At 33.8% G+C, this 72,089-nt stretch overlaps 3 protein-coding genes across 3 annotated transcripts; 2 read left to right on the top strand and 1 right to left on the bottom strand.

The window, feature by feature from the left end:
• Window positions 1–10,235: 10,235 nt before the first annotated feature.
• On the top strand, window positions 10,236–11,594 carry LOC132642291 (uncharacterized). The gene has a single exon (XM_060359536.1). It carries the CDS (start codon window positions 10,525–10,527, stop codon window positions 11,335–11,337), a length of 813 nt encoding a protein of 270 aa, XP_060215519.1. The 5' UTR covers window positions 10,236–10,524; the 3' UTR covers window positions 11,338–11,594.
• A 22,162-nt stretch (window positions 11,595–33,756) lies between these two features.
• On the top strand, window positions 33,757–35,302 carry LOC132639201 (uncharacterized). The gene is made up of 3 exons (XM_060355671.1): window positions 33,757–34,454; window positions 34,572–34,772; window positions 34,963–35,302. The coding sequence occupies exons 1-3, from the start codon at window positions 33,757–33,759 to the stop codon at window positions 35,300–35,302; spliced, it is 1,239 nt and encodes a 412-aa protein (XP_060211654.1).
• Window positions 35,303–60,923: 25,621 nt separating this feature from the next.
• On the bottom strand, window positions 60,924–65,155 carry LOC132639200 (uncharacterized). Its single transcript, XM_060355669.1, has 4 exons — window positions 64,138–65,155; window positions 63,424–63,500; window positions 61,656–62,191; window positions 60,924–61,401 (listed from the first exon to the last, which is right to left on the bottom strand). Exons 1-4 carry the CDS (start codon window positions 65,153–65,155, stop codon window positions 60,924–60,926), a joined length of 2,109 nt encoding a protein of 702 aa, XP_060211652.1.
• Between the last annotated feature and the right edge of the window lie 6,934 nt (window positions 65,156–72,089).

The raw sequence follows: 72,089 nt of genomic DNA, 5'->3' as shown, positions 1-72,089 counted from the left end.
CAATTTTACCAATACTAATAATATATCCTTTTTTTCCATTACCAACGGACATACTTCCACCTTTCAAGGCCTTGAGTGAGATAAAATTTTCCATCCTACCAGTCATGTGCTTTGAGCAGCCACTATCCACAAACTATTTTTGACTGCTCCCTCTCACTCTAGCCTACAGACAAAGTCATTTGTTAGACTTAGGAACCCAAGCCAATTTGGCTCCCTTGTAATAACAAAATAGGTGAATAAGAGATCTATTCACCCATGCAGATAACACAGATTTCATCTTCAGGGGACCAGGTCTCGCATTCTTGGGTTTGTTTTCAACATAAGCTCTGTTTCTGTGTACAGACTGAAATCTTACTTTGCAAGAGTCTTTGTAATGACCAGTGTTGCCACAATGGGTGCAAAGCCAATTATCAGTCACAGAAACATACTTGCTATAAGGATTGAACGGTGTCTTGGCCTTTTTATAACCAATGTCTTGTCTACCATCAATACCCTTGCACATAGCAGCAACCTTATCAGAGGAATAGGTCCACTGAAGAGACTTATCAAGCTCATTTTTCACACGTTTTAAGTCCTCTTGAAGTTGCTTATTTTTCTCTAACTCAGCAGAGAGATTCATTTTAACCTTTTTGAGTTCACTTTCAAGCTCAAAATGAGTCTCACTACCCACTTGTTTTCCTTTAGAGGTGTGACACCTCGTATCTTAAAATAAAGGTTAGACTCATATCATTAGAGTTTCAGAGGAAATTTGAAAGTTTGTACGTATTACAAAAGTGGTTGACAAGCCTACTTCGGGCACCCATAACCCATTGATTCATTGAAAATTTGTAAACGGTTCCTTAATGAAAGTTATAGTACGTAGAAATAACTTTCTAGGCATATAAGGAACAGGCCAATTGGATTTTGGACCAAGGAGAAATGATCTTCTCAAAATGGCTAATAGAGAGGTTCTTAAGATTCGGTAGAATCGACTAAGTTTTCGATACGTCTTCGTTTCATCCCAATTTTTGGAAAATCCATTGATAATTTAAGAAAACTTAAAACATTAAAGTTGTAGCCCTTTGAAATATATTTCCATCGGTATACTGTGGAGCCCAAATGGAGCTCTGTGGTAGGAGTTATACTCATTTTACTGAACGTTGTCGACTGAGTGTAAAAGTGACAGGGGAGCTCGCCAAGCTCGCTCCAAAGCGAGGTAAGGGCTTGCCTTGGGCCGCCTCAGCGAGGTAGGGGTCCAAAAGTGGAATAAATTCAAGAAAATCATCTAAGTGTAAAGTGGACAAGGGACCTCGCCCCAAAGCGAGGCAGGGGCAAGCCATAGACCGCGCTCGGCAAGCCTGGGGGTCCAAAATGCCCATGCTATAAATTCAACACTTAACTCAAAATTTCATTTATCAGACATTCCAACTTCGTTCTAAAGCCCTAAGCAGCCATTTTCCTCCTCTCCTCATCCTCCCACGTCAAGGTAAGATCGCTCTAGTGATTCCTAAGTATTTATAACATTAATTCATGAATTGTGACATGATTCTTCAACCAAAACATAGGATTTCCAAGGTAAATTCATCTGAAGCGATTCAAAGCTAGAGTTTTGTTGTTCTTCGTCAGAGAAGCAGTTTAGTTCATTGGATTAGAGCGTTTACAGGTATGTAGGGTTGCTATCTATGTCTGGGAATATCATTGTTCTTCCCCACGCTTCTTCTTCTTCCATAAAGTATGAAGTTTTACGAAAACTAGGGTTTTCAACCATAGTCATGATAACGTTAGGTCCATGCCCCATGTTATATTATGATTAAATTGTTATAAATTTTTCATTTTGTTCTTGATACATCATTATGATTATTAAGAATTTGTCCGTAATCCATGAAAACCCATACTTTGCATCCCATGGGTTCCTGCATGCAAGTTTATGAACTATTATGATATTTTCAAGAAAACACTCTACATGTTTTACACGTTTTCATGCAAGTATATTATGTAACTATATTGTTTAAACCCATGTTTTACAAGCTATGTGATATGAAACCATGTTTACAAGTTATTTCATGAAAATCATGGGCTTATTAGCCAACTATATCATGTTCATGCTTTTGGGAGTTGCACGAATTACCGAGAAGGCTCAGATAGCCTGAAACTACGTTAGCCACTAGGATAAGGATCGCTCCGCCCAGTTAGGACGATTCCTTCATGTAATATTGATTGGATTCTTTCATGTCATGTTTTTATCTCATACCACTGGCAAGGTGTGGGAGCTCTGCTGGTCCGGCAAGGTACCAGACTCCACGTACCCACGTGGTGATATCATGTTGTCGGTTTATGAAATTCTCTCCTTAATTAATATGTTTTACTCATGTTTATATATATATATATATGCATTCATGCCCATGCTCATGTCCAGGTTTTCAGTTTTACTTCTTATCATGTTATTTCATTCAATTGCTTTACATACCAGTACATTCAATGTGCTGACGTCTCCTTTCTATTGCCCGGGAGCCTGCATTTCACGATACAGGTACAGACTTACAGGACAACTGATCTACTCCATAGGATCATCCACGTATCAGCTTATTGGTAAGCCCCATCTCTTTTGGGATTTAGTCAGTCATTTATCCTATAGTAGTTATGCATTAAAGGTATGCTAGGGGCCTTGTCCCAGCAAGTATGATTTTCATTTTAGACTCATGATAGTGGTTTCATAGACTAGACTAGTCAGTTATGTCATGTCAGGTATTCAGAGTCTTATAACCATCTTTGGCTCATTCATGTTATTTCTGCACTCATGTTTAAACAAGTATTTCTATTAAGTATTATGACTTGTTATGTTTTATAATGGCTCATCATTCATTTACGTTATATCCCCATTATGATATGCCTCATAATGATTCAACAAGCCATGTGGTTCACTCGGTCACATGTAGTAAGGCACCGAGTGCCGTGTTTCGCCCAGGCCATGGTTCGGGGCGTGACAGTTCACCCATTTGTTTATCTGACTAATCAACAGAGCATCATCCCTAGTTAACTCTTCAACTTGTTCCATCATCCCTAGTTAACTCTTGAACTTGTTCCTTCAAATCAACAATATTAACTACCATATCATCCCTTACTTGTTCTAACCCTTCAATCTCTTCATTTAAAATATTTTTCTCATTAATAAGGCTATGATACGTATCAATCAGCACATTTGCAAGAGATATTAATTTCTTTTGAGAATATCTTTTCAGATTTTTCTGAAAGTCAAAGAAATTTACCTCTTGATTTTTATCGTCATCTGCATCTTCTGACTTAGCATGAGTGCAAAAATGGACTCATGCTTCACAGGTTCAGCTTCAATGGCCATCATGGAGGTATCCCATGTTTCTTCATTTTCAGACTCAATGGAAGAGTCTTCCCAAGCAGCTAGAGCCTGCTTTACCAAGTTATCAGCCACGTCTCTTTTGTTGAACTTCCTGTCAGGGACCTGGTTCCTCTTCACTCCATTGTTAGCATTCTTGTAGTGTACTTGCTTGTGAAGAAGACATTCCTTAATATAGTGTCCAGGCTTCCCATATTTGTGACATCAGTCATTTTGTTTGAAGTTCTTGCCAGAGCTTCCTATTTTGGAGAAACCACCATTTTTATGAATCATCTTAGGGAACCTTTTTGTAAGGTAGGCCATATCAGATTAATCACCACTTGAGTCACTTTTAGCTTCTTTAAGGACTAGGTTCTTCTCTTTCATTGGCTCCCGTCTTTTAAGCTCTTTTTTTTTTCTTCACCTCATAGGTTTTGAGATTTCCAATCAAATCATCAATAGTCATTTTCTCCAAGTCTATGGCTTCAGTTGTAGCATTAACTTTACTCTCCTAAGATCCTGGTAGACACCAAGTATTTTTTGAACTCGCTTGTTGATTGGAATAATCTCACTAAGAGAATGAAGCTCATTGATAATGGAGGTGAAACGAGTGTGCATATCCAGGATTGACTCCTCATCCTTCATCCTAAATAGTTCATACCCAGTGGTGAGCATCTCTATTTTGGACTGCTTAACTTGAGAGGTTCCTTCATGCGCCATTAAAAGGGCTTCCCATATTTTCTTGGAAATTTCACAAGATGAAACGCGATTGCATTCATCTGGTCCGATACCACACATTAAAATCTTCTTTGCCTCAACAATGGCTTTTCTATCAGTTTTAGTGTATTCTTTTCTGGGCTTTACTTCTAGCTTTCTAGACTCAGTATCAGTCTTTGTAGGGACAAAAGGACCATCAAGAATGATGTCCCAGAGTTCAGAATCTTCAGCCATCAAATAGTTATGCATCCTTATTTTATGTCCGTTAAACCTTGGAGGTCTCATGGTTGACTGCCCTTCCTCAAAGTTTGGTGAAGCAGGCATAATGATATATCCTTTCTAGGTGTTACTTTTTTATAAAAAAAAAACTATTTTGATACCAATTGATAGAAACTAAGAGTCCACCAGAAAACAGATGAGGGACCAGGTTCCTTATCTGTTCCCTCTAGTAAAAACAGAAAGTAAATGAGACACGATATTTACGTGGAAAACTCCTTGGTCAAGGGATTAAAAATCACGACCTACACCAATAGGATTTCCAGCTTCACTAATTGAGCAAAGTTTTCATATTACAAGTTTTTTGCAACTAAAGAATTAACCCACTAATCCCTTCTCTTACAATAACTTTATTTCAAGCACTCTCTTAACTAACTCTAGCCAAGAACCAACTGATTCAACTAAGTCTAGCTGAACCTCAACTCACCATAACTAACATAGTCAGTTGTTTACACAAAAAGCTTAATAAACCAAATACCTACAAAACCTTTCTTGAAAGAAGTGTAGGTTTACAATAGTAAGACCAAAAAGACAAAAACTAAACAACCTAGGACTTAAGACATCATCAGTCTTGGGATATGGTACTTCAAGTTATTTAGTCTTGATCTTGAAAGCTTAGAGAAATGCCAACAATGAGAATAATATAATTTGAAGTGCTAGGTTAAACAAATGCCAACATGTTGTTTATATAGGGAACCAATGGGAGCATGTTAGTGGCATGTGATATAGATAAAGACGTTGCAATGATCCTTGTCTTTTAGCCGACATGTAGCTACTGTTCCGCTGTGGCTCTGAGAGTCAAAATAGTGCCACAACTTTACAGCTGTCACGTTCATACAATGCCCAAGAGACTTGATCAAGGACTTGGTTCTTGGTGTAAATGTCAATCATCAAAACTATGAAATGTCATAACTCATCAATTTCTCCCTTTTTGATGATGACAAACTCATAAGTAATATTCCCCCCGAGAACCAGATTCCCCTGCAGATTTGACCTGAACAACATGTAGCATACAACATTTTCATTTAGAAACACTTGTTAGAAAAAAGAACACACACATCATCGTTCTCTTATACATTTGTGCATATGGAGTCACCTCCTTATGTTGTTTAGAGCAAACTTGGTTATGTTTTATTTTTACTCTTTTTAGTTACAGTATACTAATGTAAATAGGAGTATTCAAGTCAAGAACAGTTGAAAAGGACTGCAAGAAAAAGTGAAAGCTGTACCATTACTAAGAATTGCTAAATGAGGAGAAGAAAAAATTTTCGGCAGCCACTATATGTTTATTCAGCTTTCCTTACTTTAATCTTTCGTCGATGTTCTTAGCCATTTTAGTGCTGTAATACTCAGCTAAAAGCTGTGTACATTGTAACATTTCTTTATTGCTCGGTGAAGGCAGGGCATTTTCTCTTGGTTGTTGTTCCAAATTACAACTGTTAATGTACCTTTGTGATTATACTTTGATTCTTTTCCCATTTGTTTCTTTTACTTTTGAAGTTTCACTGATTTCTTTAATGATTCTTTCCCGTGTACTGAACTTGTTTCGGAGTTGATGTGTATGAGTTGTTTAGTATTCTTGACACTTTAATATCCATCGGACGTTTGTTTTCATGTACTAGTTCTGGATTATACAGCATTTTTTGTTTTATTATCAACCAAACATATAGTGGATGAATTGTATCTTTATGGTGGTACTTATGTATACTTTCCTCTGATTCAAAGCTAAAGATGCTAAGATGATCAGTAGAATTGGAAGTCAAATATTTTGATATTTCAGCCCCTCCGTTGATCTATATTTTAGTACATTATACATGAAATTGTTGGGCCCGTGCAGGCATTCACGTCTAGCTTTTTGAAAAAAGAAAGAAGAGAAGAATATATACTATAATCAAACTTTGCTTTGAGATAATAAATTTTCGACACCTTTTGCGTAGAGTCCTATTGTATTAAGAATGTGAATTTATAAATTTAATTCTATGTGATGTTCATGTTACGAGAAAATACAAGGGGAAGAAAATATACGACCATCACCAACTCTTATTATTTCTTAATGAAAGATGATTAGAGCATACATAATTATCCGAAAAAGTCATGTATATATAGGCTAGAAAAAATCCTAATCCCGAATTACTTAGGGTGTCCTCCAGGATATTTTGCAAGTAGAAAACAGACTACTTTTAGAAAATTCGGTGCAATACTCAAGGGCTAAACAGCCCAAAGAGACTATTAGCATGGTGTGATGTTGTCATCTTTGGTCCTCCCAAAAGGTCTCACACCATTAAAAGTATCCAATACATTATAAGTAGCTTTTTTTTCTTTTTAGCTACCAATGTGAGACTTTGTTTGCACACCCAACAATCTTCCCCTTGAACTAAGTTCCATATGACTCATTATAATAATTCATGGGTCAGAGATTTAACGTGCCTGTGTACCATCCACATTGTCAGAGTAGTTACAGTAACCGAAACCCAAAGGTTGTGTATGTGTCTTCAAAGTTATGGATAAATATCGTAAACCGACCCATATAAGGGCAAAGGCATTAAGCCAGAACCCACACCACAATACCATCGTTCATACTCGTCTCGTCAAACCATTGACTCTGATACTAGTTGTTGGGCTAAAACAACTCAAAGATACTTTTAACATGGTATGATATTGTCCACTTTGGGCCAAGCCTACATGATTTTCCCAAATGGCCTCACACCATTAGAATTATTCAACACCTCATAAATAACTCTTTTTCTTCTTCTTTTGAGCTACCAATGTGAGACTTTGTTACACTAACAGTTTACACCAAAATAATACTAATTTACCATAGTTAAGAAAAAAAAAAAAAGCTGAAAAATTATATTAAAAATTAAATTAATCAATTACAATTTGATAACAATGTATGCAAAACATATGTCATGAAGTCATTTTATTGATGTTAACACTAGACTGGATATATGCAAGTTTGATCGAATATAAAATTATTGTTGTTTAAAAGATAACGAGATTCCGAAGAGAAAGGGAGAGAGATAGAGATAGAGATAAAGAGAGAGAGAGCAGCGGGCGAATCCAAACCATTGAAACGATAAGTCTTACACTTAACACATACCTGATAAGCTATGACGACATGGTAGAAATAGAAAGAGAGATATGGAAACTAAACTTCTATATATTCACAAACTTTTTAGCAACAATTCACTTGCAAAACCAATAAATAGTCATGAAAAGGAAAATAAAAGAATGGACACTCCTCGGGATTCAGGGTTTTTTGTTAGCTTTCTGGTTGAAGATCTATTCTTCTCCACTCTGCAAAATTAAAATTGACGAAACTCATAAATCAATATCAAAATATCTGAGATTTATCTTATTTTTAGATATTCCATGCTATTGATTTTTTTCGATTTGTTGAATTAGTTAAATTATCCTTTCTTTAAGTGTGTGTCTTTAAGTTTTTGAAGATGTGCAAAGTTTGACGATCGGATTCACATTTATGCTTGGTGAATTTTAAGGTCTAAATGGTATTTAAGGATAAGAAAACGGACAATTAAATTCACATATGCATAAGGTAAATTTGGATGCCCAAAAAAAAAAAAAAAATTAAGTGTCGGTGGATGGAGATCCAACATGAAGCAAGAATCAATGCCTTTTGGAGTCTCCAGGTTTTCTATATGGAAAGTGTCATTGATGTAGAGCTTATGAGCAACGATCTAGTTATTCCTGAAACTCCATTAATTGAATGTGAGATTCTACCTTAAATTTTATCCTTTTAATTTGGTAAAGTATAATTGTTTATGCTAATTTTAAATTGTTAGAACTACTTTTTTCATGTGAATTTGTTAATTTGATTATATTGTTAGAACCTACCTATTCCTTTGCCGATTTCTTCCCGGTTTATCATTTCCATAGCTCATGAACTAATCAATTTTTTTGTTGCTACAATAATCTAATACAGTAAATCACACAAATCTCTTCTTTCGTTTGAGTTTGTTTTGTCACCACAACAAATATGACTTTGACTACAAACTAATATTCAAATACCGTTAAACAAATTGGTATAGGAGAATATATATTAGGACTGCTCAATCTTGATTAACTCAATTCGTTTTTCTTTCTTTCTCTTTTGTTTTTCTTAAATAGGTTAATTTTTTTTATTTTAGGATACTATTAATTAAGCTTTTTGATGTTTGTACTCCCTTTTCTTTTTTGGCTTTGCTATTAAGAGGAACAAATGACACATTTAGTTGTTCAGATGCCTTTTTATGTTTTGCTTCTTCCTTTACAAAGTGTCTATTCCCATGTAAAATTGACAGATTATTGACCTATTGTTAAAATTGTCATTTTATGACCTAATTTCTCATCCTCATTTAAGGCTATTTGATGAATCTTTTGTATAACCCAAACCAAAATTAAACAAAAAAAGTTGTCACCTCACACAAATTTGTTTATAGACTTGTCAGTCCAAGGTCCACAGAAGAAGTTATTTTTTCGTTTCTTTTTCGTTTTTTCCTGATATAATACAAACACCTGAAGTTTTGCATGCAGCTATCAGTTACAGGTAGAATACAAAAAATATTAATGGAGTTTATTTATTTTAGAAATGTTTACCTATTAGTTTCACTGTTTATTTTTTCTAACCGGTATACACAGATTATACACTAATTATACACGAATATACATATTATATATGAATTATACATTTATTATATATCCAACGATTATTTTTAATTTATATGATTGGTGGAAGACTACATAGGTTAATTCTTCTTTATTTTGTGAGCGTTAAGTATTTCTTTCAACTATTGGCAACAGAAGTATTTTGAATTGGTAGACAAATATTCAAATGATGTGAAAAATGAGGCGTAGTAGTCTTACATACATTAACAAAGAATATTATGTGGTCATTATACTTCCGACCGATACTACGTCTGTGGTCACGATACTTCCGACCGATACTACGTCTTTTTTTTTTTCCATATAATATTAGAGTTTAACTTTTGTTTATTAATAAAAAAAGATTCTATATCATATCATTATAACGATAACTAGATAGTGCTGATAAAAGGTGAAATTTGTAATGAAGAAATGTTTAAAAAGGTTGATAACCTGTTACATCAAGTTAAATTATATCGATAGTGTATATATAAGTAAATCCTTACAACTATATATAAGTCAAACAATGATAAAATAAATAAAAGCATAAAAATAGCAAGATAATTTATGCCTGTTTCAGTAGATTTTTTTGTTTTTGGGGTTGTGTTCTTTTGTAGCCAAGTAATTTTCTTTTAAACATTTAATGTCAATGGAAACAATTTTCTCCATTCATCATAAGCTCTTACTTTGCCATTAAAGAATCACTAATCCTTTTATTATTTGACAGGTACATAGAAGTACTAATTATTTTTCAGTCATTAACTCCTGACTAGAAAAAAGTTAAATCTCGGAGTCAGTAATTGCTTGAATTCCGATTACATAGATATAATTTTTCTCGTGTAAAAATAATCTATTACACATATCCGTTACTTCATGTTAAATGGGTCAAAAAATATATAAGAAGTCAGTAACTCATACTCCCTCCGTCCTAACTTTTGTGGCGGTGTTTAATTGGGAAAAAAAATTAAGAAAGAAAAATACTTTTGAAACCTATGCATTTTTTGAAGGAATCTGTCAGAAATTGGCACATCGAGAACGTTTCCGATGAACTTTTTGTCAAAAATTCCTTGATGAGCCAATTTGCTTTGGGACGTCCGTCGAAAATTGGCATGTTTAACAAGTAATAATGGTCTAAAACAAGTTATTGACATTTATATTAATTAACTCATCTCATTAGTGATAAAATGAGAGTGTTAAAACTAAATTATCTGTAAATATAGAAAAATAACATCCTTTTTGGGACAGACAAAAAAAAGAATTACGCACATAAATTCAGAGTGGGAGAACAATAGTTGAACATAGATATATATCCTTAGAGCAAGTAACACTTGGTTCTTCAAGCTATAAATAACCTGTCTTTCATCCTACTCCATTAGAAACTGGCTGCTCTTGTTTCAGAAAAAATCCAAAATTTCCATTTCAGCTGTTCCAATGAGTCTTTTTACTTCTTTCTAGCAATTGAATTCGCGTGTGAATAAAATCATACATCTATAAGTACATTTTTCTTTGTTTGTATTTTCATTCTATATTTCTTCAATTGTATCATCACCATACAGTAACAAATGGCTTATAGAAATAATCGCCATTTTAGCTGCAATTTGCTTGAATTCACCGATCAAGAAGTATGCGAATCAGATCAATTTCATATGTACGTGTACAAAATTAAAAAATGCCCAATACTTCGCAGTCATGAGTGGGCCTCTTGCCCCTTTTCTCATCGAGGGGAAAGAGCACGTCGACGTGACCTTAGAAAATACAGTTACCTGCCAATCCCATGTCCTGGTTACAAATTCGCATCATGTATAAAAGGAGATTATTGTGAATTGTCCCATGGAATTTTTGAGTGCTGGCTACACCCTGCGAAGTACAGGACTCAGTTGTGCAATGCTGGCAGGTCGTGCGACAGACGAGTCTGTTTCTTCGCGCACACATTGAATGAGCTTCGTCCTGAGACGAAGTACAATTGGTGTTATGTGTACCAGTACCCTTTAGACATCCAACCATATCCGGACATTTTAATTGAAAATGGACCAAATGGCAATTGGATGGTTATTCCTTGCAATCCTCAGCCGCCGCCACCACCACCTCAAGATCAGTACTACGGTATTACTGCTTCTCGACTTGGAAATTCTTTAACTTCTCAGCAAACTCCTCAGAAAAATACATCAAATCTTGAGTTGTTTGTTCCCGCTCCTCCTTTTCAATCTCAACCAAGAATCGATCAAACGTTTCAAAATGAGAGTGATTTTTCGTTTTTTTCAACTAGCCTCGCAAAGTTAGCTGATGAGCTGAAGAATCTTGAGATTGGGCGTAGTTCTCAAGTGAATAAAATGCATGATGAAAAGGGGAAAAGACCTATGGAATTTGAGTCATAAGATCAAGAATTTCCAAACATAAATTGGGTTTCTGGTTTGTTGGTAGATGAATTTAAGGGTGCAAGATTGTAAATATTTTTAAATATGATGTATGACTGATAGTAATTGATAATTAATTAATTGGAGATCATTTTTCTTTTAAGAAGATGGTTGTGTTAACAATTTCTAACTCCTTTTCGTCATTTATTATTCAGCCTTTGTATGTATTTGGGGTTGATCTTGTTGTTTATTGTGGTCATTTCTGCCTATTCGTAGGAAGTTCTATTGAAATAGTAGCAAAGTTTATGTGAGAGAAAAATTAACCAATATTATGTTCATCGATTAGTGAAGCCGTCAGATATTTTCTTAGTTTTTTTTTTTAAAAAAAAAATTATTTATAAGCATAAGCTAGAGTGATTATAAAAAAAGAAGAGGAATCCATTCTGGTGCTATATCATATCCTAAGAAAAAAAAAACGTACGCAAGAAGGAGCTATTTGATACTTGTACTCGGTACTTATAAACTAATTTATTATGATTAATTATCAATTATAGTGAGAGTGAGTGTAAATTAAATATGATTATTGATAATAATGTATTCGAATTCGCGTGTCATATATTTATTGGGTTAATGAAAATATCAAATACAAATTCTTTTTTACTAACCACGCATTAAGAAAGCAATCATTAAGAACAAAGGAAGCACTTCGCGGCATGAATCTGAATTTTCTTTTTTCTCTATGTTTTTAATTATTCTACTCACTAATATGAAGTGAATGCTGAAGCGCTTGACACATTAAAAAGATGATATAACAAAATAAAGGAACCACAACAAATAAATTATAAGCATTTCACAGCACGAATTTGAATTAGTTGAATTCAAAAACAAGTACTAAACATCAAGTGGAAATTAAAAAGTAAATTATAAACAGGAAATGCAGTGACAGAAGAAATTGACAATTTTGACAAACAAAACAAGCAAATGATCCTATTAATTTGTTCATCTGAATAATATGCTTACACTCTTTTATGTGGGGAATGATGATGACTCTAAAGTATTGAATTATCCAATTGAGTGCCTACGTTCAGGATAAACAAATTTATAACAAGGAAAATTTGCTTTTTATTTCAACCTTGACTAGCTGCTCTTAACAAATTTATAATAAGGAAAATGCTAGATTATGAGAGGATTATAATGCATAAATTATTTACACAGTAAATAATATGAAGCAATTATTACCCCTTCGATAAATAATAATATAAAAATTGTGATATATTAAATACTCCTTTTGTTTTAATTTATGTGGCACTTTTCACTTCTTGAGAGACTATTTGACAATCTTTAAAGCTAAACTGGATTAGATCGACTCAATATTTTAAAATTAAAATTTAGATATTCAAAAGCTATTAGAGAAGTACTGTAAGTTACATTTCTTCTCATGTCGATATGATTTAAAATTCATTATGAAATATTGATCAAAGCTCACACAGTTTGAATCTCGAGAATTGAAAAATATCACATAAATTATGATCGAGTGAGTAAGTAATAAACATTGTAACATAATGTATAATAATACGAAAAATATTACGTAAGGATTACAAGAGTTAGAAGCTTGTAGTCTTTTAGTTAGGGGTGTCAATGGTACGGTTCGGGCTGTTATTTTATAAAATTTATATCATATTAATTTTTCGGTTATTTCATTTTGTAGAACCAAAATTAGACTTTTTGAGACCGTCCCATCATCTCGGTTTCTCTTTGGTATTGGTACGGTTCAGTTAATATTCGGTTTTTTAATAAAAAACAACAACACCATGTCATAGTCACTAGTAAAAGTTAAAGACACGATATCATGCATACTTCTATAGGACTTTGACAAAAATTACTCTCTAGACATTTTTACTTTTTAAAAGGTGATGAATCAAGAAAACATGAAATACGACAAGAATAAAGATTGATCTCACTATTTTATGGTAGTGTAAAACAATGTTAAGCAAAGACAAAAGGTATAATTTTTATAGCGAGGGGACAAAAATCAATCAAGATGCACTCAAGAACCGAGTCTATTAAGATTAAGTATCTAATAAAAAAAAATTAAAATAATAAGAGAGGAAATACATCTAATACTTTGTAGCTTTCTATCCAAAATCGCCAGAATACCTCGTAGCTTACAAGCTAGTTACTACTCGAGACGCTAGAACTAATTTAATTTCAATAGGAGTAGTATAATAGGTTTCAGAGTTGAAACTTTAGGTGTTAATTATGTTGTCGGCTTATAATCGTTTTCATCATCCCGAACCCAAGACGAAAATTTTAATATTTTATTATATTTAAATATGATATATAGAATATATTATAAAATTTAAATATGATATATAGAATATATTATAAACTTATTTGGTACGGTTCGATTTTTTGGGTTTATTTTTATGAAATTAAAAACCAACCTAATTATTCGATACGGTTATTAATTTGTACAAAAACCATCGATTTTATTATAAAAAACCTAAAAATTGGTTCGATATGATACGGTTCAATCGGTTAAGTCTGATTTTTGAAAACCAGTCACCCCCCTACTTGTAGTACTTTAGATGACATTAGGGAAACAACGAAATAGAAGAGAAACGGTTTTTGTTATTTGTGTGTTTGTGGGGCCTCAAATTGGTTAATTTTGGCTTATACGAGGACATAACATTTATTTATGGCCTTATTACTGTAGATGATATTAGGGAAAAAACGAAATAGAAGAGAAACGGCTTTTGTTATTTGTGGTGTTTGTGGTGCCTCAAAGGTCAAATAGGTTAATTTTGGCTTGTATGAGAACAAAACATTGAATTATGGCTTTATTAGATCAATACTAAATAATTTAAAAATCGTAATACATGAAATAATACTCTTCCGTTTCAATTCAAATGTCCCAATTTAACTAAGCATGAAATTTAAGAAAACAAGCGAGCTTTTAAATCTTGTAATCTTAAATTATATATGTGTGTGATGCACTAACATACCCTTTGAATCTTTATGTTTTTAGCAAGTCATGTAAAATGTTGGAACTAGAGAGCTACCAAATTTAGAAAATGCATTCTTCTTTAACAGATTAAAAAGAAAAATAAGACACTAAAATTAAAGCATATGAACCTAGGAATTTTACTTACCCCCTGTTTGGATGGTTGTTTCCCGTGGTTCATTAATGTATTGTTTCCTATAAAACCATGTTATTTCCATTATTCTTAAAATTATGTTATATGGTGTTGTAAACCCGTTGTAATCCTGTGGTTATATAACCATGAAAAAGCCCAAATTTTGTAACCACGGATTTGGTGATTTTTGCGTGGTTACGTATTGTATTTCCCCATTATACCCCCACCCACCTCCATCACACCCAAACCCACTCCACCTCCAACCCCACCCCACCCCTACCACCCCACCAACCCCTAAACCCTGTCACCCACCCCCACCATCCCACCACCACACTCACCCCCACGCCCACGCCCACCACCTTCTGCCACCCACCACCACCCCACCACCAACCCACAACCACCCACCCCATCCCTAACCCACCCCCACCCCTAACCCCACCCACCACCTACTTATTTTTTAAAGTCCTATTTTATTCTTTATCTTAGTTTTATTAATATATATAATATAAACTAGTTTGTAATTAAGAGTTAAGGGTATTTTAGTAAACTTCATGTTATTATACAACACCATACAGTCAAACTAAATAATAAAAATGTTATTAAACCACAATAAACGATACAGTCCATCCAAACATTGTATTTATTAATACAATACAATACAATACAATACCATACCATACCATACTGTACATTAATTGAAACACGGGAAACAACCATCCAAACAGGGGGTTAGGGGTTTCGGAAAGAATAAGAAAAACTAAATATAAAAAATAATATTGTCCCTAGGAATCGCACCTTGGACCCTAGACAATTTTGAACACCCTAAACCGCTTGAGCTAACTTTTTGCATTTCTTTAGGGTATTCAAAAGTTAATATATGTACATAAACATAGAAAATGTACCCGATATATACAATGTAATTTTTTGCCGAGAATATCAGGTGAACACACACCACCCTCTAAATCCGCCTCTGTATGAATTAATAAAAAAATGTAATACGTAGTGAATAAAATTTCATACCAATCACACAGATTTGTCTTAATCTCTAGAAAATTGAAAGTCCCTGAACAACTTCTTTGATTTAGTGTTTAATTATTTCATTATTTTTTGAACCTAGTCTAGACAAAAAAGAAAGTTATAATATTATCGAATTCGAAGAAATCGAACCGAACAAACCGAAAACGAAAGGAGAAAAGCTGAACCATACAGAAATTAGGTATAGCATTGTTGTAACATTTTAAAAAATTGAATGTCGCAAACATCGAATTAAAATATCCAAAACTTGTAACATACCGACCAACAAACACCTTTTGTGAGAAGGAAAAATTGATGTAGCTGTTTGTATAATAAGACTGTCAATTGGGCCGGGTCGGCCCGGGACCGGCTCACCTAACTCGGCCCATAACCGGCCCGCCCCTCAACCCGGTAAGAGGGTGGTGGGCTGGGCTAGTGAAAAAAATTAGGGGGCTGGTCCGGACATGCCATTTAGCCCGGTAGCCTTGCCAACTAACAGCCCTAGTTCTGGCCCACCGGGGGCCCAGCCCGGCCCACTTAGGAATTTTTTTTTTTTAATTTTTTTTAATTTAAGTGGTATATGTTAATGGTATATTTGTGTATATCTTGAATATGTTGTTGGAATGAAGACTCCCAACGGCTATTCAGGTGCTAAAAATTATAAAAGTTGAGAATGTAATACAAGACTACATAAGTAATTTAAATTAAAACTTCAAACTTAAATTGATAACATTGCAAATTCAAAACATACAAACTTGAACAGTTAACTTATTACAAATGAAAAGTTCAAAACGCTAGCATCGATGGAGAAATTTAAAGAAGAGATAAACTTCAAAGTTCAATTTTGTGCCTTTTATCCAAGTGCCTACGTAACGGACCGGTACCCCCAAAAATCAGTTCGGACTTATGGAGATATGTTTGACCACAATATTGACATTTAACATGTTCCTCGTCTACTTTCTCAAAATGCAACCACATCGGACTTGAAATTGATCTTCGGACTGGAGGAGGAGGTAGGGGATTATCATTATTCATTAAATTTAAATTTTGAAATTTGAACTTGGAAGTTGGAAGAGAGAGAGAGAGAGAGAGAGAGAGAGAGAGAGATTTAGATGAGTAGGAAATTTAGGGAAGGAGGAGAGTAGGGAATTGTGAGACAATATGGAGAAGAATAAATGGTATTTATAGATTGAAAATAGGGCCAAAGTATAATTTAAGGAACTTGATGATTAAAATAAAGTTGAAAACAACTAGATTTTAAAGTATTAAACTTAATAAATTTTAGTATCAGATTTTTTTTTTAAATAATTAAAATCCGGCCCGGCCCACTTAGCCCACTATGTACCCCTACCCGAGTAGACAGCTGGGTCGGACACCCCTTTCCCTCCTCCAACCTGGTCCCCAACCCGGCCCACTTGACAGGCTTATTGTATAATGATAACAAAAATATTACGTAAGGAGTTAGAAGCTTGCACTTTTACTTTACATCATATTAGGAAAAAAATAAAGCAAGATAAACGGTTTATGTTGGTTTGTGGTGTGTGGGGTCTCAAATAGGTATTTGTTTGGCGTATATTATAGGAAATTTATATGACGTAGGTAACATCTAAGAGGTATTTACCTACGTAGATAACCGTAGCTATAGTATGTATTTTCGTCCCAAATTCAATTCTAAACCTCACTCCTCCTCTTTTCTTCTTCTAACCCTAATTCTTCCACCACCATTCAACAATATCATTCCGCTGCCTTCGTCTCATCGTCTGTCCAATGTCCGACGACGATCTCGTCACCATCGTCATCACATTCACCGTCGTCTCCTAGAATTTTGAACATTGTAGGTTCATGGTGGCGGTGTTTCTTAGGTGAAAGAAGATGAAGATGATCTCGAGTTCCAGATCATCCTCGTCATTGTCGTCATCACGTCGCTGTCGTCGTCACATCACCATTGTCATCACCTTGCACTCGCCATATTCAATTTTTCGCTAATGCGCAATATTCGATGGCCATAGTGGAGAAAATGGCTAGATCTGCAACGATTTCTAGTTCCAGATCTGGCCGTCGTCATCACCTCCACCCCTTTCGCCGGCGTCAACTAGACCGGCAGCTTGTCCAGAGGACCTTGATCGCTATATTTTGTTTCTTCTATTTCTGAGATCTAGCCGGCTATGATCTGACCGGATTTGAGTATATTATGTTTTTATGAATGTAAATACAATATATTTTTTATATTTTTGCCTGTATTTATGTATTTCGAAGAAGTTTTTTTCGGCAAATCCATGTAGTTTTGAATTTTTGTTATCTGAATACAGCCGAATTGAACACGGTGAATTAAATACAGTGTAAAAGTAGTTACGAAAGAATACAGTGAATTGAATACAACCGAATATCCCTGTATTTTTTTGAATTTTTATTTTTTAAATATAACTGAATTGAATACAGTGCAAAAGTAGCTATGAATAAATACAATGAATTGAATACATGCTAATCAATATAGTGAATTGAATAAGACAAAATGAATACAGCGAAATGCATATGATGGCAAGCACTTTGTAGCTACGAACAGTAATTAACAAAACTATAGCTACGCCTTGCAATCTACGTCCAAACTATAGTCATTTATGAAAATTTCTCAATGTTATAACAAAACAAACAAATTTCATCACCGAGCCTTAAATAAATATAAACAAAAATAGGTCATAATTCATTATCTTTGCTTATATAAGAAGGCACAATTGTTGCCTCAAACTCATCCACCAACAAGTCATAAACCAAAACAAAAATAAAAAATAAAAAAAATCTTGATCCTGAAATTCCAACTGCACAAACTTTTTCATGGCTTAAAGTTCCATCATCCATGTTATTTGCTCAAGATTTCATCAACTCTTTAGTATAATATAGTGAAAAATCAGTCTCATTCTTAATTAACCATTTCAATTCTTGATTGAGATTGAGAAGAAGTAGAAGAAGGAACAAACAACTCAAAGTTGCTGTTAATTGCACTTAGAGTCTGCTTATCCACATGCCAAGCTGTTGAAATTAGCTTATTTTGAGAGATACTTTTATGATAAGTGTTTTTTACGGGAAAAAAAAAGTAATTTGAAAGAGTAGCAGTTTGTGTTTGGCTAATTATTAGAAAAGTGCTTTTATTAGTAATTTGTGTTTGGCTAATATTTTTGAAAAATATTTTTAAATGTCAACTCCATATATATATATATATATATATATATATATATATATATACATGCGTACATAATGCCTGAGGGGTCATAGGTCTATACATACACACACATAATGTGTGTGTGTACATGAAATGCAATGCATGAATATGATAAGAGTACATCCTGAATCTGTCAGAGTGACGTAAAGTCGTTGATAAGTTAGTATTTTACCAACTTATCTCTTCTTTAATCTTATATTTTTGCTATGTTTGCTTGAGAAAATAGTGCATTTAATATCATTTACATCTATTTTACAGGTTTATGTGATTTAGAAGTGATCGGAAGAAACCAAGTGAAAATAAAGTCAAAAAGAGGTCAAATTGGACAAAACTGCACAGTTTTGCAAAACTGTCAAAAGTGGACAGTTTTGCAAAACACGGGACAGATTTGCAAAAAACGGGCAGAACTGCAAAAACGAAAATCTGGGGCATATTTTGTCATTTTTTGGACTTGGAAAAATTGGGAAACATAAAAGGAAGACTAGGGGGCAAAATATTTTCATCTTTGGCTCAACACAAGTCCTTGGAGGCTAGGGTTTCACACCAACACATTGGAGGAGAAGATTGAAAGCACTTTAATGAGATATTCTTAATCCTTTCTTCAATTTCTTGTTTGGTATTGAATATTTATGTGTGTAGTATTTCATTTCAATACTTGAACCTTGTTTATGGAAGTATATATTGTTTAAGTTTGGATTGAATCTCTTGTTTTGCTTATGTGTTGAATGATTTTATTCCTAATGAAGTGAGTTATTGTTTCTTTAATTAATCTCATTTTGAATGATTCTTAAGGGAGTAGCTAACCCTAAGACTTGCCCATTTATTTCAGTTTAAACTTGGAAGAGGCAAACTCGGGATTGAGAAAGATTAATTAACAAGAATTTGGGGCGTTAACCCTCATCTAATGGAAATCGACCTAGGAATAGGCGACACCACTTGTAGCCATATTCGGGTGTTCTTAATGCTCCTAATTGCTTTAGGGATATTCAATTAGGTAGTCTAGTTAGTCTTCGGAAGAAGCTAATTTAGAGTCATTATCCGAGGCTAAGTAATATAAACTCACCATTATTTGTAAATCATGAAATACATTGGATCGTTACTTGAGCGTAGTTTCCCTTGTATCCATGCTTGTGGCCATTGATCATTTTACTTGCTTTCTAGGTTAGTTTACATTTTTGCATTAGTTATAATTTTCTCTCAAACAAAACAAAAATATTATTCATCGTTTGGCTTTAGCGTAGTTGGTGAAAATTCCTACTTTTCCTACTCGCCTACATATTGTTCTCTGTGGGATTCGACCCCGACTCATAGTTGGGTAAATATATTTGCATACGACCGTGCCCATTCTAATTAATAGGGTGGATTTGGACGTTATCAAAAATGGCGCCGTTGCCGGGGAACAATTTGGCGTATTTGAGTTAGTTTGGGATTTAAGCTAACTTGCTTTGGTCCAAACTTTCTTTGCTTTATATAAAAAAAAAAAAAAAAAACTGATCAGATTTTGCCAAATTGCACAGTTCTGCAAAACTGTCCAGTTTTTTATTTTGTAAAACTGTCCAGTTTTTGTTAAAAAAAAAATAGTTTGTGCTAAACTGCACAGTTTCTGCAAAACTGTCCAGTTTTTGCAGAACTGTCCAGTTTTTGCTTCTGCAAAACTGTCCATTTTTTGCAAAACTGTCCATTTTTTGTTTTATAAAAACAAAATGGCATCATATAATGAAAATTGGTCGGATGGTAGTTATGCATACTTTGATGACCCTTGTCCTTATTGTGGAGGACCACACTCATGGCAAAATTGTTTGAATTCTCCCGGGGGCGGATTGTGCGCACAATCCCAAACCTATGAGTGGAGTATATGTGATAGGTGTGGTGGTCAAAATGGCTATTGGGCTAATTGTGCTTATGTGTCCTTCCCTTCCCCGAACCCCCACTATGACGATTCTACTTCTTGTTGTGACAATGATAGGGAAATGGAAGTGGAAGAAGTTGAGAATGGACAAAATGGAGAGTTCAAGCTCATGATGGAATGCCTACTTGAAGGAGGAAATGAAAAGCAAAAAGCCTTGGAGGAGTACTTGGAAACTAGTCTCCAAAATGACTTGATGAATGAATACAAAAATCTTCCATGGGCATTTGAACAAAATCAAGAAGAATTCTCAAATGCTCAATATGAGGAGAGAATGCCCATATTGGAGGCCAATCATGAAAAGGAGGAATCAAGAAATGAATATCCTCCAACCGAATCCATTTTCATTATAGATGCCAAAGAAGAAAAGAAATTAGAGTCAACAGTTGCCTTGAGAAAAATGGTGGAAGTTAACTCTAGTTTGGGGGAAAATGAGAATGTCAAAATCCGAAAAAAAATTGCAAATTGGGAGGTTGAAGTCTCATTCCAAGCATTTTTCAACATTGGATTTGTATGGTGATATGGGAATTGAGCCACATACATCCATGTTGGATGGTGAAGAAGAAAGACAAGTGCCTTACATCTTGCAATTTGAAAGAGTAAGAAGGCAAAATGACATTCCTCATTTGAAAGCCAAGAAGTGCAAAATGAAGAAATTAATGTTTGGCTTGTTCATCTACTTACCACCCCCCACCGCTCATGGTCACAAACTTGAGTCCAAGTTGGGTGCCCAATTCATAAGCTCCAAATGGCGAGAAAAGCGGTAAAGGTAACCGTCGTGCCGCGACGTTAACTTAAGCGCTTGGTAGGAGGCAACCCATCGTTTTAAAATTTTTAAATCGTTTTTGAAATTTTAATTTTTAGAATAGTTTAGTTTATGGTTTTTGACTAATTTGCAAAGTTTCAGAATTTTTGGAGTTGTTTTGAGCAGGTCGGATTTCCGGACAGCCCCAAACCAGTAGCTGCTGAAAATTGCAGCACTGTTAACAGAACTGTTTTGCACAGTTTTTGCAAAACTGTCCAGTTTTTGCAAAATTGAACAGTTTCTGCAGAACTGTCCAGTTTCTGCAGAAACTGTTCAGTTGCAAAAACTGTCCAGTTTCTGCAGAACTGTCCAGTTTTTGCAAAACTGTCCAGTTGCCCAAAAAAAAATTCTATTTTTATGTTTTGTTTTGATTATGTGCAATGAGGACACTGCAATGTTTGTAGTTGGGGGTAACATGTGCTAGCACATTATATTTTGGTTATGCTTTATTTGTGCCCTTGTCGGGCTTGTTTTGTGACTGTTGGTGTGGTTGTGGAGAGACGTTGTTACAAATGGAACTTGCTCAAATTTTTAAAAATTTTGTTCTTTTGACATGTTGTGGATTAGTCACTTTTATTATTTTATTTCCGTTCTTAGTTAAGTAGTTTAGAAGTAAAAATGGTGTTGGGATGTGATTTTTTTTGCCCCTTGACTAACTTTTGGCTTGCTTGGTACCAACTTATTTAAACCTTGGCGTATGAATTCTTGATTTTTGAAAAAGAAAAAAAAACAATTGAAGTAAGGATTCTTGTTGGGACTTTTAGACTCAATTTTTGACTCTTACTTTCACTAATTAGTCTCTTTAGGCTATAAGTGACTTTCTTTGAGTTCATTTGTTTCAATTGGGTTTTGGATACATATTCTACTTGGATTATCACGTGCCATGTGTGGTGAGGTTTTTGTGAGTTCTTTTACATACTTGTGGTCTAGAACTTGCCCGGAATGTGTTTCAAGGCGAAATTCTAGGTTACACTTGGTTTGAAAAATGATGTTAGGCCTTCTTTGGATCGTCATATTTTCCCTAGTCAACCCCTTTTGAGCCTTTAACCTTTTCTTTGGCAACCATGTTACAAGCTTTAACCTTTTGTTCTTCATTGATCCATCTTTTGGTACCCTACCTCCTTAAGTGCGTTGAAAGTGCAAACGTAGGCTAAAACCCTAAGTTTGAGGGTGATAGTTAGAAAAAGTTGTGATGTGGGAGTTACTTTAAGGAGAAAGAAAAAAATGAAGTAGTAAAAAAAAAAAAAAAATTGGAAACTTCCTTGTTATTTTGAAAAAGAAAAAAATAAAAATAAAGGAAGGAATAATAAAGAGTTGTGAATAAAGGGAAGACTAGTTGGCGAAATGAAAAAAGAAATGGTGGAAAAGCTTGAAATGAAGTGTGCTTTGACTGTTGAAAATTGTAGTGCTTAGGGAGGTTTTTGAGTCACTATTTCCAAATTATGTCCCTACCTTAACTAAAAGCCTACATTACAACCCTTTTAAGTCCTAATTGATTTTGAACCCAGTGTGTCTATATTAGTGGAGAAATACATGAAGGGCAAGCTTATGGTACTACTTGTGCAATTGAACATCTTTGTGAGAGAAGAGAGTTAATTCTTTCTATTTAATATCCCATTTGTGTTTTGAATTACATTTTCTAAGTGTGGGATTCTCTCTTGAGTGTGAGGGCACATGAGAATTTAAGTTGTGAAATTGTTTCATTTTCCAATTGAGAGAAATGAACAAAAGAAAGTTGTTTTGTGATAAGGAGATAAATTTTGAAGCTTTAGTGTCATGACTTGATTGCTACTTTGATTAACTTGGTGTTTGAGCACTTGAAAGGAAAATGAAGTTTTTAAGAAGAAGTTGGTGATTCATATGTTTTGAATTAATTGTTGGTACCAATCAAAGTCACGTTTTTGTGCTTAAAGTAGACTTTTTAACTTGGTATGATGTTGGTGTACTATTGAGTCGATTTCTTCGAAAGAGATTGTATGTTTTGAATTGCTTGAGGACAAGCAATAGTTTAAGTTTGAGGGTTTGATAAGTTAGTATTTTACCAACTTATCTCTTCTTTAATCTTATATTTTTGCTATGTTTGCTTGAGAAAATAGTGCATTTAATATCATTTACATCTATTTTACAGGTTTATGTGATTTAGAAGTGGTCGGAAGAAACCAAGTGAAAATAAAGTCAAAAAGAGGTCAAATTGGACAAACTGCACAGTTTTGTAAAACTGTCAAAAGTGGACAGTTTTGCAAAAACGGGACAGATTTGCAAAAAAAGGGGCAGAACTGCAAAAACGAAAATCTGGGGCATATTTTGTCATTTTTTGGACTTGAAAAAATTGGGAAACATAAAAGGAAGACTAGGGGGCAAAACATTTTCATCTTTGGCACAACACACAAGTTCTTGGAGGCTAGGGTTCATCACCAACACCTTGGAAGAGAAGATTTGGAAGCACCCAATGAGAAATTCTTTACCCATTTCTTCTACTCTTGCTTTGTATTGAATATTTATGTGTGTAGTATTTCATTTCAATACTTGAACCTTGTTTATGGAAGTATATATTGTTTAAGTTTGGATTGAATCTCTTGTTTTGCTTATGTGTTGAATGATTTTATTCCTAATGAAGTGGGTTATTGTTTCTTTAATTAATCTCATTTTGAATGATTCTTAAGGGAGTAGCTAACCCTAAGACTTGTCCATTTATTTTGATTTAAACTTGGAAGAGGCAAACTCGGGATTGGGAAAGATTAATTAACAAGAATTTGGGGTGTTAACCCTCATCTAATGGAAATCGACCTAGGGATAGGCGACACCACTTGTAGCCATATTCGGGTGTTCTTAATGCTCCTAATTGCTTTAGGGATATTCAATTAGGTAGTCTAGTTAGTCTTCGGAAGAAGCTAATTTAGAGTCATTATCCGAGGCTAAGTAATATAAACTCACCATTATTTGTAAATCATGAAGTACATTGGATCGTTACTTGAGCGTAGTTTCCCTTGTATCCATGCTTGTGGTCATTGATCATTTTACTTGCTTTCTACGTTAGTTTACATTTTTGCATTAGTTATAATTTTCTTCAAAACCAAAATATTATCCATTGTTTGGCTTTAGCTATTATTGGTGAAAATTCCTACTTTTCCTAATCGCCTACATATTGTTCTCTGTGGGATTCGACCCCGACTCATAGTTGGGTAATTATATTTGCATACGACCGTGCCCATTCTAATTAATAGGGTGGATTTGGACGTTATCAGTCGTTATACCTCCGAACATCAAATAACATTTTCATCAACAAGTGACTCTATGAATCATACTGAATTTGAAGAAAGACTTACTGAAAACAACATTCTAGAACCTGAATCAATACGGAACATCCCTAGCTACTAAGAATAGAATCATTATGGAATAGTGTTATCTCGTTCATAAGGATCATGCCAAAAGAAGGAAAGTTAGCCTTAACATACCTCAGGTCATCAACAAAAACCTACAATGAAACTGTCGGGTTAGTATTCCAATCTCCTTAGCCACTACAGTACACCTAGCAGCTAACAACACAACAACAACCTCATATAAGTCTCTTTAATTCCACGTCACTACTCACCCCAAGTTTTACATCAAAATAGCCCAATATTCGCTTTGTATACAACACTTATACACTTTCTTCTTCCAATTATACCAAGTATAACATCCTCAATACAATCTCGCAATACAATCTCAACACCAACTACTATCTTTACAACAAGGTTTTAGCTTAAAAACACATTTACAACATGACTCAAGTTAGATTACATCTCAACATAAACTCAAATTCATGTTTGAACCTTCCCTCCAACTCATTTCCTTCCAAACCTAACATAATCATCATATAAACTCACAAACATGGAGTTAAGATAGAATCTTACCTCAAAGCTCAAGAATACATCAATTCCAAGAGTGCTTCACCTTGAAGTATCCTCCAAAATCACTGCCAAGAGGAGAAACAAGCTTCCATGATCACTTTAGAACCTTTAAGCACTTAATCTTCTCTTTTGATCTTGATTTTCCTTAGGGGTTTGATAGATATGTTGGAGAGGGTTTTCTAGAATGTTGGAGATCAGGGAAAGTGGAGAAAGGTGATATAAAATGAAGGGTATACGAATTATATATATATAAAAAAAAAAATAGTGGCCGACTTAAAAATATGGCCAGAAATACTGACCGTATTTTCAAATATGGTCCGTATTTCTGAACCGTAATTCCCAGTCCAAAAATCTCTCTTTCTGCGTAAGGAAATACGGTCCGTACTTGAAAACGTATTTGTTTGTACGGTCCGTATTTTGCACCATACTTCTCGGATTTGTGATCTGTCAGTAGCATTGGGAAGAAAACTCTCTGAACTTGAATTTACATAGGTTATGCATTCCATAACTCCTCATATACTAGAAGATATACTTCCCCAAAGTTGGACCAAAAATCCTGTTCAGAATGTTAAAGACAAGAATGATGAAGATGAAGATGAAAATTAAATGTTACATGAAATTGTTGGAGTAGAATTTTGTACTCAAATATTCAGCATGTTTGTGTACACATACGTTTTTTTTGTTCTTTTTACCGGCAAAGGTGTCCTCTTAGCCAATATTTTCTGGCACTCTTTTAATATCAATACTACTTCGATCACTCAACATTGGATAATTAATCTGAGAGACAGTGATTTTACTATGCCAAATCCGCTTATTAAGTGGAGTAATTTTTATTACTTTGCTCTGTAGCATATTTGGAAGAATAATAACCCGACTAATAATGTTTCTGTCAATCATGTGGCAACCCGGGTTCAAGAGTTAATGTATACCACCAATCACTGCTCCAACAGGAATCTGAGAGGCGATTCATATTATTAATACTAACTCCTCTTTATATAACAATCTTATATCACAATACAGGTACTGGATGAAAAAATTGGTGAATTCGCTAATCCGCCGCAGCTTCAGAGAAGGGAACCAGATGGCACATGTTTTGGCACAACAAGGAGCTAATGGAGAAGAAATAGTCCAACAATTGTTTTTACATAATCCTCCGTCTATTGTTATGTATCAAGTATTTGAAGATATGAGAGAGCAGTATAATACTAGCTGAAAGTCTCTTCTAATGCTTGTAGTAGTCTAGTCAAGTTAAGTAACCTAAGTGTGATGAATGCTGATGTAATGCCTAACTAAGTGTTTATGAATAAATAAAATCATCTTTCAGTTAAAAAAAAAAAAACGTAGGGATTTAACTTATGTCAATACCAATAGAGTAATAGTACATGTTACACTGTTGACTTAATTTAATGATAGGAAAAGGTTTAAAAATACACTTGTACTATTTGAAATTGGATAATTGTGGGCTCTTTAAACGGAATGCCCTGTGTGGTGCAACAACAACAGCATATTCAATATAGTTGATGTTGGAGCACAAAAGACATTCCGTTTAAAGAGCCCACAGCTATTCAATTTCTTATGTGCTACAATTCTATGAAAATTTTAGTAACCGGCAAAATATTGCTAAAATACATGGTTGGTATTTTTGTGAACTTTTCATATAATTATTAATAATAACGTTTAAGTGTTAGTTAATGGCTTAATGCACTGATATGAAATTAAAAGGCAAGGCCATTCTTATAAGGGAAAAGGACACAAAGTGGCAATCAGAAATTTGTTTGGCCCACGTTTGGGCTTAATATCTCGAGTTGACCGTTCAGCCCACAGTATTGCCAAGCGCTAGCCCAGCAGCCCATTCCATAAAAAAAAAAAATATCAAACTTAAAAGATCGAAAAGTCGTCACTAAAATATTTGATACAAAAAGAGCAGGACTATTTGTTGCGACTTAGTCGCCATAGAAGATCGAAAAGTCGCCACTAAAGATCGACGAAAAAAATTAATATTGAACCTTCAAAAAATATCCCAAAACATGTATAATTAGTTAGTATACGTTAATTGAGCCTTCAAGAAATATCTCAAAACATGTATAATTAGTAAGTATACATTAATTATACATTTATTAAGCAGAAATTATACACCAATGATACATTTTCTAATTTAATGTTGATTATACATTTATTATACACAAATTATATAACAATGATATATTATTTATAAATATTCTTTAGGGATACATATTCTATATGATAATGATACAGTTTCTATATGTATGATACATTTTTTCTATACATATACAGTAGTGATACATATTATATACAACAATGATACATTTCCTATACATATGCAACAATGATACATACACACCAATGATACAGTTTATATACATATGCTGGAATATGTTGAAAAATAACTAGAAAATGGAATTATTTTGAAAAGGCTAACAAATGACTTTTAAGATTCTTGGAAAATCAGGTGTCAATAGTTTCACCGGACGGCCATTTGTGTCCTTTCCCCTTCTTATAAACCACCCTCGTGAATGTTAGACAAAATTTTCTAGAATTTTAGATAAAATTGGTGATAAATAGGAGAATTAGGCCCAAAAGTTGAATGATGACGTGCAATTTGCATGATTTCCCTTATTCTAGGGTAGTCTTTAATTTTTGCCCTTCGCCTAAAATACCTCGAGGTTTGGGTTCAAATCCCAATTTAGTAGAAAAAAATTCGCAAGGCAGAGTTTCGTTGCAAAATTAGGCCTATTCGGACAAAAGTTAGGCCTTAATGCCTAACTTTTGTAGAATTTCAACAGAGTAATTTGTCTTAAGCAAGCCTGTGTCTTAAGGAAAACTTTTGCCTTAAGGCAGAATTTTAACGCAAATTTTTCCTTATTAGGTAGACTTTTCGCGAAGCCTTGCCTTGCGATTTTTTTTTCTGACTGAGCGGCGGTTCTAACCTAGAACCTCAGGATGTTTTGAGCCATTTTTTTTAAACGAAGGGGGAAAATTAAAGACCAGAAATTCGAGGGACAGAAGTCAAAGACCAGGGCCTTTGAAGATCAATCCGTGCAAAAAAATGAATGATGACTTGCTAAGATCATGGCTAACTGAATTGGCACATTTGAAGAAGAGGAAGATTGGGTTCTAAGTCCCCTAAATCGGCCTATTTATGTGATAACTAACAAAGGCTGGTATTTGTCTATTTACAATTGAAAGTTTAAGAAAAACAATTAAAGAATAAGAGAAATGAAGGCACAAAAATTGGTCGTTGTTGTAAAATTAAGCTCAAAGAGTAATACTAGTAAAGGATGAAAATAATAGAAATAGAAAGAGACAAGAGAGGAGAGATTTCTTATTCATCCAAATGTGTTCAAGTGTAAGTGCATCACCTATTATATCTCTATATATACTACTACATAGAGGATAGTCAAAAGATGGTAATAAACAACATAATAACTACGAAGGTTATGGGGGAAGATCATGGAGGTGTGGGAATTAATATTTACATAATGAAGATAGGAGGTGGGAGATTTAATAGCTACATCATGGAGAAAGTAGTGGGAGTAACTTCTTAGGAGTTATGGACATCCACCACAATATACATAATATTTCATAACACTCCCCCTTGGATTTCCATAGATAATAGATAATATGCCTCGTTAAAACCTTATTAGGAAAAACCCAGTGGGAAAAAATCCTAGTAAAGGAAAAAGAGTACACATATCTTCTAATATGTATTGCTTGCTGCCTCGTTAAAAATCTTGCAAGAAAAACCCAGTGGGACAAAACCTCGGCTAACGGAAAAAGAGTACAACACGTATTATGCTCCCCCTGATTAAAATATCTCTTCATTTCGGGAGACGACGCATCCAAATCTTGTATACCTTCTTCTTTCTGTCGAAGATCGTGTCTGGAAAAGAACTTTGACGAAATGTGTTGTATTATGTCTCCTTTGCTATACCCTTCTTTCAATTGAGTTATGCAAGCTTTGTACAATAATATTGTTGAAATCTTCATTTCCAAATAAACATCATACTATTGCAAAATGTGCTGAATTATTGGTGTCAGCTAGATACGTATTCCTGACTTCCTTTGTAAGTAGCTATCACCTCGGCAGGACTTGAATAAGTATCAATAATTGACTGCCATATAGAACGTCATAATGTGCATTATCCTTACATGCAAATCGGTAACTCGCTTTGAAGAACAAACTTCATATAATAATAAAAATAATGTCATGCATTTTACATAACCAACACAACCTTGATAATATTTCTTAGGATAAACAAATCTATATTAATAATTTCTTTTACAGTATGCAATACAATAAACTCATCATTAGAATGAGGTCAAAATGATGTTTATTTACATTTAGCGACATCACAACCATTGGGGTATTCAATGAAATCGCTTTAACCTATATAAAGATATGTTGAAGCTTTTCTTTCGTAAACCGTAAATCGTTCAAACCAATTTAAATCCGTATGGATTTTCTTTCGTTGTCTATATAGCCATATTGACAACAATTAATTATATGCATTCAAAATTTTCATATATTGCCAGGTTGATAAGAAACCCCATTGCATCCACCACAAGAGAATACATACATCTCCATACAATAATGTCAGGACTTTTGAAAAAAATCTTTATGCCACAAGACACAAGCCGTACTTTATATTTACGGTTTTTATTTCTCATTTTACTTTTCGCACAAGAATCCATTTGTACCCCACTGACATTATACCTTGAGGTCCTTAGACTATACGTCCAAAACATCACTATTCCAAGTGAAACAAAATGTACTTTAACTGAGTATTTTATTTGGCCAATCATTATATCTGTCCACATTCTTTGATAGATTTGAATTCCAGATCCTCATCACCATTATAATGTTGAGCCCTACATTATTTCAAAGATACCGTCGACGGTCATTTGATATTTGTTCCAATGCGAGATAACTTATCGAGATCTCTTCATTTTTTTTATCAATTTCAGGTACCTGAACCTTTCCCAAGGTTTTATGAAGGTTATGTCGTGGTGCTCTTTAAAGCACTTGCCTCATTATATGACCATCTTAATCATTTGCTCCTCTCCTTCTTCAAGGAATTTTACTTTTGGAACCGATTGGTCTATCGCCATAGACTCTGTCCTTCGAGGATTTTAATTCTAACTGGAGCATTTGCAGCTGGAATATGGAATATAATATTCACTTTTGGGTCAGCAAATGTATCTGGCAATCGACTTGAATTATATTTTGAACGAGGATCATACCAGTGATAATTCATTACATATACCTTATTTTCTAGCCGCTTATCATCCCTCCCCCTAATGCTAGGTAATCTAACATTTACCTTCCAACCTTATTTGGGACCCATCTGTGTGCGTTGAGCAATTAAATCATATACCTCACATTCAAATTTCTAGATGGAAATTACTTGGTTCCTGACCCTGAACCAATTGTGATAGGGGAAGTTATCATAACTTGTTGGCTTGATGCATACAAGAGCTGCTTCATATTAAATAACATATCTTATCCCAAATTTCTTTTTGGGAGTTTTGTTCTTTTAACCAATTGTTTAGCTATAATTGGAGGCATACAATTTATGTTAAACCAACTTGGATATAAACCAACATATCAATATACTTTTCATAGTTTGGAACTATGCTCTTTATTTAATAATTTGAGCAAACAACCTTGCACAAATCAAATTGCAAGTTGATGTCAATGCACATGAGACCATAACATAGATGCATCTATTAAAACCATATAATTATAAACCGGTCCACATGGCAGGTGACTGGGAGGCCCATATATATATATATATATATATATATATATATCACCTTTTATACGTTCCAAAATCATGGGATATAATCCTAACCTTAGCTGGTAAATTAATCAATTTGTCATCATGAGAACAAGCAGCACAAGAGAATTCTTGAAGAATCTCTTTATTTCTTCAAAATATAACCACATAAATTCTCAATTATTTTCACATCACATTTGAACCGAGATGGTCAACCGGTCATGCCAACCTCCATAGCATGTGATTCCATCATGCTTATATTTATGTGGTACAAATTTAGAAGGAAAACGAGCAACATTTCACATACATTTTGTTTCCCCGCTATGGTTGTAGTAATATGACGATATTAAAACTTCCCATAATTTATAGTCTCAATATAATTCATTTCTGGCCAATGCCTTTGAAACTTAAAAAGTTTCTTTTGAGACTTACTACAACACCAATATTATGGACAATTTCATTCCTCTGAGTAGTAACATATTAGCTTTTCCAGAGATCCCAATTAATTATGTACACATATTTCATAATACCATCTATATGGTGAACATCTCCTTTTAAGGAGTAATTGTCATTATAGTCATGGCCAAAACCTTTATAAGAAAAATTTATTTCTTGCTTTTACCCGTTGGTAATTCATGATAAAACACACCACAATATTTGTGACGTACTAAAAGTACGTGACCAATGACCATTTATGTCAATATAAATTTTCTTTATTTTTCTCAAACCTCTCGTAGAGGCGAGTTGTGGTATTTATCCAACCATACATGAGCACGTCCTTATTCATATTTCACTTTCAAAATGGGCGAGCATTCACGATGCTCATTACAAGTCACAATATTATGTTCAAGGAATGGACTATAGTCATATATACGTGCTTTATAAATTTTCATTATAAGCCCATTGTCTTTATCATATTCATAGACCCACCTCGACATCTCTTTGAAATTGTATCTTTTGCTTTGATGGAGGATTTATAAAATTTCATCATATTAGGTTGCACGATAACCTCGTGCCCAATGACCCCACATTGAGGAAAAAAATTGCCTTCACCTTTGAAGGACCATTTTGAGAATCCATAGTGCCCTTCCTTTTATAATTTCCAGAATGATGACTATTATTATAATTTTGTCGTTTGCCACGCCCAAGTCCATTTGTACAACAACAATAAAATATTTCATCGTTCAAACTTATCATGTACTGCTGCCACATTCACTTCATGGAATGGAGCAAAGTCGGACGGGCTTCATAATTTTTCATCAAAAGTACATATTTTGCCTTAGTCATCGTTATATCATCAATTTATTGCATGGGGACTCAAACCCAACGTCTAACAATATAAAGACGTGTTAGCTATAAATCGATGGGACTTGAACCAAACATCTTATTTTATCATCATAGTGCGACAGGATTGAAACTCGATGTCTTATCATCTTGATGTGGCCATACGTCTTAACCTCAATCAATGGCATAATAGGTCAAAGTGCAATAAGACTCACCTACGAGCCTTAAAAGTATTACCACTTTACATAGCCATGTAGCCCTTCGAGTTCTTTGCCCTTGTATTTACAGAATGAACTTCTATAATTAAGGATTCAAATATTTGAAATCCTTACAGCTCTCCAGGACCTGATGGTCTTAATGGAAAATGTTTTCAAGCAACATGGGATATTATCTCTCACGATCTTACTTTGGCTATTCAGAGTTTCTATAGGGGTGCTGATCTTACTAGATTCTCATACCTGCTTGGTAATGATTCCCAAAGTGGAAAATCCGCAATTTTTCTCCAACCTCAGGCCTATTAGTTTATGCAATGTTACTAGCAAAATCATCTCAAAGCTTATCAATGCCAAACTTGCCTCCATACTTCCAAATATCATTTCCAAAAACCAGAGTGGCTTTATTAAAGGAAGAATGATATCGGAAAGTATTCTCTTGGCTCAGGAAATCATCAACAATATGAATAAGCCCAACAAGGGAGGAAACCTAGCTATCAAGCTCGACATGGCCAAAGCATATGATAAGGTGTCATGGCCTTACCTCTGTGCTGTACTTAGAAAACTTGGCTTTGATGAAAAATGGGTGGATTTGGTGTTCAGATTCATTTCCAATAATTGGTACTCATTAGTCCTCAATGGTGGCAGATATGGCTTCTTCAAATCAGAAAATGGACTTAGACAGGGAGACCCTCTATCCCCTTCTCTTTTTGTTCTTAGTGCTGAATTACTATCTGTTTTACTTAACAACATACATGATGATCTGAATTTTAGGAATTTTTATATGCATAACAATGGTCCTAAGATTAACCACCTTTGTTTTGCAGATGATGTTATTCTTTTCACAAGTGGTAACAGGAAATCCTTAAAAAGGATCATGCGGGTGCTGAGAACTTATGAAGAAGCTTCTGGTCAAATAGTTAACAAGCACAAAAGTTCCATAATTCTCCATCCGAAAGCTAGTTCAAGAAGGACAGACAGAGCTGCTCGACTAACTGGAATGAAAAAAGAATCCTTCCCCTTCTAGTACCTTGGCTGTCCACTTTATTTGGGAAGAAAGAGAATTTCCACCTTCTCTGGTATGATAGATAAAATCTTGGCAAGAACTAGGGGTTGGAATAATAAATTTCTTTCAAATGGAGGTAAAAGTATCCTTTTAAAACATGTCCTTCAAGCCATGCCCTCCCATTTACTTGTTGTTATGCACCCTCCCTCTACTGTTTTTGAGATCATTGAAAAAGAATTCAATAGATTTTTATGGAGTGGTGTTGATGGTACAAAAAGACAACACTGGGCATCCTGGGATAATTTATCTTTTCCCTATACTGAGGGAGAAGCTAATTTCAGGAAGCTCATGGATATTTGTAAAGCTTATAGTGCAAAACAATGGTGGAGATTTAGGACTCAAGACTCTCTATGGAGTCAATTTCTCAAGGCTAAATATAGTCCTAGATCCCATCCTGTCACTGTTAAATGGAGGAGTGGTCAATCCCACAACTGGAAATCCATGGCTAACATCAAAGAAAAAGTGGAGATGGCCATTTTCTGGAATATTTGTAGCGGCAATGTCTCCTTTTGGTATGATCAATGGACTTCCCTAGGTCCTCTCTATAAACTACTACCAACAGGGACTGTCCCCAATAGGAGTGTCATTAGAGATGCCTTTAACGGTCAAAACTGGTACTGGAATGCTTGTGGGGATGTACCTGATAACATCAAAGATCACATTCTTCATATGAATCTCAAATTCTATGATGAAGAGGATAAACCATGCTGGATGAAAACAAACTCAGGCAGCTTTTCGACAGGAAGTGCATGGAATTTCTTGAGGTCACCTAGAAGGGAGGTTTCTTTTATGAGCAAATTGTGGAACAAGTCCATACCTTTCAAAATGTCCTTCTTTGTGTGGAGAATTCTTAAAAGGAAAGTCCCAACCGAGGATATTATTAACAGAGCTCATATTAATGATACTTCTAACTATGTCTGTTGCAGGATAGCGCAACCTGAAACTTTAAATCATATTTTTCTTGACGGACCACTTGCGGCTGCTGTATGGAACCACTTTGGTTACCAATTTGGCATTCCTAGCCATTTCAATTCCTTGCAGCTTTCCCTTGATACTTGGTGGAATTCAAGACCTTCTAATCCTGTTATTGTCTTTCTCTTCAAAATTTGCCCTATAATCATTACTTGGTTTTTGTGGAAAACAAGATGCAGTGGTAAATATGGCAGTAAAAAATCTTTCTTGCCTAAAATTTTCCATCAGATCTCCCAAAATATTTTAAACGTAGTAAGACTTCAGTTTCTTAATTTTAAATATGACCTATCTTGGATGGAACTAACTTGCCTTCTTGAGAAAAAAAATGGCTTTTAAAGTGTGCAGGACAGTCTTCTGGAAGAGACCAGCCATTAACTTTCTCAAAATTAATAGCGATGGAAGTCACAAGGTTGGATCCAGTGGTGGAGGAGGTGTGATCATAGACTCTCAAGGGAATATGATCATGGCATACTCCATCCCATTTGACGAGGTTTCTAGCAATGTGGCCGAAGCCAAAGCCCTTCTTTTTGGCATCCAATGGAGCATTCAAAATGGGATAAATTCATTGGAATTGGAAACTGATTCCATGATCCTTGCAGCATGGGTTAAAGATATATTCAAGATCCCTTGGCAAGTTGACGCAACCATCAAGGAAATTAAAAGAGCTTTGATTGGCACTTCTTAGTCGATTCAACACTGTTTTGAGAAGCTAACAAGGTGGCAGACACTCTTGCTTCATTGAGCCACTCATCCCAAACCAACAAGCTTTACAACAATTTTGATGATCTCCCCCTAAAGGTCAAAGGTCTGATCAATCTGGACAAAGCAGGTTTTCCAAACTTTCGGGTAAGGAACAAAAAAGCTAAAGAAATCAATCTCAGTGATGTGGTACATAATGTATAGTTGGTACCCACTTTTTTGTGAGTCCAAAGGAAAATATGAGAGCACTACTCTCATCAACTGTAAAGAGCCTTTGGGCGATAAGTTCTGCATGTTTAACAAGACATTGTCTTGGAAGAAACATTATAGCACAATGGGCATGTCCATTGGCTTAAGTAGACTCGGAGAGGTTAGGCAGCATGTACCTCGAGTTCATGTATTCTCGTTTTGGATTTTAATATACAAGACAGGGGTCGCCTAAACCCCCCCCCCCCCCCCCCCCCACCCACCATGAAGGTGGCTTTAAATTAAAAAAAAAAAAAAAAAAAAAACTTTGAAATCATTTTCAAATAAACCAACTATCTACGATAACAACAACGCAAATATTATTAGCATAAATAACATAAACAACTTAATGATCCATGATGCAAATGGAGGAAACGAAGGATTACAGCAACCAATGATCCCACAGTTGGACTTGGTTTGTATCTACATATGTAACTCCAATAATAATTATACAACATCAATTAAATGAGTATTGTTGATAACATTCCGCAACTTTTAGAACTAAATGAGACCATATCTTCAGTTGGAAAAACTGTTAGAAAAGTACTGCATAGACGACTACCAGAAAATCCCATTACTTTATTCTTATACGTTATATAATTCAATAGATGAATTAAGTTTAAACTATTGTAACCTACCAGCAAAATTGAAGTAAAAATAAGTTGAGATCACATACCTCATACTCCCTTTATAATAATACTATTATTTAATAAGATCCATATCCATACCAAATGCTCAAGCTTACTGCTAAACTGATCACGGCCCAAGAGGGTATAAACAAGCAGTGAAAGTTAAAAAGCACCTACCATTGTTCTTGACAAAGAGTGAGCATTTCGTGCTGATAACGTATTGAAAAATTAAGGTAAAAGAGTAATAATAGTAAAGGATGAAAATAATAGAAATAGAGAGAGACAAGAGAGGAGAGATTTCTTATTCATCCAAATGTGTTCAAGTGTAAGTACATCACCTATTATATCTCTATATATACTACTACATAGAGGATAGTCAAAAGGTCGTAATAAACAACATAATAACTATGAAGTTTATGGGGGAAGATCATGGAGGTGTGGGAATTAATATTTACATAATGAAGATAGGAGGTGGGAGATTTAATAGCTACATCATGGAGAAAGTAGTGGGAGTAACTTCTTAGGAGTTGTGGACATCCACCACAATATACATAATATTTCATAACAGTTGTCGAGTTCTTCTATTATCCTTTCAACTTCCAACATATTAATGTCCCTTGTGAGTCAGGGCCAAATTCCAATAATCATGAAACTTTTGTCATGGCATTGACACAATTTTGCAAGAGAAAATTGAACTATAATAATTTACGGGCCAAATCCTATAATCCTTGTCCCTTAGTGACCTATAGGTCACGAGTTCGAGCCGTGGAAACAATCATTAATGCTTTTATTAGGGTAAACGGTCTACATCCCACCTTTGAGGTGCGGCTCTTTCACGGACCCTACTAACGGAAGATGCTTTGTGCATTGAGTTGCTTTTTATTTTTTATTTTTTTATTTCAAGTAGAAAAATACAACTCAAGTTCTTGACAATAATTTCTTGATTTAGAACACGGTCTTCCTTAGCTAAAAGTACCAACCTAGGCAACAGGAGATTAAAAAAAAAAAAAAATCAATGCATCACATGACACGCTAGTCATTACAAAAAATTGTCAGACATTTTTCATTTTGCCATATCAAAATATCAAAGTCTTACTCCCTCCGTTTCAATTTATATGAACCCATTTGACTGGGCACGACATTTAAGAAAGAGGGAAGACTTTTGAAACTTGTGGTTCAAAATAAGCCTTGAAAATTTGTGTGACTGTAAATCATTTATAAAGTTAATTTGTTTCCAAATTAGGAAAGAAGTCATTCATTTTGGCACGGACTAAAAAGGAAATATGTTCAAACAAATTGAAACGGAGGGAGTATTAGTCAAGTGATAATTGGATATCATCATTGTTGGTCAAATAACCCGAGATATAATTGCTAGTCAACACGTGAAATGATCATAATACCTTTATTTAATATATATATATATATATACACAGAGGAACGTTCAGTCTCGTAGGTTAACAACGAATTGACTGGTACGGGGATTGAGGGAGCCAAAACAATGGTAAATAGGGATTTTAGTTTTATATTAATGACTCCATATTTTATCAAGAATAAAAAATAGAAAAAAAAGGGAAAAGAATATATACTAACCAAACTTGGCTTTGGAATATAGATTTTGACTCATTTATTTTGTGTAAGTTCTGTTTATCAAGAATATGAAGGTATAAATTTGTCCCCGTGTGATGTTTATACCAATAATATTAATCTACCATGATTAAGGTATAAATTAAGGTAAAAAAAAGTGTATTAAATTAATTATAATTTAGTGATAACAGTATATGCGAACACATATGTGACGCAATCATTTGGTTGGTGTTAACACTAGATATAGACAAGTAATTTTTACCGAATACGAAAGCATTGCTATTTAAAAGGGAATGCGATTCCTGAAAGAAAAAGGAAGAGAGAGAGAGAGCTGGATGAATCTAAACCGTTGAAACGATAATTCTTACATTTAACACGGATCTGACAAGCCACGACGATGTGGTAGAAGTAGAAATTTAAGAGAGATTTGGAAACCAAACTTCCAATATATTCTCAAGATTTAAACAACAATTCACTTGCAATGCTTGCAAAGCCAATAAATGGTCATGAAACTAAAATTAGAAGAATGACTATTCCTCACGATTCAGGCGTGACGTCCTGGAAGCGGACGTGTAAAGCATATCGCCTTTCGCATATCACTTATTCTGGTCATTCTTTTCATCCAAAGAAGGTAAGTTCAAAGCCTAACTGTTGCCGTTCGCATTCACTTATCCTGGTCTCCCCTTTCACTCTACAACACTAAATTTGTCAAAACTCATAAATCAACATCAAAATCTCTGGATTCAACTTATTTCTAAATATTTCATGATATGATTTCCTCAATTTATTTGTCCTCTCTATAAGTGTGTTTCTTTAGCGATTTGAAGATGTGCAAAATTTGAGGACCGGATTCACATCTACGCTAGGTGAATTTTGAAGTCTGAACATGATGTTTAAGGGTTAGAAAACGGATATACAAATTCACATATGCATATGGTAAATTTGAATGTGAAAAAAGCATTAAGTATCGATGGACAGAGATTCAACATGAACCAACAATCAATACCTTTTGCCAAACGCTATTGATGTAGTGCTTATGAGTAACAATATAGTTATTCTTGATACTCCATTGATTGAAGGTGAGATTCTGCCTTAAATTTTATCTTGCTATTTTGGTAAATTAAATTCTTTATGCTAGTTGTAAATTGTTAGAACTATTTGTTCTTTGCAAATTTGGTATTTTTGATTATATTGTTAGAACTTACCCGTTCCTTTTCTGTTTGCTTCTAATTAAGTTTTGATGCGTGTCTCAGTTTAGCACATAGCTAATGAGCTAATCACTTTTTCTTGTTGCTATAATAACATAATTAGCCACACAAATCTCTTATTTCGTTTTGATTTTTTTGGTCACCACAAAAAGTTTATGACTTTAACTACAAATTAATGTTCAAATACCGCCAAAAAATTTGATAGAAATGATGATTGCATCAATCTTGATCTATTCAATTCATTTTGCTTTCTTTCTCTTTTTTCTTAAATCAATGAATGATTTATTTCCCTATTCATATATCGTGTTAATATAAAAGGTGTAATATTACTTATAAAAAGAAACTTGTCGAAAATCATATCAAATAAGCATCCATATCTTTTTTATTTATTTATCAACGTTGAGTCTTTTTCTACAAATTTTCGGTATTAAAATTTCAAGTGTTTTAACTCTCTACTTTTTTAGGTATTCGATATTTAAAATTCAGTTGCTTAATCACTATAGAATCATGGTGGATAGGTTCACTAAGGGGAACAAAGTGGACCTACAAGAAGTTTTGCATCCCATGACTCGAACTCGAAACCTCTGATTAATAGTGAAAGGGATTTTGACACCTTTCCACACCCTTTGCTGGTAAGTATTGTTCCAATTTTTCTTCCAATAATTGTTTTATTAGCTTTTCTACGAAGTTACTCTTTCATTTGCAATTTATTTGAAAATAAATAAATTTGATATACTTCTTTCACAAATTATATAATTTTTTTTTAATTTTTTACATTTCTTTGTAAAAAATGGATTTACTTTTGATTGGAACGGGTGATTTACAAGAATGACCTTTGAAGATGGGTGGTCTTGAACTTTTGACTTGTTTGCCTCATAGAGTAAACTTTAAGTTTAACAAGTTTTATCTTTGATCTTAAAGTTTGCCAATGGGACAAGCAGAGATCAAAAATTCAAGACGATCAATTTTCAAGATCATTGGGTGTAATTTCATGAATTGGAACCCCTTAAGAGGTCCAGTGATCATGTTGGGCCAGCTTTATTTTCACCTTGGGAATGTGGACCTCACCAACCTAGGCCTGCAAACCTTTAGTCCTCGGCGTTGTCAAGTCATTTTTTGCGTCAATTATCCTTCAAAGGCACTAATCTTTAATTTTTGTCACTCAAGTCTGTGGTCCTTAAATTTTAGCCCTACTAATTATTTAACTTATCCTGGCCTATTTCGCAAAGCATAATTTATGTAACATTTTTATCTTTAAAAATTAAACTTTTACCTCGCTCGGCATAAATTCTGTAGGAATTAAGTTATGCGGCATAAGTATTGTAGTATTTTTCAGATTATATTAGAGTGTTGAAAGTTTTGCCTTGTCCGACATAATTTTTGTGGATGTTATGATAGATATGTTGAAGTTAAACGTAAATTATGCCGAGCGAAAACTAAAATTATGCCTTTTTCAGATTATGTTAAGTGTTGAAAGTTTTGCCCTGTCCGATATAATTTCTGTGGATGTTATGATATATATGCCCAAGTTAAAAGTAAACTATGCCTTGAAAAATCTAAATTATGCCGCGCTAACTATGCTGAAGTATAAAAATTAAAGACCACAAATTTGAGGGGAAAAAATTAAAGACCACCCCGAAATAGGGACATTTATGCAAATGACCCTTGTCAAGTTATTCCGGCCCAACCCAATCTTCAAATTACTTTTAAGGGTCAAAATCGTTATTCTTTTTGGATAATTGGACTTTTAATCCCTCAAATATTGATAAATAGTAATTTTAATCTCGTGATATTTCACAAATATTTTAAACCAAATTAATTAAAGAGTGTGTAGAAAATATGTTTTGCGTAGATTATTGTTATTGGAACTATATTACCCTCGACTAGAGAATAACAATAAGAATTTAACATAACACAAATAACTAAATGATAACAATTAATAAGTCTTTAAAATTGTGGAGATTCAAAAATCAAAGTGCAAATTTCAATTAATTGAAGATTAAATGTTGCTTAACTAAATATTACTAGGATCAAAATCAAAACTTATTAATTTTTAGGGACTAGAACTACAAGTTTCTTTTCTTTTGTTTCTTTTTCTATATCAAGAATTGCATATATCCTAATTCCTAACCAAGACATTAAGTCCTTGTTGCATGTACAAACACATACCGTAATACATATACATATGCGTTTACATATACATATTTGTGATGGATTTAACTTATCTACTAGTAGGGTAAAAAAATATTATTAATGTAATATAGTTTGTTGTAGCTAGTTGTCAGTTTTAATTATCTGGTTATTGATTTTACTTAATATGAAATGTTATAATTTGTTGATATCTCTAGGTGACTTGATAGTGTAAACAAAATATCTATAACATTACTTAAACTTTTGATGTTTGTATTTCCTCTTCTTCGACATTTTTTTGGCTTTGTTATCAAGGGCATAAAGGAGCAAATGGCCAATTTCGTTGTTGCATGCCTTTTAGAATTTTGGTACTTTCTTTTCACTACGTGGCTATTTTCATGCATAATATGCCATATTATTGACGTATTGTTAAAATTGTCATTTTATGACCTAATGCCTTATCCTCATTTAAGACTTAACCGATAAAAAATTGTAACTTCACACAAGTTTGTTTATATTCTTGTCGGTCGAGGGTCCACAGAAGAAGTTCACTTTGTTATCTCTTCTTTTTTTGGTTTTTTTCCTGATATAATTAATACAACAACTTGGAGTTGTGCAGGTAGGTGGCAGCTAGCTATATAAGTAGAATACAAGAAGCACTAATAGAGTTTATTAATTTTAGGATTTTTACTCAGATAGCAGTTCATAAAATTTATTTTTATGAGTGTTAAGTATTTTTTTTTCTACCATGGGCAACAGAAGTATTTTGAATTAGAAGACAAATATTGATCAAATGATGTGAAAAATGGGAGATAGTACTCAGTAGTCTTACGTACGTTAACCAACAATATTTTTATAGTCATGACTCTTATATACAACTAATGCAATATATTTTTCTAGGTCTTTAAAGTTAAAATTTAACCTATGTACGCTAATAAAATAAAAATATTTTACAGTTTCAAGTCATTATATTTAAAAAATAACTACATATATATAACTAGTTTCTGGAAAAAAAATCCACATAATCTGCTATAACAAGTTAATTGAACTAATAATGCATGTATACAAGCAAATCCTTACAATTATATATACACACTAATAAATAAAAGCATAATTCAATTAGGTGAGACCTTTGCTGGCAAAAAGGAAATAAATAAAAACAAAAACAGATTAGTGTAAATAGAAAAATGTGAGTAAGAAATTCAAACTTCAAACAGTTTCATTTAAGGTAATTTTCATTTCCATCTTAATCTGTTCTTGTCTTTTGTCTAACTATTGAAACTTGTCTCTGAAAGAAGCAAATCTAACAATCATATTGGGCTACTTCAAAAAGCTTTATGAATATTAACAATCATTCTTAGTTGTATCATATTTCTTAAATTTATTAATTTCACCTCTTCCAAAATCTAAAGCATGAATTAGAGAGAAGAGAAATTTCTACATTTATTTATAGTACACTCGCAATCCTCTCTTAATTAAGTTTGGATATTGTTTTCTAAGCACATGCAAGTAATTCCCTTTCAATAAATCTTTTTTTATTGGTGTAGACAATTTTCTCCGTTCATTCATTGTAATAATTAATATCTTGTCTGAACCTTTAAGTAAATGTATATCATCAAAGTGCCATTAAAGAATCACTAATCGTTTTAACATCAGACAGGTATGAAGAAGTACAATATTTCAGTCATTAACTCATGATCAAAAGAAAGTTAAATCTCAAGATCAGTGATTGTCTGATTTCAGATTACACAAATTTATTTTCTTTTTTGGAATAATCTATCATAAATATGTCCATTACTTCAAAATGAAGGGTCAACTCTATAAATATGAAGTCAGTAACTCTTACTCTCTCCGTCCTAATTTATGTGGGGATATTTGATTAAGAAAGAGTTTAAGAAGGAGAGAGAATACTACCTTTTGAAATCTATGCACTGGTAAAAAAAGGTGAATTTACAAAGGAATCTGTTGAAAATTGGCTTATCAAAAGCATTTATTACAAAATTTTCGCGTAAAATCCCTTAATGATGACGTGCAAATTTGCTTCGGGTCGTCTATTGGGAATTGGTGTTTTTAGTGATGGTCTAAAATAAGTCATGCATTTGTATTGTTATAATTCATCTAATTAATGAAAAAATTGAGGATTTTATAGTTAAATTGTTTCTAAATAAAGAAAAGTGACATTTTTGAGACATACAAAAAAGAAAAGTGTGTCACGTAAGTTCAAAAAACAAAAGTGTATCACGTAAATTCGGAGAGAAAATAAGAGTTAAACATAAATATATCCTTAGAGTTGGTTCTTCAAGCTATAAATAGCCCTCTTGTTCATCCACCAATTTCATAGCCACACTCCTACTCCACTAGACATTGCTTCCTTCCGTTTCAGACCAAAAAAATCCAACGAATCTATTCTAGAGATTTTTTTTTTTCTACTTTCAAGCAGTTTATTATCTGTTCGTGTAGAATCATACACTTACAGTTACATTCTTTTGTTGCATTTTTCTTCCTATATTCTCTTGAATTGTATCATCACTATAAACTAACAAATGCCTCACATGAATAATCACCATTTCAGCTACCATTCATCGTCTTCCCCATTTCATCAACAATTTGGGGGACAAGAAACAAATCACAACAATTTTCACGAATTCATCGATCAAGCCCAATATGAATCAGATGAATTTCGTATGTTCGTGTACAAATTAAGAAAATGCCCAATACTTCATTGTCACGATTGGACGTCTTGCCCCTTTACTCACCAAGGGGAAAAAACACGTCGGCGTGACCCAAGAAAATACAACTATTTGCCAATCCCTTGCCCCGCTTACAAATTCGCGTCTTGCATTAAAAGAGATAATTGCGAATTGTGCCACGGAGTGTTTGAGGAATGGCTACATCCCGCGAAGTACAGGACCCAACTGTGCCATGCTGGCACGTCGTGTGACAGACAAATCTGTTTCTTCGCGCATACATGGAAAGAGCTTCGTCCTGAGACGAAGTACAATTGGCGCGATGTTTATCTCTACCCTTTAGACATCCAACCATATCCGGACATTTTAATTGAGAATGGACCAAATGGCTATTGGATGGTTATTCCCTGTAAACCTGAGCCGACGCCGACGCCACATGATCAGTCCTATGGTACTACTATCTCTGGACATGGAAATTCGTCGACTCCTCAACAAATTCAGCACGAAAATACATCAACGTTTGAGCTGTTTGTATCTCCTCCTCCTTCTTCTCAATATCAACCAAGAATCGATCAGACGATTCAAAATGAGAGGGATTTTTCGCTTTATTCAGCTAGCCATGCAAAGTTGTTTGAGGAGCTGAAGAATCTTGCGATCGGGACTAGTTCTCATGATGAAAAGGGGAAAAGGCCTGTGGAGTTTGAGTCACAGGATCAAGAATTTCCAAACATCAATTGAGTTTCTGACTTCTTGGTGGATGAATTTGAGGGTACAAGTTTGTAAATATTATGTATATGATGTATGGTAGTAATTGAATATTGATTAATTAATTGGAGATAATTTTTAAGAGGATAGTTATGTTAACAACTTCTAACACTTTTTGTCATTTATCATTTCTGCCCTTTGTATGTATTTGGCGTTAATCTTGTTGTTTGAACTTTCAATTGTTGTTTATTTGTCATTTCTGTTTGTATGTATTCATTGGAAGTTCTGTTAAAATGTATGTTAGCGTTATTTCCATTTCAGTTTCGTGAGTCTCATATATGTTCTTCCTTTTTTCATCTATCCATAAATAGATCACTCAACAATTTTTCTTTTTTTATAATTCACTGATTCAACTAATTCAATTTCAAGCCGCGTAGAGCTCGTAAAGGGAGAATAGCTTCCTACCGGGAGTTTCTAATACAATTGTGTTATGAATTCAAGAAATTGATAAAAAAAAAATTATGATCTTAAAGAAAATTGCGGAAGCTTAAAATAAACCTTAAAAAGGAAAAAAAAGAACAAACAATAAAAATAGAATTAATTCAAGAATGAATCAAGAAATTCAAAAAGTAATCAAGAATTCTAACATTCTGTTTGGATGGTTGTTTACTATGGTTCATTAATGTACAGTATGGTGTGGTATAGTATGGTGTTGTATTGTATTGTACTGTATTAATGAATACAATATTTGGATAGCTATCATTTATTGTGGTTTAATGACATTTTTATTGTTTAGTTTGATGCATGATACTGTACAATAACATGTAAGTTTACTAAAATACTCTTAACTAATATAACTATTAAAAATATCAATAATAACTAGGACAACCCAATTAAAAGATGAAATAAATAAGTGCGCTCATCTCTTTTTTTTTTCTTTGTCTCTTTCATTTTAAAAAAAGCAAATAATAAAGTTGCCTGAGAATATCTATATTGTCAAGATTTTTTTACATCATCTTGATTACTTCAACTGAGAAGTATTCCTTTCTAGTGTTCTTTTTCAACCTACATGAGGGCTACAAATAGTTATTTTAATTTAAGTAGGTTTGGGGTGGTGGGGGGGGGGGGGGGGGGGAGTGGTGTGGGGGTGATTGTAGGGTTTAGGGGTGGAGTGGTGGTGGTGGGTGGTGGTGAGGGTAGTGGGTGGTAGGGTGGGGGTGGTGGGTGGCAGATGGTGGGGCTTGGTGGGGATGGGGTAGGGGGTAGGGGGTAGGTGGGTTTGGATGTGATGGAGGGGCGTGAGTGGGGTATACAGTGGCGAAAGGAACTTTGCTCAAATTTTCAACTTTTCCCTCCATTTCTCGTTCACACCAATGTGGTACAAAGTTTTCTTCCAAAAGGAACTTTGCTCAAATTTTCAACTTTTTCCTCCATTTCTCATTCACACCAACTTATCTTTAAACAGCTTAAGCTTAAAATTCCAACATTTTTTACAGACCAAGCATTAATTAAGAACACGATAAATAAAAGCAGCTTATAGCGTATGCTAATATTAATTTCAACAAGTAGCTGGAAACATCGAAAATTCGATGGGGGGTCATAGCTTCTCTATTAGAAAATTATAATAACGCATACTTGGCTTTTATTTCAATTGTGGCTAGGTAGCTACTCCCAATGAAATGATGTTCACCACAAAGGAAGGGGAAATGAGTTTGAGTGCTTAAGCTTTAAATATTATAAGTCCTGGTATTTCAAATTTTATTTAAAACTTGAAGTCAGATGGATACGTCTGTTCATGAAATAAGTGACTATTCTGAACAGTTTCTTTCTTGATATATAAAGTAGGCTTTTCTTCATGGAGTGACCAAGAAAAGTTTGCGGGTATAAAGATGAATTTATTGCATCCTGAGAGGAATCGCTTATATTTTCCTAATCTGTATAGGAGTAATATTTCTTTAAGGAAAGTAAACTTTTCACACCTCAAAAATTTTCTTATTCGATTGTATTTTCCTATTTTTCTAACAGACACGCACAAGGCTTCCCTATCTGCGACATGCTTGCTGAGAGGGGTCAGATTTTGCTAATGGTAGCTAGTTACGTTTTAGCCCTACTTAGGAGGGGGGTATTTTGGGGCATCTGTTATTTTGTTTGGCCTTTAATTTGGTTAATGGTTGTTATCGGTACTTATAAAGAATAAAGAATTAGGGGGAGGAAAATATGAAGAATTAGGGAGTACTGTATAAGAGTTAAGAGTAGTTTAGCTCACGTACTAGATTATGATCATAATGCAGCAGTAAATAATATGAAACAATTATTACTTCTTCATGAATAATAATATAAAAATTGTAATACATTAAATCCTAGTATTTCGTTTCAAGTTTGTGGCTTTTTTTTTTTCAGAGTTAATTTGACTAATTTTTGAATTGAAGCTAAATTAGATTAGATGATTTAATATTATAATAATTAATTTAGATGTTAAAAAATTATTAAAAACATAGAATAAGTTGCGATCCTTCTCATGTTAATATGATTAATAAAATTAAAATATTAATCAAAATCCACATAATTTGAATCTGAAAAGGCAAAAAATGTCACATACATTATAATTGAGGGAGTAAAGGATAAAGATTGTAACACAATGAATAATATACAAAATATTATGTAACGACTACAAGAGTTAGAAGCTTGCACTTGTAGTCGAGGAAATAGGATCTCTTGGGTCTCTTACAATTTAAATAAAAGAAACGGCAAAGGTGCAAATATACCCCTCAACTTTGCGATTTAGAGCAGATATACCCCTCGTTACAAAAGTGGTGTATATATACTCCTGCTGTTACAAAATGGTGCAAATATACCCCTGCCGTTACAAAATGGTGCAAATATACCCTTTTCACTGACGGGTTTTTAAAAAAAAGTCATTTAGGTTATTTTTTAATTAAAAAACATGCCACGTGACTTTTAAAAAAAAAGTCTACCCATTTTTTTTGAGTAGACATACTTTTCTAAAGCCACATTAGTAAAAAAAAAATTCTGATGAGTCAGGTCTGATTCGTTTAAAAAAATGGGTAGCCTTATTTTTATAAAATTCACGGAAATTTTTTTAAACGAACCATACCCGACACACAAGAATTTTTTTTTACCATGGCTTTAGAAAAATATGTCTACTCAAAATAAAAAATAAAATAGGTAGACTTTTTCTGAAGTCACGTAGCATATTTTTTAATTAAAAAAAAACCTAAATGACTTTTTTTTTAAAAAAACCCATCAGTGAAAAGGGTATATTTGCACCATTTTGTGACGACAGGGGTATATATACATCACTTTTGTAACAAGGGGTATATTTGCCCTAAATCGCAAAGTTGATGGATATATTTGCACCTTTGCACTTCAAATTAGGGCTGGGCATAAATATCGAAAACTGAAAAATTGAACCGAACCGAACTAGTTTGGTTCGGTGTTTGGTGTCCATCGTCAAAAAATCAAAACCGAAATAGCCGAACCGAAGTTTGATAAAACCGAACCGAAAAACCGAACGCGCACCGAAATTTAATACATTATCCAAAAAAATTAAAATAGTCCAGGCCCATTAATTTTAAAGCAAAAAAAAATCCAATTGTAATAAGTCATCTTTTGCATTTGTATCCCTAATTTTTCACTTCAATTGAAAAAAATTAAATATCCTTAACAAAGAAAGGTAACTAGGATGTCTCTTTAGGATTAATGTATGTCATTTATGTGTTTTCTTAATTATTCTTACTGTATGTCTATAACACCTAGTAATCCTATGTCATGATTATAGTTTTCTATTCTTGTGTATCCTGTTTGTTTGATTTTGATTTCAATTTATCAGTTTTATGTTTTATTGCTTTTGAGAATATGAATTAGTGTCAATGGAATCGCTTCTAATATTATATTAAAAAAACCGAATTGAAAAAATCGAAACCGAACCGAACCGAACTTTAAAAAACCGAAACCGAAAGAACCGAACCGAACTAGTTTGGTTCGGTGTTTGGTGTCCACCTTCAAAAAATCGAACCCGAAATAGCCAAACTGAAGTTTGATAAAACCGAACCGAAAAACTGAACGCCCACTCCTACTTCAAATGATATTTTTAACTATTATAGAAGCACCAGTTTGAGAAAGTTTCGTCGTCCGTTAGGGAATTTCGGCAAATAAAATGAAAACCGAGGGTAATTAATAAATCATTCTTCAACTCTTATTTGACTCTACACGTGTCCATTGTGGCAGGCCCTATGTCTCCTTCTTCACATTTTAGGTGTCTTTATTTTCAAAATACTCTCTTACATAAAAGGTCTACCCATCTTTCAATTTTTGTCCAGAATCTTCATTATCTTTCATTTCGTCGTCCGTTAAGCATTAAAAAAAAATGTGATTCCATATTAAACACCACCCAATATTAAAAAATAAAAAAATAAAAACCAACCAATATTAAAAAAAAAAAGTAAAAAAAGTGAAACTCACCATCTCCAAACTCACGAGAAAAAAAAGTGGATCCCATATTAACAAAATCAAGCAATATAAAAAAAAATGAATCTTATTTACATTTACATTTATTTACACTATATAGAAGAGCCAGTTGGGCTCACATTTCGTCCTCCGTTTTTCGTCATCCGTTTCAATTTTTTTTTAAAAATGTGGGCCCCATATATATTAAACAACAAAAAAAATAACAGCTAATATTAAAAAAAAATTGTGAACCCTATATTAAACACCAACCAGTATTAAAAAAAAAAGGAAGAAAAAAAAGTGAAACCCACCACATCCAAACTCACGGGAAAAAAAAGTGAACCCCATATTAACAAAATCAAGCAATATTAAAAAAAATAAATTAATCCCATATTAAAAAAATAAACAATGTTAAAAAAAATGCTTAGAAAATCAAACAATTATATAAATCAATAATGATAGATTCATTGTCACATGCGTATCAACCCATTAGTGTGAGCAAATAAAATTATTGTACAACAACATACTTAAAAATTGTAGGCCCCAAAAAAAAGAAGGGAAGAAAAAAAGTGCAACCCACTACATCCAAACTCACGGGAAAAAAGATGGACCCCATATTAATAAAATCAAGCAATATTTAAAAAAAAAAAAGTGAATCCCATGTCAAAAAAATAAACAATGTTAAAAAGAAAAGTGCTTAGAAAATCAAACAATTAAATCAATAATGATAGATTCATTGCCACATGCGTATCAATCCATTAGTGGGAGCAAATGAAATTATTGTACAGCAACATACTTAAACATTATGGGCCCAAAAAAAAAGAAGGGAAGAAAAAAAAAGTGCAACCCACCACATCCAAACTCACGGGAAAAAAAAATGAACCCCATTAACAAAATCAAGCAATATTAAAAAAAAAAAAAAGTGAATCCTATATTAAAAAAAACAAACAATGTTAAAAAAAAAAAAGTGCTTAGAAAATCAAATAATTAAATCAATAATGATGAATTCATTGCCACATGCGTATCAATCCATTAGTGGGAGCAAATGAAATTATTGTATAGTGACATACTTAAAAATTGTGGGCCCCATATTAAACATCAAACAGTATTATAAAAAAAAAAGTGCTTAGAAAATCAAACAAGTAAATCAATAATGATAGATTCATTGTCACATGCGTATCAATCCATTAGTGGGAGCAAATGAAATTATTGTACAACAACATACTTAAAAATTGTCGGCCCCAAAAAAAAGAAGGGAAGAAAAAAAAAAGTGTAACCCACCACATCCAAACTCACGGGAAAAAAAGGTAGACCCCATATTAACAAAATCAAGCAATATTAAAAAAAAAAAAAAGTGAATCCTATATTAAAAAAAACAAACAATGTTAAAAAAAAGGTTCTTAGAAAATCAAACAATTAAATCAATAATGATGGATTCATTGCCACATGTGTATCAATCCATTAGTGGAAGCAAATGAAATTATTGTACAGTAGCATACTTAAAAATTATGGGCCCCATATTAAACACCAAACAGTATTATAAAAAAAAAAAAAAAAAGTGGAACCCACCACATCCAAACTCACAGGAAAAAAAAAGTGGACCCCATATTAACAAAATCAAACAATATTAAAAAAAAATAAAAAAATCAATCCCATATTAAAAAAACAAACAATGAAAAAAAAATGCTTAGAAAAGCAAACAATTAAATCAATAATGATGGATTCATTGCCACATGCGTATCAACACATTAGTGGGAGCAAATGAAATTATTGTACAACAACATACTTAAAATACTTATATATTAACATAAGATAGAATTTAATTACTTTTTCATTTTTTCTTTACTCTAATAAATGTGAAAAGAGATTAATGTCATAAAAGAAAAAATAATATTAAATGGAAATCAAATAATTTATAAGGTAAATTAGTGAAATTATAATTCTAATTGACGTTTCCTTAAAATATCATGTAGAAAACAACATGACAAGTAAAATGAGTTAAACAAAAAATATTTACTAAAAATTAAAAAATAGAAGTTCTTCATGGCCCCATATTAAACATCAACCAGTATTAAAAAAAAAAACAAAAAAAGTGGAACCCACCACATCCAAACTCACGGAAAAAAAAATGGACCCCATATTAACAAAATCAAGCAATATTAAAAAAAAATCAATAATGATGGGTTCATTGCCACATGCGTATCAACCCATTAGTGGGAGCAAATGAAATTACTGTACAACAACATACTTAAAATACTTATATATTAAATAAGATAGAATTTAATTACTTTTTCATTTTTTCCTTACTCTAATAAATGTGAAAAGAGATTAATGTCGTAAAAGAAAAGATAATATTAAATGGAGATCAAATAATTAATAAGGTAAATTAGTGAAATTCTAATTCTAATTGACGTTTCCTTAAAAAATCGTGTAAAAAATAACATGACAAGTAAAATGAGTTAAACAAAAAATATTTACTAAAAATTAAAAAATAGGAGTTCTTCATTTAAATAGAAAATCAAATTTCTACTTTGTTTCATTTTAAACATGTAAAATTAATATAATAATTTGAATTAGAATTATCCAAATCAAAATTTGATAAAAAAAACTATATGTATTACTTTACTATTACTACTATATCGAAGAGCCGGTTTATAGAGGCAAGATCGTCGTCCGTGTTCGGTCCTACTTTTTTATTTAAGGGGGAAAAAATCTTTTGTGGTCCCACCCACTTTTTTATTTAAGAGCAAAAAAATGACGTTTTATACTTTATATTACCAACTCTTCTAAAAAGTAGATAGAAATACTCTAAAAAGTAGATATAAATACTTTATTATATTTCTATCTTTCTACTATATAGAAGCATCGGTTTACCCATGCTTCGTCGTCAGTCACTCTTTAAAAAAAAAAAAAGGTGGACCCTACCCTCTCCAAACTCATAAAAAAAAAGTGGACCCCACCCTCTCCAAACTCATGAAAAAAAATGTAGACCCCATATTAGAAAAAAAAAAAAAAAGGTAACATCAAAAAAAAAAAAAAAAGTGCACCCCATATATTAAAAAATCAAACAATATTCATGTAATTTCCAAAGTATCCACATCAAATCAATAATAGTGGATTCATTGCCACATGTGTATTAACCCATTAGTGAGAGCAAATGAAATTATTGCACAGCAAAAAACATAGACCCCATATTACTTTTCTTCAAAATATTTAATTGCTGTATTTGCTATTCCGCCATGTCATTTATTTGTTATGTTTACTAAAATAAATATACTTAAAATATATATATATTTAAAGTATACTTAAAATATATATATATTTAAAAAATAAGATACAATTTATTTTTATTCTTACTCTGATAAATGTGAAAACAGATTAATATCAAATGAAGATCAAATAGTGAATAAGGTAAATTAGTCAAATTATAATTCTAATTCACGTTTCCTTAAAAAACCATGCGAAAGACAACATGACAAGTAAAATGAGCTAAACCGAGAATATTTACCAAAAATTTAAAAATAGCATTTCTTCGTTTAAATAGAAAATCAATTTCTATTTTGTTTCGTTTTAAACATGTAAAATTAATTTAATAATTTGAATTAGAATTATCCAAATCAAAATTTGATAAAAAATAATAAGTATTTTACACCTTTAAGTTAATCGAATTACAATTGAAAGTATCAACTGATGCTTAAATATTGCTATTATTTTATCTCAAAGAGAGGAAAATAGTTTTCTTTTAAACAAGTCTTCTTTTTTAAAAAATATTAATAAATTTTCGTAGCAAACACGAATATAATAAAGTTTTATATACGGAGCACCAACTACATATATATATATAGATACACTATAATTCGAAGTGTTGGGCGCACGGGCACAGGCCACCTAGTTAATAAAGAAACCGAATAGAAGAGAATACGATTTTTGTTGTTTGTGCATGTGTGTGGGGGAGGGGTCTCAAATCGGTTAATTTTGGCTTATATGAGAACAAAACATTTCATTATGCCCTCATTAAATAATGTAAAAATTTTAATACATTAAATAATACTCCGATCCATTGTTTTAATTTAATTGTCTCACTTTAATTATGGATGGATTTAAAAAAATGAAAAATGTCACATACGTTAAGACGAAGGGACTAAATAATAAAGATTGTAACACAGTGAATAAGACAAAAAATATTGCGTAAGGATTAGAAGAGTTAGAAGCTTGAACTTTGTAGTCTTGTAGTACTTTAGATGATACTATTAGGAAATAACGAATTAGAATAGAAACGGTTGTTGTTGTTTGTGCATGTATGTGGGGTCTCAAATTGGTGAATTTTGACTTGTATGAGAACAAAACACTGAATTATGACTTTATCAAAATAACATTAAATAATGTAAAAATTGTAATTCATTAAATAATACTCCATTATTTTTAATCATTTTAATTTAACTGTCAAAGTTTAGTTATGCATGAAATCTAAAAGTTGAAAAATCCCACATGCATTTAGACGAATGGAGTAAATAATAAAAATAGTAACAAAGTAAATAATAATACAAAGAATATCATGTAAAGATTATAAGAGTTAGAAGCTTGTACCTGTAGTCTTGTAGTACTTTAGATGATATTAGGGAAAAAACGAAATAGAAGAGAGCCATTTTTGTTCTTAGTGTGTGTCCGTGGGGTCTCAAATAGGTTAATTGTGGCTTATATGAGAGCATGAACTGTAACACAGTGAATAAAAGTTCATACATAATGACGCCGACATTTCCTCTAACTAAAATATTTTTTAACTATGATTTTTTTCACCTTTTAATTAAAGACGAAAAGAAAAGTCACAATTCTTATATAAAACGAAAAAAAAAATTGAAGTTACCGAACCAAACAAACCATAATAAAAATGAAAAAAGCCCAACTGTTAGAGGGGATCCAAAATTTAAATTTTATGCGTTCAGATTTTAAGATTTTTCGCCTTGAACCATTATATTTTTAAAGTTATGGATTTGTATCTATTATTTATCTCAAATTTAATAAATATTCATACATAAATTTATGCTCCGTATTAAAAGTGAATCTAGTATCGATAAATTGGACCCTCCCCTGCCAAACATACCGAATTTAATTAAGTATGATATAAGTATAACATTTTAGAAATCAAATGCCAGAAATATCGAATTAAACTATCTAAAAATCGTACCATACCGACCCATGAATAGACCTGCGTGTGAAAAGGAAAAATTGATCCAGCTATTTGTATAATAATACAAAAATATCACGTGACTTTAGATGAGAGGGAACAAAGAAAAGAGAAAAAAGAAAAAGAAAGAGAAACGGTTTTTGTTGGGGCGCGTGTGGGGGGTCCCAAATAGGTTAGCAATTTGGCTCATATGATAATAAAACAATAACAAATGTCACTACAGAACCATAGTTTAATGAAAATTAAAAAAATATATAAAGATTGTAACACAGTAAATAATAATATAAAAAATATTACGTAAGGATTAGAAGATTTAAAAGCTTGCACTTGTAGTCATTGAAGTACTTTAAAAGTCTAAATGATATTAAGAAAAAGTGAATTAGAATAGAAACTGTTGTTGTTTGTGCTTGTGTATGGGTCTCAAATCGGTTGATTTTTTTAAGAGAACCAAAGCATTGAATTATGCCTTTATTTGATATTAAGAAAAAGTGAATTAGAATAGAAACTGTTGTTGTTTGTGCTTGTTAGGAGTGTTCAAATGAGATCGAAAAATCGATCCGAACCAATAAACGGAGTCAAACCGATTTAATAAATCGAAATCAGCTTGGTTTGACTTGATTTGGTTTTAAATTTTAAAAAACCGATAACATTTGGTTTGGTTTGGTGTTAAACCAAAAAAACCCGAACCATTTAAGTTTAAGGTAAAATAAAAAGAAATTTGCTAAATTACTACTAATAAGCTAGCATTTTATCTGTAACAAATTAAAGGGGAGGGGTAGGGTGCGGGGTGGAATTTTTTTAGCTGGGAGGGGGGAGGCGTAGGGTGCGGGGTTTGGGGGGTCGGGGGAGGGGGAGGGTGCGGGGTGGAAAAAAAAAAGTCAATTTTTTTTTAGCTGGGAGGGGAGGGGGGGCGTAGGGTGCGGGGTTTGGGGGGGGGGGGGTGCAAAAAACCCAAAACAAAACGTCAAAACTTTTTTTTTCAAAAATATTTTTTTTTTTTGCGTCGGGGGGGGGGGGGGGTAGGGGGAGGGTGCGGGGTGGGGTGCAAAAAAAAGTCAACTTTTTTTTCAAAAAAAATAATTTTTTTGCAGGGGGGGGGGTCGGGTCGGGGGTTGGGGGGCACTTGGGTTATCCGGTCAATATTGCAAAAGTTAATTAGTTTAATTAATTTTATAAGCCAACCAATAAAAAAATGCCACGTGTTTAATGAAAAGATTCTGTTAGCAATAAGGGTATTTTAGACCCAATAGGTGGATGGTAAGGGTATTTGGAGGCTGAAAGGTGGATGGAGGATATTTTTGCACCATTTTCAATAGTTCGAGGGTATTTTTGGCCCTTTTCCGAAGGTATATTTGTTGAGATAAGTACTATCACAATCTAATATATACTATATACTGAAAATGTATCAAAGGTATATTTGTTGAGAAAACAAGATTGTCTAGCTTTAAAATACAATTTTAAAGAAAACTAAAGTGCTCCGTAAAAAGAGACTCCTAATTTATTGGGATACAATGTTTTTAAAATACTTATTATTAGTAATAAATATAGTACTTATCCTTTTGTTTTTAAATTTATTTGAAGTGGGCCGGGCCGGTGCCCCGGTGGGCCATCACCCGGGCTACTGGTGGGCTGTCCACCTTGTCCGGCCAAACCCCCTAATAAATCCCACCTAGCCCAGCCCCTTACACCTCTTAGTGGGTCTGGGCCGGGCCGATGGTGGGTCGGGTTTACCAGGCCGGGTTCGGGCTGGCCCGGCCCACTTGACACCCTTACTTTATATTAACAAAATAATTCAACAAATGTCATCACAGAGAGCCTTAATTTAGTAGAAATAAAAAGAAATAGGTCATAAATCAATCTTTTTAGCTTATATAAGATGTACCATTGTTGCCTCAAAACTTATTCACCAACAAGTCACCAACCCAATTCCACACACTTTTTTCCTTCTTTCATGGCTTAAAATTTCATCATCCATTTTTTTCACTTTAGCAGTAGAATAATTTCAAGTTTCAACATTCATCAGCCCCTCATAAAACTTGCATGATTTAGTCTAAAATAGTGGAAAAAATTTCATTATGAACCATCTCAATTCTTGATTGAGATTTAGAAAAAAAAAATGAGGAACAAACAACTCAAAAGTTGTTGGTGCTTTTAGAGGCTGTTTGGTCAAGCTGCCGAAATCAGCTTATTTTGAGAGATACTTCTTTTGAAAAAAAAAAAGTTTTGGGAGAATAGCAATTTATATTTGGCTAAATTACTCGAGAAATGTTTTGTTAGTAGTTATTTTGACTAATATCCTGGAAAAGTATTTTTAAATGTCTTAACTTACGAAAAAAATGTTGCTACTACTAGTTAAGTTTGGTAAATATGAAAATTAATTGATATGGATAATCTTGTCCAAAGAAAAATTAAAATTACTTCTTTTTTTTCCATAGAAACTACTTTTTTCATCTGCTACTTAAAGCCAAGAAACAACGTATACGACTGCTAAAAAATATATAAATACATATATTTTCAGCAATAGACTAGGCCAAACTCCTACATTTTCTAAAATATGTGTTTATCTTTTCGAAAAATAAACACTTCTATTAGTTTTTCAAAAATTTGGTCGAACAGGCTATATATTAGTCACAAGGGCAGAGCTCTTTCAATGTATGTGCAAAAAAACAAACTCTTCTAGACACAATGTACCAACATGCATGACATAGCTGAGTCCTGTATTTCGCAGGATGTAGTCAGTACTCAAAAACTCAATGGCACAATTCACAACCCATCTCTTTTTAGACATGCTCTGAACTCTGAAGTTGAAACCCAGACAAGGGATTGGCAAATAGTCGTATTTTCGTGGGTGACAACGACGAGCTTTTTTCCCTTGGTATGTGTAAAGGGACAAGAAGTCCAGTCATCGCTACATAGTTTTGGGCATTTTTTGATCTTGTAATCATTACTAATCACTAACAATGGCCACAGGAATGATCGTCATTTCAGCTAGCTAGTACTCCTCCATTTTGCAAACAATTTGGGAGGGGGCCAAGAGGCAAGTCATGAACTCATGATAATTTCCACGAACTCATCGATCAAGATTTTTATGAATCTGATGACTTTTCGTATTTTCGTGGAAATTACCATGACTTGGCTCGTGCACCCCCCTTCTCCCCTCCCCCCCCCCCCCCCCCCCCCCCCCCCGAGAAATTGTTTATGAAATGGAGATTTTTTTTTTTTTTGCATTTTGCTCCTCTAACGTGGGTATGTTCTTGCCATTTGCATCCCATCCTTTATTTTTTAAAAACAATATATGCCCTGATCTCTTTATTTTCTTATAAAACTAGAAAAATTATATTTTAATAATAATTTAAGAGTGTAAAATAGGAAAACCCTCAATTAGAATTTCCTAAGAAGTATTTTATGTGCAGTAAGTAGCAAACTTCACCTAGAAAAAAAAAGTTCAGAATTTAAACCGTTCTACCCAAACAAAAACTCAGTCTTCTTTCTTAACAGAGAACAGCTTTGCTTTTTAAATTACTCTCTTTTATGTTTTTGAAAGTCTAACAATTTGTTATTGTTAATCTAATGTTCATACAAGCTAAAACATTGCAGGTCACAATGCATAATTACATCTATACGTGCTAAAATACTCATAAAAAAGGCCGCCATTATATATATACATACAACACACTCCAATTTTATTAGCATCCTCCTCTTCAACCGAAAGTGGCTATGGAAATAAAAGTATACTTTTTAGGAAATTTTACTTGTGTTTTTCTTACTTTACCCTCTCTTAGCCTTATCTGACCTCTTTTTATGCTTTTTTTAATGCTTTTTTTTTTATTGAGCCGAAGGTCTTTCGGAAACAGTCGTCCTACCTTGGTAGGAGTAAGGTCTGCGTACACTCTACCCTCCCCAGACCCCACGTTGTGGGATTTCACTGGATTGTTGTTGTTGTTGTTTTTCTTACTTTACCCTCTTAATTAATTACCAAAATATATCTTTTTGGTTTTATAAGAAAATAAAGAGATTAAGATGTATATTTTCAAAGAATAAAGGATATAGTCCGAATTACAAAAGCATACCAACGTTAAGGGTGCAAAATGCAAAGAATTTAAATGGAGAAGATCGATGATGAGTACTAGCTGAAATGATGATTATTCCTGTAAGCCATTTGTTAGTGTATAGTGATGATACAATGTAAGACAGTATGAGTACTCAAAGCGGCTCCTATGATCATATGCTGGAAAATCTGGAAAGCTCGGTGTTCAAAACAGGTATGGTAACTCTAAAGTGTCTAAGGCCAGACTAATTTACATTGTTGCTTATCATCTCAGGTGGATAATCTAAAAGACCAATAACAACCCACACTGGAAGAGGCACGGGAATGGCTCGCACAAGATTGTGTGCATCATAATGAGATGGATCTAACCCCCATTAGATTGGATAAAAGTCAATACGTATGACAACCATAATAGCGCTGTTGGAATTTGAAATAATAGACAGATTGTTTTTGTGAAATTTTCTGATTGATTTCTCATTGCACTGTTCACGTACATATACAAATCTACTCTAGCTAGAATACAAAATAATCAGTGTAAACTTTCCTATACAGCTGTACATTTTCTTATTGGCTGTGTACATTTTCTATTTGCTGTCATGTAACAACCTACAAATACCTATTCTAGAAAGAATCTTTTCATAACCGACTTGATCCTTGCAACTATGCAGACTTGGGCCAGTGTTGTTGTGCTCGCAAAGAGGCCCAAGTTTTCTTCACTTCATTTTCAGATTTGGACGAGGCCCAATTTCACCAGAGGCCCAACAAGATATCAGTTGCACCAAATGTTATAGACCCAAATCTGATTAAGACATGAACCCTTAATCACCTTCTAGAACTTACACGACCAGTCTCACTTTCATCTACACGACCAAGTTCATCTTCATCTTCTTTCTCGTGAGATTCGTGAGATTCTTGAACCTGAATATTGTTCTTGGAGGAATCAATTTCAACACCCCCTGTCAAGTTGGAGGGGTAAGAAGAAACCCCCAATTTAGAGAGAATAGAGTGGTGCTTCAGTCCAGACAACGATTTAGTGAAAATATCGGCTAATTGAGAAGAGGAGGGAACGAAATTAAGAGAAATGAGACCAGAGAGGAATTATTGACGGACGAAGTGGCAGTCTAACTCGACGTGCTTCGTCCGTTCATGGAAAATGAGGTTTCGTGATATATGGAGTGCGGCTTGGCTATTTGAGTGTAGTGGAATAGGAAGTGGTGGAGGTAAGGACAGATTTGCAAGTAGACGGTGGAGCCAAGTCAATTCTACTACGACACGCCGCACAGAGCGGTATTCCGCCTCGGTGGAGGAGAGGGAAATTGAAACCTGTTTCTTGGACTTCCATGAAACAGGAGATCCACCTAAGCTGATGTAGTACCTACTTATTGACCGTCTAGTATCCATACAAGACGCCCAATCGGCATTGCAGAAGGCAAGAAGTGAGAAAGAATCATCGGGTCGCATAAATAGACCTTGGCCTGGATCCACCCTCAAATAACGAACAACACAAAAAGCAGCATCAAAATGGGGAATTCTTGGGGATTGCATGAACTGTGATAAGTGTTGAACAGCAAAGCTTAGATCCGGACGAGTATGTGTCAGGTAATTCAATTTCCCTATTAATCTTCTGTAAATAGTCGGATCAGCTAGTAAATCTCCTTGCTCTGCAGATAATTTGAGTGTGGGATCGAGAGGGGATACAACTGCCTTCAAATGATCACAGTTGAATTCTGACAACAGCTCAAGAGTGAACTTTCTTAGGCTAACAATCAAACCATGTGATTCACGAATAATTTCAAGGCCCAGGAAAAAATGTAAGTCCCCTAGATCGTTTATTTGAAACTCTTGATGGAGAAATGCCTTAATGTTGTCTAATTCCAAGTCATCATTGCCTGTTAAAATTATGTCATCCACGTACACTCCTAAAATTGAAATAGAATCCCCTGTATGCTTAAAGAACAAGGAATGATCGTTTAGTGAAGATGAGTACCTTTTGAAATGCAAGGCTGCTGCAAGCCTTGCATACCATTGTCTAGAAGCTTGGTGCAAACCATAGAGTGATTTCTTAAGCCTGCATACTTGATTAGGAAGCTCGGTAACCATACTAGGGAGTAGTCTCATGTAAACTTCCTCTTGCAAATCTCTATGCAAGAAGGCATTGTTTACATCAAGTTGAGACAGCCTCCATCCCTGTTTTACTGCAACTGCCAAGATACATCTGATTGTTGTTATTTTGACAACAGGTGAGTAGGTTTCATTGAAATTGATTCCTTCCCTTTGTATTTCCCCTCGAACAACTAATCTGGCCTTTAACCTTTTAAGAGAGCCATCTGATTTTTGCTTGACCTTAAACACCCACTTACAGGGTAAGGCTCTCTTATCAGGTGATAAATCCACCATCTCCCATGTTTGGTTTGATTCCAAAGCCTCAATTTCAGTTGACATGGCATCCCTCCAACCAGGGTCTAGATTAGCTTGTGCAAAACTTGTTGGCTCAGTGATAGAGGAAATAGAGGTGAGTAAATGTTGAATAGAAATAGATAAAGCAGTGAATGGGAAAGTAGGAGGTGTTAGAGGGGCAGCAAAGCAAATAGAATCCAAATTAGTCAAGTAGACTGAACTGCAGTGATAGTCATCTCGGTAAATAGGCCTTCTGTGAACCCTATCTGGTCTTCTTGAAGCAGGAGCAACCTCTAATTCCATAGGGACAAAGTCAGGAACTTAAGTATATAGAAGATGAGGCTCATCAGGGACAGGTAAAGGATCAACATGAGTTGGTGTAGAGGGTGCAGGGTAGTCAACTATAGGGTCATTCTCAGAATCAGAAACATGTGAATGAGTGACATTAGGGATGGAAGATTTTGGTTCATCATCATCTAGAATCAGGGTAGAAGGTTGGCTATGATGTGTTGGTAGGGTACTCATAGGAATAGAGAAGGGATAAGAATGTTCATGAAATTGAACATCTCTTGATACAAACACCCTCTTAGTCTTTAAATCCATCACTTTATACCCTTTCTTGCCAGTTGGATAACCTAGAAAAACACAAGGTGAAGCTCTAGGTTCAAATTTGGCTCTATGTAGAATAGGAATAGAGACAAAACATAGAAAACCAAAACTTTTGAGAAAAGAGTAATCTGGAGCATTACCAAACAATATTTCATAGGGTGTCTTTCCTTTGAGAACTGATGAAGGAAATCTGTTGATGAGAAAAGTGGAGGTAAGAACACATTCACCTCAAGAACAAAGTGGTAAGTTAGATTGATGTAAAAGGGCCCTTGAGGTTTCTAATAAGTGTCTATGCTTTCTCTCAACAATTCCATTTTGTTGAGGGGCTGCAACACAAGAAATTTGATGTATGATCCCTTAAGAAGCAAAACATTCAGAGATAGTTGCCCCCCCCCCCCCCCCCCCCCCCCCCCCCCGCCCCCAAATTCCAAAGCATTGTCAGACCTGATGTATTTTATCTTAGCCCCAAACTGCTTTTCTACCATGGCCATAAAGTATTTAAGCATAGAAAATGCATTGCTTTTTGCACTTAGAAGATAGGTCCATATGGCTCTACTAAAATCATCAACTATAGTTAGAAAATACTTAAAGCCATTATAAGTTGCAGTTTTATAAGGGCCCCAAGTATCTATATGAATTAGTTCAAATATGTTTTTAGTCTTAATGGAACTCTGGGGGAAGGGTAATTTGGTTTGCCTTGCTAATGGACAAATTTGAAGGCGACAAGCAACACATTGTGTAGAGGAAATGAAACTAAACTTTTTCATTAAATTGAAAGGCATGTGTCCCAATCTAATGTGCCACAAATGCACATCAGACTGATAACTTACAGGAATAGGAGAAACACTAGAAACTGAAATACATTGATTCAAAGAAACACTAGACCTAAGAAAATTCTTGGACTGATTGATACTTGTAGATAATAGGAAAACTCCATCTCTTGCTTCACCAAGAACCAGAGGGATCTTCACTGAAGGGTCCTGCATAAAACATAAAGAAGAGGAAAAACTTCGAACACAGGAGAACTGTTTGCAAAATTTCTGCATAGAGATGAGATTAATTCTGAAAGATGGGACTAGAAGAACATTTTTCAGAATTAAGTCTGGAAAAAGTGTGACAGTCCCTGCATGAGTGACTTTTACCCTAAAAGAATTTGGTAAGTTGATAAACACAGGTGAGAGTAAGTGAGCTAAAGTAGTGAAAAATCTAGGGTGAAAGGACATGTGTTCAGAAGCCCCTGAATTAAGCCTGTCAAGTGGGCCGAGCTAGCCCGAACCCGGCTCGGTAAACCCGGCACACACCAGCCATGCTCAGACCCACTAAGAGGTGTAAGGGGATGAGCTAGGTGGGATTTATTAGAGGGCTGGGCCGGACAAGGTGGACAACCTACCAGCCCGGCCCACCAGTAGCTCGGGTGATGGCCCACCGGGGCACCGGCCCGGCCCGACCCACTTTAAATAATAATAAAAAAAGATAAGTACTACATTTATTACTAATAATAAATATTTTAAAAACATTGTATCCCAATACATTAGGAGTCTCTTTTTATGGAGCACTTTAGTTTTCTTTAAAATTGTATTTTAAAGCTAGACAATCTTGTTTTCTCAACAAATATACCTTTGATACATTTTCAGTATATGGTATATCTTAGATTGTGATAGTCTTATATAAAAGTAAAATTTCATTAGCATGTCCTACATACTGTGAATACATAGATTATATCAAATATAATACTCCCTCCGTTTCAATTTACATGAACCTATTTCTTTATTAGTCCGTGATAAAAAGAATGACCCCTTTCTATATTTGGAAACAATTTACCTTTATGCAATGATTTATAGCCACACAAAATATATGTGACTCATTGAACACCACAAGTTTGAAAGTCTTCTCTTTTTTCTTAAACTTCGTGTCCAGTCAAATAGACATATCAACATCTACATAAATAATTTAAAATAAAACTTAAAACTTAAATTGATAACATTGCAAATCAAAAGTTCAAAACATACAAATTAAACGGCTAACATCGATGGACAAATTTAAAGAAGAGATAAACTTAAAATTCAATTTCGTGCCTTTTCACAAGTGTCTACGCAACACACCGGTATCCCCTTCCACCCTCCACCCCCTCTAATAGGCTAATACCCGACGCTCCGGACTTGTGGAGATATATGTCACCACAATGTTGACATTTAACATGTTCCTCATTTACTCGTTCAAAATGCATCCACACCGCACTTGAAGTTGATCTTCGAACTCGAGGAGAAGCCGGAGGTGAAGTAATGTACACTAGTTGAATAACAAATTTAGATAAAGAGAGAATTGTGGAAGAATTGTGTGAAAATGAAGAAGAATGGAGGTGTATTTATAGTTTGAAAATATGACCAAAGTGCAGTTATTCATAAATTTAGGGGTTCAAATAAAATTAGCAACGACTAGTTTTTTAAATTTACAACGGCTAGCTTTTTGAATTTGATGATAACTAAACTTTTTTTTAATTTAGCAATTTTATCCTTAGTTGCAAATGTTAATTTTATTATTAGTAGTGAATGTAAATGTCTATTTTTGTATTAGAACTTTAAAAAAAAAAAGGCCCGGCCCACTAACTATAACCCGGCCCGGAAAAAAAATAACCCAGCCCGGCTCGGTTAGCCTGAAGTGTAGCCCCTATCCGAGTAGGGCTTGGCCGGACACCCTTTTTCCTCTCCAAGCCCGGCCCGGCCCCGACCCAGCCCCTTGTGGCCCACGTTTAAATGGCCCGGCCCAGCCCGACCCACTTGACAGCCTTACCCTGAATCAATGATCCAAGAACTAGAATTGATAAGAGAGAAATAAGATAGTGGATTATTGAAAATGTTACTAGCACAATGCACAACATTTGCATGTGCATCTGATGGTGTGACTTCTTGAGTCATATCCTACATACTTTGAAACATTTGCATCATTTGCATCATTTGGTCTTGAGTAAATGCCCTGTTTTCAGTTGCTGCACTTGATATTGCTGCATTGCTCCTCATAGATTGTGATTTGTTATTAGTAAACTTAAAGTTAGCTGGAAACCCAATGATCCTAAAGCATTTGTCAACAGTGTGCCCCAGTTTCTTACAATTTGAGCACACAAGTTCCATTTTCTTACCCTTAAAATCAGCAGAAGATGACCTTTGTCCCATAGGGTAGTGTTGAGAAGCAAGAAAAGAACTAGAACCCCTAGGAAAGTTGGTATTCATGTAACTCTCCCTTTGTTTCTCATCTTGCATTAGAAGTGAGTAAGCAAGATTCACACTAGGGAGAGGTGACATCATCAGAATATTGATCTTACCTGGTGCATACACATCATTCAAACCCATAAGAAACTGCACCAACCTCTCATCCTGTAGGGACTTGTCCATTTTATCCTTTCCTCCACAGTCACAAGCACAAGAGCATGTCACCTTTGTGTATAAAGTGTCAAGCTCATCCCAGATTTTTTTCATTTTGGTATAGTATGCAGCAATATCCAGTGACCCCTGAACTAAATCTGCAAGTTGCTTTTGCAGGTGATATAGCGTAGCACCATTTGGTTGTCCAAACCTGTCTTCAAGGTCCTTCCACAGTTCCTTGGCTGATTTGGAGTAGATGACACTTCCTGCTATCTCTTTTAAGAGAGAGTTGAGCAGCCAGGAAGTCACCATGTCATTGCACCTACTCCACATCTTGTATTCAGAAGAGTGAGAACTAGGTGTGACAGAAGAAGCTTCAATATAGATGAGTTTGTTTTTGGCTGACAGTGCAATGAGCACAGATCTCCTCCATGCACCATAGCCAGATCCATCAAAAGGAGTCAAAACAAGGTTCATATCTGGTGAGTCTAATGCATGGAGAAAATAAGGACTAGTCTGGTCGACTATCCCATGGGTTTCATTACCAGTGCTTGCTTCAGAGGTGTTTTCAGGGGTGGTAGCCATGAGTATGAAATGATAGAAGATTCAGAAAGAAAAATGATAAAGTTGAGAGTGATTGACGATTGAGAGCTTTAGAAATGCTCTGATACCATGTAGGAATTTGAAATAATAGACAGATTTGTTTTGTGAAATTTTCTGATTGATTTCTCATTGCACTGTTCACGTACATATACAAATCTACTCTAGCTAGAATACAAAATAATAAGTGTAAACTTTCCTATACAGCTGTACATTTTCTTATTGGTTGTGTACATTTTCTATTTGCTGTCATGTAACAACATACAAATATCTATTCTAGAAAGAATCTTTTCATAACCAATTTGATCCTTGCAACTATGCAGACTTGGGCCAGTGTTGTTGTGCTGGCAAAGAGTCCCAAGTTTTCTTCACTTCATTTTCAAATTCGGACGAGGCCCAATTTCACCAGAGGCCCAACAAGATATCAGTTGGACCAAATGTTATAGACCCAAATCTGATTAAGACATGAACCCTTAATCTCCTTTTAGAACTTACACAACCAGTCTCACTTTCATCTACTCGACCAAGTTCATCTTCATCTTCTTCCTCGTGAGATTCTTGAACCTGAATATCGTTCTTGGAGGGATCAATTTCGAGTTCAATAGGAACCGGAGGAATTATCAGAGATGCCAATGGAACAATCATCTCAGCATTTGCTAAAAATCCGGGAAAGGGAAGCAACAACTTAGAAGAGGCAATTGCGGCTAATTATGGGTGCAGTGATGTATATATTTCTCAAGGTTTTCAAAACATTACCCTTGAATGTGATTCCTTGGTTATTGTCGATATGCTCAAGGGCAATACAAAAATAGCATGGCAACATAGACAAGGGCGGATCTACCTTAGCCCGAGGGGTGTCACTTGACACTGCTTTGTGAAAAAAATTTAGAAAAAAAAACGTTTATATAATTAAAGGCTACAGTGGACATAGCGGATACAATGCGTAAAGTGACACTCCTAGATACCAAGGACGATGTAGCTCAAGCGGTTAGGCTCTTGAATATTCAATTTGGTATGCGAGTTCGATTCTCCACAGCGTCATTTGGTTTTGTAGAATTTTTGATAATCATCTACAAAATAACTACATTTCATGATAGAACCCACATAAACAACTTAGACGTACAGAAGATTTTGCTGCTTCCTTAATTAGTTGTCGCAGTTCTCTTTTATGTTTATATTTCCTTTCACCTTCTTTCTCGACAATGAAATTGATTAAGAACAATTAATGAAATTACATGAATAATGAGTTGTTTAGTGATCATTTAGTCCGCTATATTAAAAAAAAAAGTATTTGGTATTATTTCTAATGAGGTTATTTTGAATACATTTCACAAAAAGAAAACTCATCGAGAAAAGTTATAGTTTTTTTTTAATTTTTTTTTTATAGTAACGTACGTGAATTGTGTTTCATATATATTTTGTTCTTTTTTTAATATGGTGTTACATTGTTTAATTTATTATTTCTCATTTTAAAATGTGACACTGTTGATAAAAAATCATGCGTACGCCACTGAACATAGATGATACTAAACAGACACTCTCTCAGACAAATCATATCATCCAACGTTGATATAGAGTAGCTAATCTAAGTCTTGGACGCACTAGCCAAATGGAGCATCGAGTGGAGGCTGTTTCTAATGGAGTGGAAGGAACTGTACTTGTAATTCAGTGGCTGTGCAATGAGTTATTTATACTTGAAAATCTATGAGTTACTGATTTTATATCTATAGATTGATTATTCCATATTATGAAGTAACGGATGTCTCTAGATTATTCCCCAAAAGCAAATTACAATACTCTGAGACTGTGACAATTTTTTTAATTATCAGTGTTCAATTACCAATTCATGCTTGCTAATTAAAGTTATTTATCTGTTATTACCTTTTAAGTTATTTGATTGTGTAAATATTTTTAAATTGTCAGTGCATAAAAATTCAGGCAATATAATCACTGACCATGAGCTCTAATTTTCTTCTAGTGAGTTAATGGCTGAAAAGTTAGTACGACTGGACAATTCTCTTATCTCTAATTCTTTAAATTTTAGAAAGTTGAAATACATAATTTTAGAATGCCTTGTTAATATTGATGAAGAAATTTTGAAGTTGCCGAATATGCATTGTTTAATTTGTTGATTTCAGCCTCACAACAGGCTAAATTGTCTTTGCTAAAACTAATGCTTTACGGGTTTTGTTTCACCAATATATAATCGTAAGGAGTTAACTTATGTCAATAGTAATAGTATATGTTACACTGTCGACGTAATTTAATGTTGGAAAGATCCAAATTTACTCTTGTACTATGTGAAATTGAATAACTGTGTGCTCTATAAACCGAATGTCTTATGTGCTGCAATTCTATGGAAATTTTAGTATCCGCCACTATACAGCTGAAATACATGGTTGGTATTTTTGTGATTGTTTTAGTATAATTTTTTATAATAACATCCAAGTGTTAGGCAATGATATGAAATTAGAGTCCACAAAATCCACCTATTACGTGATAACTGACAAAGGCTGGTATTTGTCTATTTACAATTGAAAATTTGACATATCCAACTAAAGAATGACAGAAATGAAAGCACAAAATTAGTTGTCGAGTTCTAATACTCCCTGTGTCTCGTATCATCTGTCATGGATACTAAATAGTTATCTCAAATTACACGACACTAAATAGTTATCTCAAATTATTTATCGTTTTAGAAATTCAAGGCACAATTTATTATTTCTTACCCATTTTATCCTTAGAATTTTGTCATTAATAGAGATGATACATAAATAGAGTAAATATTTAATGAAAATAGATTATAACTTAGACATAAATAAGGTAAGTAATTAAATACCTTTCTAATTAATATTTTTTAAGAGGCGTGTAAAATAAAAAAAACAACAGATAATTTGAGACGGAGAGAATATAATTTTTTCAACTTCGATCATATTAATGTCTCTTGAGAGTCGGTACCAAATTTCAATAATCTTGAATTCTTTTCATGGCACTAACACAGTATTTCAAGTAGATACATATATCCCAAGTTCTTTCCAACAAATTTTCTTCGCTTTTCAATACAATCTTCCTTAGCTAAAAGCACCTAGGTAGCCAAGTATTGGGAGATAAAAGAACCCAATATATCACAGGCTACATTAGTACAAGAAATTATCATAAAATTTTCATTTGGCCATATTAAAAACATTAAAATCATTTCAGTCAAGTGATAATTCTAAAATGTCATGATTGTTAGTCAGATTATTCAAAATATAGCTGTTCGCCAATAATTGAATTGATCACGACGGCCTTTCTTTGGTATATACAGACTAAGCTCCATTAATCGAATGTGAGATTATACCTTCGATTATCTATTACTAAGCTCTTTAAGTATAATTATTTATGGTTCAAATTCAATTATTCTTGATTCTAAAGTTTGGCATTAACCCCCCCACCCCCCCCCCCCCCCCCCGCCCAAAAAAAAAAAAACTTGGCATTAACCCAATATTTCAAGTAGACGAGCACCAAGTTCTTTACAATAATTTGCTTCTTCATTCTCCTTTACTCAGTAAAAAGTACCAACCTATGTAACGGAGAAAAAAGGACCAATTCATCACATGCCATCCTACATTGAGGCGGATTTAGGATTTAAACTCTATGAATTCAACTCCTTAAGACTCTTAGTATTGAACACATTAAAATTATGAGTTCATGTCTATTATTTATTACAATTTTAATTTTTTTTTACAAATAAATTTATGTACCACATCAAAAGTTATGAGTTCACTTGAACCTATAAGTACCGACGTACGCCACTGACCTTTGGAATTACAAGAAATTGTTATGCATTTTTGCACATTTAACTATGTCAAAACATCAAACTTTGTCCGCCAAGTCAAGTGACAAGTAAAATGTCATGATTATTGGTCAAATTACCCAAGATATGGTTGTTGGCCAACACTCGAATTGATCATTACACCTTCTCTTTTGTATACGTAAAACATACTAGTTCTAAGACATCAGTCTCCCAAGTTAATAACAAGTTGTAATTGGTTCAGGAATTGAGAGGTTAAATTTGGGTTTCCGTTTTATATGGATGACTTCCTTATTTATCAACCATCAGATATTGAAAAAAGGAGAAGAATATTACTATAATGAAACTTGGCTTTGAAATAATAGATTTTTGATTAATTTATTTTTTGGGAAAAGGTGTAAATATATCCCTCAACTTTGTGATTAGAGCAGATATATCCCTCGTTAAAAAAGTGGTACATATATACCCTTGTCGTTGATAACGTCCGAATCCACTCCTCAAAGAAAAAGTGTACACGGTTGTATGCAATATAATTTACTCAATTATGAGTCAGAATTGAATCCCACAGAGAACGCTATAAAGGTGATCAAGCTAGTACATCATTATCACTTACTAAGCTAAGTCAAATACTTTTTCAATATTTAATTTTTGATTTAAGAACTAACAAAGATAAAAGTAACCTACAAAGCAAGTTAAATGATCAATGACCACAAGCATGGATACAAGGGAATTACGCTCATGTAACGATCCAATGTATTCTGCGATTTTAAAATTAAGAGCGAGTCTTTGTTAATAGATAATGATTCTAAAATCTCATTGAAAGTCTTCCAACCAAATCAATAAATTTCACTCTAAGCTTTTCCAAGCCTTAGAGTGTGATATTAAGCACAATCAATTTAACCTCAAGCTAATTATCCTATTTCTAGTTCAAGTTATTAGATTAGGTTTAAAGCTCAAAGCCTTGTTAATTAATCTTTTCCAACTTCAATTTTTCTCTTCCGAGCTCAAATCGAAATAAATGGGCGAGTCTTAGGGTTAACAAATCTCTTAAGAAACATAAAAGAACAAGATTAATTAAAGAAACAAAGACCCACTTCATTAGAAATAAAAATCTTTCAATACATAAGCTTAACAAGAGTTTCAATCCAAACTTTAACAATGCATAATTCAATAAACAAGTTTCAAGTAAAGGAATGAAATACTACACTCTTAAATATTCATACAAAACAAGTAATTGAAGAAAGATTTAAGAAATTTCTCATTAAAGTGCTTCAATCTTCTCCTCCAATGGCGTAGTTGATCAAGCCTAGCTCCCAAGGCTTGAAAATATGGCAAAAATGTGAAAGATAATATTTTCCAAGTCTTGTTTTTATAGTTCCTCCATTGTTTCAAGTCTAAAAATAACACAATAAGCCTCAAATTTCCGATTTTGCAGATCTGGCCAATTTTGCATTTTTAATCACTTTTCTCATTTCTTCTTTTTGACATCTTTTTGACTTGTTTTTTCACTTGGTTTCTTCCCGATCACTTCTCAATCACATGAACCTATAAAATAGAAGTAAACCATAGTGAATGCACTATTTTATCGATTAAACATAACAAGAAGTCTAAGATTAAAGAACAGATAAGTGGATAAAATGCTAACTTATCAGCCGTCACACAAATGGTGCAAATATACCCTTTTTGCAACATATTTTTTTTTTTTTTAAAAAAATCATTTTAGTTTGTTTTTTAATTAAGAAATACCATGTGGCTTTAAAAAATTAATTCTACATATATATTTATGTAGACTTACTTTTTTAAAGCCACGTGGTAATTCTTTTTTCTAGTGGTTCAGGTTTGATTCGTTTACAAAAATGGGTAGATTTATTCTTTTTAAAATCAAGCATATATTTTTTTAAAACGAACAAGATAATCCACTAGGAAAAAATTGGCTTGTGGCTTTAAAAAATTAAGTCTCAAAAAAAAAAAAAATGGGTAGACTTATTTTTTAAAGTCACGTGACATTTTATTAATTATAAGATAAGCTAAATGATTTTTAAAAAATGCTGACAGCGAAAAGGGCATATTTGCACCACTTGTATAACAAGAGGGATATATTTGCACCATTTGTGTAACGGCATAGATATATATGCATCACGTTTTTAATGAGGGGTATATTTGTTCTAAATCGCAAAGTTGAGGGGTATATTACACTTTTTCCCTTTATTTTTTTGTAGAGACCTTGTTACGTTATCGAGAATATGAAGGTAAACATTTGTTTCTGTATGATGTTTATACCAAACATTACTAACTTAGCATGGTTAAGAGATAAATTAAGGTGACAAATATATTAATTAATTATGCGTTAGTGAACACACGAGTCATGTGGTCATTTGGTTGGTTTTAAGCTTAGATTTTCGCTATGTTTGATTGAGAAATAGTGCATTTAATATCGTTTACTTTCATTTTATCAGTTTTCTATGATTTAGAAGTGATCGGGAAGAAACCAAGTGAAAAGAGGCAAAAAGAAGACAAATTGAAGAAAATGACAAAAGTGGCTAGAGGCGCCGAACTGGTTAGATCTGTAACTCATAATTTCTGTGGTTATTTTGGTCATATTTTGACATGGGAAAATTGGGATCTATAAGAGCAAGACTTGGGGGAAATATCTTTCATCCTTGGCCACTCTTTCAAGCTTAGGAGTAAGAAACTACACCTAGGGTTTGAAGATTTGGAGGCACTCAATGAGAATTTGTTTACCCAATTCTTCAACTCTTGCTTTGTATTTTATATCTAAGCGTGTAGCATTTTATTCCATCACTTGAAACTTGTTTATGGAAATATACATTGTTAAAGTTTGGATTAAAACTCTTGTTATGCTTTTGAATTGAATGGTTTTTATTTCTAATGAAGTGGGTCTTTGTTTCTTTAATTAATCTTGCTCTTTAATGTTTCTTAAGGGATTAGCTAACTCGAGGATTCGCACATTTACTTCAATATGAGCTCAGAAGAAGGAAAACTGAGGTTGGAAAGGATTATTAGCAAGGATTTGAGGCTTTAAACCTCATTTAATAACTTGAGCTAAGAATAGAAAAGTTAAATTGAGATTCAATTGGTAGTGCTTAACATCACACTCTAAGGCAT

This window comes from Lycium barbarum, chromosome 5, assembly GCF_019175385.1.
Source record: "Lycium barbarum isolate Lr01 chromosome 5, ASM1917538v2, whole genome shotgun sequence".
NCBI classification, from domain to species: Eukaryota; Viridiplantae; Streptophyta; class Magnoliopsida; order Solanales; family Solanaceae; genus Lycium; species Lycium barbarum.
Note: the sequence above shows the minus strand (reverse complement) of the source record. Positions and strands in the feature narration are given on the sequence as shown.

Coding starts and splice junctions, on each gene's coding strand:
- LOC132642291 (XM_060359536.1), top strand. CDS start 10,525: ATGGCTTATAGAAATAATCGCCATTTTAGCTGCAATTTGCTTGAATTC.
- LOC132639201 (XM_060355671.1), top strand. CDS start 33,757: ATGCCCTCCCATTTACTTGTTGTTATGCACCCTCCCTCTACTGTTTTT. Junction 34,455..34,571: donor ATGAGCAAATTGTGGAACAA/GTCCATACCTTT, acceptor TGTCTGTTGCAG/GATAGCGCAACCTGAAACTT. Junction 34,773..34,962: donor TGCCCTATAATCATTACTTG/GTTTTTGTGGAA, acceptor TAAAGTGTGCAG/GACAGTCTTCTGGAAGAGAC.
- LOC132639200 (XM_060355669.1), bottom strand. CDS start 65,155: ATGGCTACCACCCCTGAAAACACCTCTGAAGCAAGCACTGGTAATGAA. Junction 63,501..64,137: donor AATGATGCAAATGTTTCAAA/GTATGTAGGATA, acceptor TTATTCAACTAG/TGTACATTACTTCACCTCCG. Junction 61,402..61,655: donor GCTAAGATAAAATACATCAG/GTCTGACAATGC, acceptor TCTCATCAACAG/ATTTCCTTCATCAGTTCTCA.